The 53,906-nt window shown below is 49.6% G+C and overlaps 2 protein-coding genes and 1 pseudogene across 3 annotated transcripts; 1 reads left to right on the forward strand and 2 right to left on the reverse strand.

Moving 5' to 3' along the window:
* The first annotated feature begins 2,581 nt into the window (after positions 1–2,581).
* On the forward strand, positions 2,582–28,020 carry LOC126011173 (bone morphogenetic protein 8A-like). 2 transcript variants are annotated; one of them, XM_049774901.1, is made up of 8 exons: positions 2,582–2,945; positions 17,276–17,465; positions 17,847–17,995; positions 25,314–25,508; positions 25,805–25,813; positions 26,039–26,121; positions 26,422–26,532; positions 27,871–28,020. In XM_049774901.1, the coding sequence occupies exons 1-8, from the start codon at positions 2,582–2,584 to the stop codon at positions 28,018–28,020; spliced, it is 1,251 nt and encodes a 416-aa protein (XP_049630858.1). The 2 variants fall into 2 exon arrangements, with proteins under 2 accessions (XP_049630858.1, XP_049630857.1); XM_049774900.1 differs by lacking the exon at positions 25,805–25,813.
* Positions 28,021–34,293: 6,273 nt separating this feature from the next.
* Positions 34,294–48,184, reverse strand: PPIE (peptidylprolyl isomerase E). Its single transcript, XM_049774972.1, has 10 exons — positions 48,149–48,184; positions 46,625–46,723; positions 44,940–44,983; positions 44,497–44,523; positions 41,995–42,076; positions 41,411–41,511; positions 39,331–39,454; positions 36,178–36,363; positions 34,581–34,723; positions 34,294–34,469 (listed from the first exon to the last, which is right to left on the reverse strand). The coding sequence occupies exons 1-10, from the start codon at positions 48,177–48,179 to the stop codon at positions 34,401–34,403; spliced, it is 906 nt and encodes a 301-aa protein (XP_049630929.1). The 5' UTR covers positions 48,180–48,184; the 3' UTR covers positions 34,294–34,400.
* A 4,337-nt stretch (positions 48,185–52,521) lies between these two features.
* Positions 52,522–52,675, reverse strand: LOC126012736 (uncharacterized; annotated as a pseudogene).
* Positions 52,676–53,906: the final 1,231 nt, after the last annotated feature.

The raw sequence follows: 53,906 nt of genomic DNA on the forward strand, positions 1-53,906 counted from the left end.
CCCCTGAGCATGATCAGGAGTGATCTTTGGGTGCAAAGCAATGAGTAAGCCTGAGCATTTCTAGGTGTTGCCCCACCAACAACAGAATAACGAACACCCATTAAGTGCTTCTGCTGTCTTTGCTAGTCACAGTGCCTAGTGCTCTGCCTACACTCCCATTGGATCTCCATGATAGGCCTCGCTGACAATAGATGAGGAAACAACCACAGAGATAAGTAATTCCCCAAAATCAAGTGTAGGAGATTGGGGGAAAGCCCATGGTTACTATAAGTCTCCTCAGTTCTGAGGTTTCCTTTATAGGGGCCCATGCCCTTATACTGCCCTTCTTCGAGGTGGGAAGAGCCCTCTTACACTGCTCTTATTCATTCCACCTTTGAAAATAATTGTCCAACTCTGGAGAGCAGGGAATGCCTGGGGACGGGGACCTGTCAGCTTCCTGTATTTCCGGACATGGCCCACTAGCTCACAGGGGTGAAGGGCCACCTAAGACCCACTGGATAAAGAGTAGAGCTCTCTCCTTTCCTGATAAGCTGGCATAAAGGATTTGTTGTTAAAGAATGAGACCAGCACCTGGAAAGAACTGCTCACTTCTAGATTGGGGACCAGCATTGCACAAAACCCAACCTGAGAGTTCCAGGCAGGGTCTGAGGCCCTACATGATGTGACATGGACTCAAATGGGGATTGGGGAGTAATGCCCAGGGATTCAAGACAGGCGATTCAGAAACTGAACAGTGGGACACTCTGTGCCACACTTCGTGGATTTGTGGAGTCACTACATTTTGTGGATTCGTGGATTCTGGACACACACTCCTAACCCTCCCCGTTGCCCCCCATCCCCACTGCAGGTCCTGATCCCTGATCCCAGTCTCCCTCTTCCAGGTCTCTGCCTTCAGGCTATCTGGCCTAGGGCACTTTGATGGTGAAACAGCAGCACATGCTCTGGGTTTCAAAGCAGAGTGGACAGAATCTGTTGAGGCATGTGGTTAAGGCACCAGCAAATGATAGTTTAAGGACTTTCCTGGGCCTTGGAATGCTCAGAGTTGGGTACATGTGACCCCCAGCAATCAGCACAACCAGAGGGGGGCAAATTGTTGGCCCTAGGGAAGGGAGAGGGAAATGATTTACCCCAGAGCTAAATAGACAAAGGGAAGGGGGAAGTGATTTACCTGAGAGCTAAATGCCTAAGGTAATTATGGAAAATGCGAATTTTACAGGACACCACATTTATTCTGAGGTTTCATCTTGAATCCTTGTGGGCCACCATAAGAGTTGCCCAGAGCACTCTAGTCTCCCTGCCCAGCACTTGTAGGCAGTCCATGCCCACTTTCCTAGCCTCACACGGGCCATTTGCCCACCTACCTCCTCCTTACCCAGGCTCTCCTGGACAGTTCACTTGTGCATGCCCACCTGCTCAGCCCTGCACTCCTATTCTGTGACCTGGCAGAGCCCCTTATCCTCTGTGGCTCCATCCATTAAGAAAGGGTTTAAGTGGTCTTTGTTTGAGCAACATGTGATCATTGGTGGATTCATACAGAACATGCCTCGCAGGGTAAGTGCTTACTGTCACCTGCCATGATCATGCTCTCCCCAGTGTCAGGGGCTCACACAAGCTATTTACTCGTGTGTGTGTGTGTGTGTGTGTGTGTGTGTGTGTGTGTGTGTGTGTGTGAGAGAGAGAGAGAGAGAGAGAGACAGACAGACAGAGACAGAGACAGAGAGAGACAGAGAGAGACAGAGACAGAGAGAGAGACAGAGAGAGACAGAAAGACAGAGAGACAGAGACTTAAGAGATTTCTCTGCCATGCAACTTCACGGCGCTGCGTGCCCCCGCAGAGCCTCGAGGCGGGAAGGCAAAGCCCTGAGGCAGTCGCGAGGGGACAGACGAATAGCGGGGAAGGCGCCAGGAAGCCGGAGAACCCGCCGGTCGGACTCGCAGGACCCCGGCTGGGCTGGGCTGGGCTGGGCTGGTCCCACCCTCCGGGCACGGCGTCCGCCTCGCGGTTCCTGCACCGAGGGCAAAGCCGCGTTTCCAGTCCGCGCCTCGGCCGGCCTAGCGGGTCAGGCCCTGACAGGAGAGTCGCGGGGCCCCCGCCCGGCCGAGGCGCTCAATGAAGCACCCGCCCCTCGAACACAGCTCGGGAGCTTCCCCGGACGCAGCTGCAGGGGGTCCAGGAGGGTCCCGCGGCCGTCCAGCGACCACTCCGGGCAGGAGCCTCCCGGGTCCGGTCCGGTCCGACGCCTGGCCCCGCCCCCAACCGCCCCCGCTCCTCAACCCTATTGGTCGGGCTCGGGGGCGTGGCCGGGCGCGCGCCAATCAGAGGGCGGGTGGCGCTCGGGCCCGCCCCCGACAGCTTCGAGCCGCGGCCGCCCCGCGCCCCGTCGCGCCCCGTCGGTCGCTCGTCCGCGCTTCGCAGGTGCCGGAGCCGCTCGCCAGGCGAGAGTCGCCACAGGTGCCGCGCGGGGCCGAGGGAGGCGCGGAGCCCGCGGAGCCGCTCGCCGTCGGGGAGCCCCGACCCGATGCTCGCCGGCTGAGGTCCGGTCCGGTCGGTCCGTTCGGGTCGGGTCCGGTGGGCCCCGCCATGGCCGCGCGCCCCGGGCCGCTGTGGCTGCTGGGCCTGGCGCTGTGCGCGCTGAGCGGCGGCGGCCCCGGCCCCGGGCTCGGGTTCGGCTTCGGGCCCGGCTCCGGCTGCGCGCGGCGGCGTCTGGGCGCGCTGGAGCGCCGCGACCTGCAGCGCGAGATCCTGGCGGTGCTCGGGCTGCCCGGGCGGCCCCGGCCCCGGCCCCGCGCGCCCCCCGCCGCCGCCCGCCGCCCCCCGCCCGCGCCCGCCGCCTCCGCGCCGCGCTTCATGCTCGACCTCTACCGCGCCGTGGCCCGCGGCGACGACCGAGCCCTCGAGCGCCGCCTCGGCCGCGCAGACCTGGTCATGGGCCTCGTCAACCTGGGTGAGTGAGGGAGGGAGTGCGTGCGCGAGTCGCGGGCCCTGGACAGCCCGGGGGGCGCGTCGGCCGAGCACCCCGACGCCGGCCCCACCGCTGGGTCCCCCGAGGCCGCGTGCTGCGGGGCTCTGCGGGGTCGGGCACCCCCACTCAGCATCGCCCTGCGCCCAGCGCCCGGCACAGGCTGCGCAGCCCGTCACTGTCCAAGCCCTGAGCTGGGACCCGCTACTCTTCTGCAGAGCCCCGGCTTTATCACCTGCCGATTTGACTCCAGATCCTGGACCATCTGCCCTTCAAGTTTCCGGCTCTGTCCCCGAGTCTGGTCTGGGGCTCGGAGCCCTGGTGGTCCCTGCTTAGCCCCTCTGACCCTAGGGACGGGGAGACCCCCGGGACTCCAGCTCACCCCATGTGAGGAGAGCTGTGGGGCTGAGAGCTCCCCTCAGCTGCAGACAGCCTTAGCCTTCCCCAGCTGTGACACCTGGACTCACATCCGTCCCCAGCTTCCAGGGAGCCTGTCGTTGCAGGCCAGCGCGGACTCAGGGTCAGGGGGAACCTCCTTCGGCTGCCCAGGAGGTAGCTTCCAGATGGGGAGAGCGGCCAGGGAGGCCGGCAGAGACCTGGGATGAGCCTCAGCAAGTTTTGTGGGGTCCCCGGTTGTCACTTGCTACCTGAGGTAGGAAGAGAAGAAGCCCGGAGGGCTGGGGGCTGGGTTCAGGTAGCTGGATTCAGGGCTGGATTCAGGCAGCGGCTGCACAATGCCTGGGAGGCCCGGCCAGGCTCAGATCTAGATCCTGGGTTCTTAATGCTGCCCAAAGGGCACAGGTGGAGCTGGAGCCCCTGGAGTTGTGTCTGCAGACACTGCTGGGAGGGACTCAGCATCACCACCAACCCCTGTGCTGCTGTCCAGCACCTCTGGTCCACACACACTGGGCCTGATGGAGCCGCTGTGATTAGAGCTTGACAAGTCCCGTACATCCCTGAGCCTCCTGTGTGCATCCTTAGATTGTGATTGGTTAATGAAGGAGAGCGGCAGACCCCCTCCTTTGGGATAACCCTGATTTGCACCCTGCAAATGGTCCCGATGGGACCATCCTCCAAGTATCTCCTACCCTTGTGGACTCCAGACAGACTTTCGAAGCCACCCTGAAGGGGTCTCTACAGATTTTCTTAATGAGTATCTAAGCCCGTAACCTTATGGCCCTCTTTTCTTCCATGTAGCAGCCCCTGAAAGCTGTTTTTCCAGCCCCCTTTACGGGCTCAGATAGGTTAGCGGCAGCCCAGGGTCACACAGCATGTCCATGCCTGGTCCGGACCGTGGATTCCAAATCCCAGCTCCTTCCCACACCGGCTGAACGTGTTTCATGGTCTCTGGCCTCAGAGGCTGTGGGATCAACAAGCTGCGCTTTGTTCAAGGAAGCCCAGGCAGTGGGCGGGCCGGCCCCCATGGGAGGGACTAATTGCTCTTTCAGCCGACTAGTTTACCTGGTGATTACCAGGGCTGGATGCGGGGTCAGGCACCTCCCTGACTGCCTCCTTCTTGGGAGGCCCAGGCTCTGAAGCCCGAGGAGTCTAGCACAGAAAGACTTGGAAGCAGCGCCTACGCCGGGCTCCCACCCCAGGCCTCCAGCACTCCTCTACTATGCCCATCTAGCTCAGAAACAGCTAGATAGATGGTGCCTGCCAGGCCCTGGCCTCAGTGCATCCCTCGGACCCAGAGTCCACACTGCTCTCAGCAGGAACAGTGCCTGCAGGGAGGCTGGGGTTGTTGGTCAGAGCTGGTGGCCCTGTCTGGCCTGTCACTCTTGGTTTGGATTTCTTTGGGCAGGATAGGGACAGAGTATTGCTTCCCTTATGGGACAGGTGGAGCCTGTCAGGGTAAGGAGAACCCTGATCTCAGGCAGGACTATCTGGGCCGACATTGTTTCCTGTGTGTCCCAGCCATGTCCTCCCCTGCCCGGCTTCTGTTTTCTCATCCAGCCAACACATTGGTGTCAGAAAAACAAGGTGCCTCCACGGCTGATCTGTGGCTCTGTGAGGCACTGTCTCCCACCATACCCTACCCCTCAGCCCAATTGGCTCATGCTAGCATGGTTCTAGTGGCAGGACTATGACAGTGAGTGAAAACATGTTCCCTCTTATGAACTGTCTTCTAGTGGGAGCGTGACACAGCCACCATGTTTTCTGTCAGCAGTGACTGTGAGGAGGTTGTGATAGTGGCTCTGGCCTGGACAGGCCAATTTCACATCAGGATTCTGTTGCCTCTCCTGAGTCTGCTTGGAGCTCTTCAGTCCTCCACATAGACCCAGTGTCCTTCTCTATAAAATGGACATACTCTCAGTGCCACCCTGTGGGGAGGTTTAAGGATGGGTGGAGTTGTTATCTTTGGGTCCCTCAGGTGCTCCTTCATTTTCCTCTCCCAGGTGTGGGCACAGTTTCATTTTAGACAGAAGCCCAGAGAGTTTGGTGATTTTTCTCACACCAGGCTGTCTTCCTGCCTGCATCCCTGTGCTTTTTCTCACAGAAGCTGCCTTTCCCCCTGCCCAGGGCCTGGCCCATTGTTAGGTACAGTGAGCACCACGGAAGCAGACTGTGTTGAATGCATGTTGTAAACTGAGAATCTTGTTAAAAAAATATCTCTCTTGGCCAGGGTTGTGGCTCATGGTAGAGCACATTCCTTGCATATATAAGGCCCTGGGTTGAGTCTGTGGCACTGTGCTCTTACAAGTACTTGTGTGCACATGGTCACACACACACACACACACACACACATCCTTTGTTTACAATGCTTTTTCATTATGGATAATTACTACCATATAGAGTTATTATAGGCAATTCAGACCATGTCTAAAACTTAGAAAAGATCTGGAAGTCCTTAGTAATAATCCTCCTTCAAACTCAGAAAACCAGCCCCTTGACTTATACCTTTTCAATACAGGCACTAACAGTAGCAATATTACCTTTCACAAAGAAGATCACACATGCTTCCTGTCTTCTTTGTCTTTCTTTCATTTGACAATAAATCCTTACGCATCATAAAAGCTAGAGGGCTTTTTGGTTTGTTTTCAGGCCACACTCACCCTGTTTTCATTTAGTCATGTGTCTGGCATACTTCACTTACATAATGTCCTCATGGTCTGCCCACATATCTCAAATAACAGGACTTCCTTCTTTCTCATGACTGAGTAATATTCTCCTGTACGTAATAGTCCCTCAGCAATCTATCACTCCTTTATTCGTTATCAGCAGTACACAGGTGGTTTCCGCATCTTGGCTGTTGTGAGTAATGCTGCAATGAACAAACACTGGAGTGCAGATAGCTCTTGGATAGGCTTTAATTTCCTTGGAGTATGCACTCAGAAGTGGGGTTGCTGACTCACAGGGTTAGTTCAGTTTTCATTTTTTTTTGGGGGGGGTCACACCCGGCAGCTCTCAGGGGCCACTCCTGGCTTCATGCTCAGAAATCACTCCTGGCAGGCTCAGGGGACTATATGGGATGCCGGGATTCGAACCAATGACCTTCTGCATGAAAGGCAAACACCTTACCTCATGCTATCTCTTCGGCCCCATCAGTTTTCATTTTTGAGGACTATCTATGTTGTTTTCCATCATGGCTGCACTAATATTTCTTCCCACTAACAGTGCACTGGACTCTCCTCTGCATCTCTGTCAACAGTGGTTATCACTTGTTTTTTGATGATTATCTTTTGATGATCGTGAGATGTGATAGTTTTGATGGTTTTGATTTGCATTTCCTGATGCTTTAGGATGTTGAGAATCATTTTATGTGCTTGTTTGCCATTTGTATATTGTCTTTGGGAAACTGTCTATTCTGCAGAATTTTAAATAGAGACGTTTTTGTTTGGGATGTTAACCTCTTATCAGTGAATGTGGTTTTGAAGATAATTCTTTTGTAGGTTATCTTTGTCTTTTCATCTCACTGATGGTTTTTAAATTCTTCCTAAGAGTTGAAATTGGTCCTTTTCCTCTAAACTCTTGTTGGTCAATAGACCAAGTGTTCCCTGGCTCCCTGATTGTTGAACTTCTCCCACTGGCCCCCATCTCCTTATTGCTTTCTTGCCCTGCTGGGATAAATGGTCACTATTGTCCCTAGTTAACAGAGGAGAGAATTGAGTCTCAACTTGTTAAGACTTATTTAAGGCCTCAAGCAAGTTATATCCGTATGAATAAATATGAAAATAGATCACCCACAGCAGTGAGGATGTCATGTCCTGGATGTAGGCGCACTCTGGAGGACAGCACTTGAGTTTCAGTCCCGAGTCTGCTAGCAAGAGTGGTGAGATGTTGAACAGGTGGTTTAAACTTTGCGTCTCGGCTCCTACCCATCCTTCAAAATCAGGGTCATACCTGCATCACAGAGACATGGTTAAGCCATTTACAGTGATGTTTATGAAGCAGCAGATTCCTTACACTGCTCCATAAATGGCCGCTCATTCTATGAGAGTTTTATGCACCTGCTTTGTTTATTTACACAACCTTTCCTCAGTCATTTGGAACCTGTAGCTGGACAGTAAATACAGTTCCTCACAGGATTAGGCTGCTTGTGTTGACAGCCATAATCTACCACTGATGCTTTTTGTAGCAGATGCCACATGGTTCTGCTCAGATCTGGTCTTGGATTGAGTCACTCCTTGTCCGCACTGCCTGGAGGGTGGGTAGCTCATAGCTGACTAGGCTCATGAAAGCTTACTGTCCAAGGTAGATATCCTCTGATGAGGCCTCATATTCCATGGCTGGTTTGTAGAGATAGAGTATAAATGTCCAACCTCTCCTGTCATGGAGGGACAACTCTGAAGAAGCATCAACTGGGTGAAATGGGCCAAGCCTTTGTTGTAATTGCATCCTTCTGTCCAGAAACCTGCTCACTCAGAGATTGGGTCCAGGAGGCTTGACCAATGATCTGACTTCTGTGTTACATGTTGTGTGTGTGTGTGTGTGTGTGTGTGTGTGTGTGTGTGTATACCGATATCTCTTAAATAGTAAATAGTGGTGCAGGGAATCAAACTCAGAGCTTCACACATGCAAGCAAAAGTCACATGCCCTACTTCTGAGCTGCATCCCTTACCCCAGTGTTTTATTTTGGGGGGGGGGGCACATCCAGTGCTCAAGAGTTACTCTTGGCTCTGCTCTCAGAAATCACTCCTGGCAGGCTTGGGGGACCTTATGGGATGCCAGGATTTGAACTGGGGTCCGTCCTATATTTGCTGCTGTACTATGGCTCCGGCCCCTATACCCAGTGTGTTTTCCCCCCAGTGTTTTTTTTTTTGTTTGTTTGTTTTTTGTTGTTTTTTTTTGGTTTTTGGGCCACACCCGGCGGTGCTCAGGGGTTACTCCTGGCTCTATGCTCAGAAATAACTCCTGGCAGGCATGGGGGACCACATGGGACACCGGGATTCGAACCAACCACCTTTGGTCCTGGATCAGCTGTTTGCAAGGAAACTGTGCTATCTCTCCGGGCCCAGTGTTTTTTTTTTTTTTTTTTTTGTTTTTTTTTTTTTTAATGTAAGTCACTTCACTTTAATTTTTTTTTTTTGGGGGGGGGGGCACACCCGGTGACGCTCAGGAGTTACTCCTGGCTATGCACTCAGAAGTCACTCCTGGCTTGGGGGACCATATGGGACGCCGGGGATCGAACCGCAGTCCATCCTAGGCTAGCGCAGGCAAGGCAAGCACCTTACCTCTAGCGCCACCGCCCGGCCCCATAATTTTTTAATCTGTAAAATAGAAGATAATAGTTCTCTTGTAGGATGACTGCTGTTGCATTAAACATTTATCTATCTATATGTTTATATATATGTATAAAGTGCTTAAAACACTGCTTGATAAATATTAGCTTTTACTTGTCTTTAGCTCAAGGACAGCTTAGTTTGTAACAGGTCCAGAAACAGAGCCAGTTATTTCCTTTAGCTGCTGACCCTGAGTCTTCTTCCTTATGAACAGTGTAGGGCTTCTCATACAGTAATGGCTGTAGGGAAACTGAGGGAAAGACCTGGGTGAGAAGGCTGGGTGGTTGGTTCTGTTTGTGGCCATTCCTTAACGAATCCTACTGGGTACTTTCTGGGACCAATTCTTCTTCATGGTTATGCTGGCATATAAAAAAATCACCACCTCAGCCCAAAACCCATCATGGGAGTGACAAAGATGGGTCCACAGATATAAATGGTCACAGAATGGGAGAAACAGCCATTCAGCCACTCAACACTGACTCTGTGAAGGTTCACTGCTTCAGAAGACAAACCAGGGATGGGTGTGGTAGGAATTATGGACATGGGAAACCATCATTAACAGTATTGTAAATCACAGTACCTCAACCAGTTGACACAAAGAAGATGACAAACCAGACCCCTCTCTTTTGTGGGAGATGAACAAGGCCAGATGAGAAGGGGGAATGGCCTCCTGGCTAGGGGACACAGAATGTTTGGGAGGAGTTAATGTGCTTGGAAAGAGGAAGGATTTAGAGGGAAATTGGAGAGAAGTAGTGTGCAGGGAGAAGGGAGGCATGGAAATGAAAATTTTCCTCATGTGCTTTTGGGACTACAGCTGCTCAAGTGAAAATTCAGGATGCCTCTGCAAGTTCCTATGCCAGAATAGCACTCAATTCCCCCTGACCTGGACCTTATCATCCAGTGTTCTGATTCCCCTGAGTTAAGCAATGGTAACCTTGGCATGACCCAGTTTTGCAAGGCCACAGGTGAAGAGAAAGAATACTGACTCCAGAGACAGGTACTTCCACACACTCATACCATCATGGGTGCTTCAAGGATTGGTCTGCTGCAAGGCAGTTCATATCCCTGACATTATTATCTCTGCTATCAAAGGGGATAACTGATGTCATAGGCCATTTGTGAGTACTCACCTTCAGTCTGGTTCTTTATGATCCCTGACTCCTGTGTAGACCGCTCCCACATAGTGCTAACGCTGGTCAGTTTGACCAATAGAATATGACAACAGTGAGGTATGTCACTTCCCAGATAGGGCCATAAAAGAGAACAGCTTCCATCTTGGGCTCTACTGCCTCTATCCTTCCACCCTGCGCTCATGCACACAGGTCCCTAGTATTGAGGGAACTTCTGTATGAACAGCCCATGAAAAGGTGTGTATGGTTAACCACTTGAATTTAGAAGTGGATCTTTTATTATTTATTTATTTAGGATTTAGGGACATACCTGGCTGTATTCAGGGCTTACTACTGGATATGCACTCAGAGATAACTCCTGGAAGGCTTAGGGCAAGGGTGGCGAACACGGGGCTCTCCAGCCACATGCAGCTCCTGGCCAAAATGAATGTGGCTCTTTGCCTCTTATCATTATTTTGTATACTGTGGCTCTTTGCCAAGTTTGGATTTTGTTCTGCTGCTTCTGAGGAGGGACCTCTGAGGAGAGATCTCCGAGCGCATAGTCCCGTCCCAGGCTGTGTCCTCCCATCTCCCATCCCTTGGAAACAACGGCACAGGCCAGCGAGCGGGGGGTGGGGGGTGGGATGGGGACCTGTGTGGCACATATTGGGTCACATCTTGCCATTAGTTCTTAGTGTGGAGGACGCAACACACCCTCACCATCACTGCAGGATTTTGACCCTCACCCAAAATGGCAAAATGCAATATGTGTTTAATATATTATTGTTAAAATTAGATCTTTTTGTGTGAGTGTTTGTCTGTTTTGGCAGGTCACTGTGTGGTGTGGCTCTCTGACTCTCACAGTTTAAAATTTTGGCTCTTTGTGTCGAACTTGTTCGCCACCCCTGGCTTAGGGATCCATATGAGGTTCTGGGGACCGAATCTGGGTCAAATACATGCAAGGCAAGTGCTATCTCTCTGGCCCCCATTTATTTATTTAACCATTTTTATTGAGGCACCAGATTTTATAATGCTGTTAATTAAGAGTGTTTATTTTTTAGGGGGCCACACCCGGCGGCCCTCAGGCATTACTCCTGGCAGGCTCCGGGGACTATATAGGATGCCGGGCCTGGAACCTGGGTCAGCCACATGCAAGGCAAACACCCTATCCTCTGTGCTATCGCTTCAGCCCTATTAATTATACTTTTCATAGTTACAGCATTTGAACATCACACCTGTCATAAGTGTCTGTCTCCCTCCATCAGGGTCCCCAGGCTGCCAATCCCAATGTTAAGTTCAGCTCTCTAGACAAAATGTCCAGTTCTGATGGTTTTGGCCATTTATTGTTCATTATATGTATATAAAGAAACATATATTCCTTATGTCTCAAAGTGGATCTTTGAGTCCCCTCAGATCTTTACACATGGAAGCCTTTACCACAGCTTGACTCTTATCCTATGAGAGATCCTAAGCTACACCCAGCCAGCGAAGCTCCCTGATTGCAGACCCTCAGACACCGCACTCAATAGTTAAATGGTGGTTTGAAGCTGCTGTGTTTGGGGCAATAGGCAGCAATAACTAACTGTACTCTTGGGTAGATGTTAGTCGAAAAGTCACATATATGGTGCATAGCACACTGCCCAAATCCTCTATGCCTGTCAAAATGTTTCTACCAATCAAATTTGTTTTCTAGATGTGTTCCCTGATTGTTTCTCATTAGTATCTTTGTCCTTCAATGTGCGTGTTTCTCTTCTGTTGGTTTGATTCAGAACCATGTCTGGTCCCTCTTTTTCTTCTCCCTAGAAAACCATGAACAGGAGCCAGAGAGATAGCATGGAGGTAAGGCATTTGCCTTTCATGCAGAAGGTCATTGGTTCGAATCCCGAATCCCATATAGTCCCTGAGCCTGCCAGGAGTGATTTCTTTTTTTGTTTTTTTTTTGGAGGAGGGCCACACCCATTTGATGCTCAGGGGTTACTCCTGGCTAAGCGCTCAGAAATCACCCCTGGCTTGGGGGGGGGGGACCATATGGGACGCCTGGGGGGGGTTGTGTGGAACCGTGGTCTTTCCTTGGCTAGCGCTTGCAAGGCAGACAGACACCTTACCTCTAGCGCCATCTCACCGCTCCCAGGAGTGATTTCTGAGCATGGAGCCAGGAGTAACCCCTGAGCACTGCTGGGTCTGACCCAAAAACCAAAAAAAAAAGAAAAAGAAAAAAGAAAACTATGAACAGGGACTAAGTCTGAGTCTTCATGGCAGGGCTCCCACCCTACGGTCCTGATTAATTCTCAGCCCCAGGCAAGCAGCAGTCAGGCAGTGATGGCAAAGTAGAGGAGAGGGGGGCAGCAGGAAGCAGGAGAGGAAGCAGAGAAGCTGGCCTGACCCAATGGCCCAGAAATGAGCCAGTTTTCCTTACTGATGGTGGGTGCAGTGTCTGCCTGGCCACCCCTGAGCCCCCGGTTCCTGCAAGCCCTGCCTGCAGGAAGGTGGTCAGCAGTCATCTCGGGCCACAAGAAGAGCCTTGCAAACCAAAAGAGGCCCTGCCCTGGTTGCACCATCTGAGGTGCTGTCCGGCTGCTCACTCCTGTGGTTCTCGCTGGACAGTCCCCAGGGGGCCTGACCTGACACAGGGCCCTGCATGACTCTGCTTTTCTGGGCCTTATTTTCCCAAAGTCCCTTCTTGCTCCCACCAAAAGGGTGTGCCCACATCTGCCCCTCAGCGGGGCTCCAGGGGTGAGGCACTCGAAGGGTGGGGAGGTCCAGCCAGTCCCCACCTCCTCTGGAACCTGCCTCCATGGACAGAGGGCATGTGTCACCTGACCACATCCTCCTGGAACACTCCCGGGCCTGAACTGGGAGAATTGCGTTCTTGCTTACGGCTCCTCCGCTCTATTTTGGGCCTCGGAGGGCTTGATGTGGTGGAGTGTGCGGGAGTTCCCTTTTAATTTGGGGGTGGAAGCGTCTGGGCCTGGCCCGGTAATCATGAGTACAGAGTCATTTATGGAACTGGCTCTTGCAAAGTGGCTAAATATACCTCCAAGAGGAGGCCTGGGGCCCTGGGGAGCACTGGGATTGGATTGCAGGTGGGAGAAGGCCTTTGGGTGCAGACTTAGTAGGTGATGGGGCTGCACAGGGGCTGAGGGGGCAGTTGGGGCACTGGCAGGACTAGCCAGACAGGTGTGGCTTGCTCCTCTCAGGGGACCCTGGGACAGCCCGATTTCTCCTGCAGGGAACAGGCTCAGAAGAGGGAGACAGGGTGACTCCAGGGGGGACCCACTACAGGAGCCACTCTTGGAGCAGCAGCGATGCCCCTCCAGGGAAGCAGCTGAACTGAACCCCAGGTTTGTCCTGGAATGAGTGTCCCTTAGAAGAAGGACCTGGGTCTTCTATTGGGCCTCCCAATATAAGGCCTTCATCAGACCACCCACCAAGAACCTCCATTTCCCCCTCATATTGTTGGGTCACTGCCCTCACGTTGTTCCCCATCACAGATGACCTGGGGACATGGACCCAACCTGGGGAATAGGGGACTTCCAGGCTGATCTAAACAGGGTCCAAGGATGGGGGCTTCTACAGCTGGGCTGAGGAGAAAGTAGCCTTGGACATGGTAAGGCAGGATGACCCAGAAGAGGGCAACTTTTGGAGTCTTGTCTCTTGTCAGGAGACCAGAGAATGTGCTATTCTGACACAAGGATTCCAGCTGAGGTGTCATATGGGCCCAGGGCTAGGGGAAGGTGGAAGGGTCTGAAAGCAGGAATGACCTATCAGAAGGTTCTTGTCTCTTTGCAGCCACTCTGGCCTCAAATCTTACTTTGGGTCAGCAGTAAGGCTGATTCTGATTGTCTGGGGCACTGAGCTGAGGCCTGATTGTGTGTGGCTGGTGGGCTCAGGCTGCGACAGGAGGTCAAAGCCAGAGTGCAAAGCTGGCTCCAGAAGAAGCCTCCTGCTCACAGCAGCTCCTTCCTGCAGATCGAGCATCCAGGGGCTAGAGAACAGAAATCCCGTTAGTAGACTTAGTGAATTATGATTATTAATCGTTCTGGGATCCACATGAAGGCTATTTAGAAAGGAAATTCAGTGTTTCCCCCAGCAGGTTCAGGGTTTGAACATATTTTTTATAATTGTATGGAAAATAAAATTCTAGATGCTGATTGAATCTGAGGCTGCTCTGTCTGCCCCTGTTCCCAGGGAATGACCTTTGTCTCTCCATGTGTCTCTGGGCCTTTTGTGTTCAAGGATACATTTATGTGTAATTTCCCAGGGTGTTTCAAAAAGATAGTGCTAAGTGCTCTGTAAAGCATTTCTACCATAAGTGTATGAGAATGTTTGTGTCTGTGCTTATTTATTTCCTTACCAAAGTGACTTTGTAGCCTATGAAAAGCATTCCCATTCCTTCTCCATTATTCTTGAACCCAAAACCCACTGTTTCACTTACAGTAAAAATGACATCACACTCCTGTTTTGTTTCTCTATCCTCCATCATAGTGTAACTCCCTATGTGCAAGTGTTGGCTTCCCCTGTCTTCACTGCTGTACCCCAATACCCTGGACAGAGAGATGTGTCACTGGGGAAGTGGCTCAGTGGTTGTAGTCACTTGCCTTGAATGTGTGAGGACCTGGATTTAATCACAAAGACAAAACCAAGAATCGTATCTGTCCATTTAAAAACTGAACTGTTAGGATCAGATTGATAGTATAGTGGGCCGCATGCTTGCTTTGCACACTGCCAACCCGGGTTTGATTCCGGCATCACTTAATGGCTTTCTGAGCCACACCAGGAGTGTTTCTGGAGTACAGAGCCAGGAGTAAATCCTGAGCACCACTGGGTGTGCAGCCACCCCAACTAAATTATTTAAAAACTGAACTAATGGGGCCCGGAGAGATAGCACAGTGGCGTTTGCCTTGCAAGCAGCCAATCCAGGACCAAAGGTGGTTGGTTTGAATCCCGGTGTCCCATATGGTCCCCTGTGCCTGCCAGGAGCTATTTCTGAGCAGACAGCCAGGAGTAACCCCTGAGCACCGCTGGGTGTGGCCCAAAAACCAAAAACAACAACAACAACAACAACAACAACAACAAAAACTGAACTAATGTGGGGCCAGCGCAGTGGCACTAGAAGTAAGGTGCCTGTCTTGCCTAGCGCTAGCCTAGGAGGGACCGCGATTTGATCCCCCAGCGTCCTATATGGTCCCCCAAGCCAGGAGCGATTTCTGAGCGCATAGCCAGGAATAACCCCTGAGCGTCACCAGGTGTGTCCCAAAAACCAAAAACCAAAACAAAACAAAATAAAAAATTGAACTAATGGGGCCGGAGAGATAGCGTGGAAGTAAGGCGTTTGCCTTGCATGCAGAAGGACAGTGGTTTGAATCCCAGCATCTCATATAGTCCCCCGAGCCTGCCAGGAGCGATTTCTGAGCCTATAGCCAGGAGTAACCACTGATCGCTGCCGGGTGTGACCCAAAAACCAAAACCAAAACAAAACAAAACCAAAAAACAAATAATAAACCAAAATAAAAAACTGAACTAATAAGTAATTGATCTAGTGAACACATTTGTTTGGGAAAAGTCCCAACAATCTCCCCTCTGCTTCATCACTGGCCTCCTGATGGTGGCACAGGTTGGGAGACTGGAGATTGAACTCATCCCACATCCCTTTCTAATAATCACCCACTGTCTACTGTCTGCCTTTGACACAGCTGGGCAACCTCAATGGAGGAGGCAGGCTGGGAGGGAAGCACATGCTGCTGGGGACCACTGTGAGGGCATTGGCCACACCTCAAAGCTCTTGGCTGCCTGATGCTGTGTCACTGGCAAAGCAAGCTTGATGTGCACGGTGAACAGTGGAGAAAGAGATGTCAGAAACTGCTTCCTCAGAGCCTTAGGCACTGGGAAAGAACTTGCCTAACTCAGAGCAATATGCAGAAAAAGCTGTACCTTCTCAGTGGCCTCTGCCATGGCCCATATGGGCAGAAAAAAGACTGGCTCTCTCCATCCAGTTCCATAACTTAGGAAACATCACCAGTTTGGAGAAAAAGCATTTCTTGGTGTGGGCCATGAACAGCCAGATTGGGTGTCCATGGCCAAACTCACAAGAGGGTGATAGAAGGGGACGGTCCCCGGGTCATGGAGGGAAGTAGAGACAATGCTGGCAGCCCACTTGGAACAGGCAGGTTGAGGGGTTCTCTCAGTCTCTGTTCCCATAGATGTCTCACACAGCTTACCTTGAGTCATGGGACTGTCACCAAGGCTGCATGAGACACGGGGAAGGGGCAGCTGTGTAGACTCAGCCCTGCCTGGGAATGGACTCCATCTAGCTCCTCCAAGGATTCTCACAAACAGCAAGGCTCAGAGGACTGGCCACTGCCAAGCGCCAAGACTCTTTTCTTCTCCCTGGTCTGTGCAGAGACATTGTGTCCCAGTCTGCCCAGCACAGCTATGCCTGGCCACCCTCGACCTGGTGGCAGGAAGCAGTCCCACATCCGGCCCTGCTACCAGCCTGGTGACTTGTGGTCACTGAGTGCAGTGGCCAGAGAGAGACTCTTTTAACTCAGACGTGTTATTAAATCTCAGGGCTGGCCTAGGGGGAGGCGTTGGGTGGTTCTTGTCCCTGCTTTGTGGAAACAGATTTTCAGGGTGTGAAAGGGATGGGAGGCCAATGGAAGTGCCCAAAATAGACTGTCCCGGGCATTTCCGGGCAGCAAGAAAATGTGGAATTGATCCTGCAACCAGGTCTCCGCCCTGACCTCAGCCCTACACCACTGGGCCCTGCCTCAGGTGCCCCCAGAGGCCTGAGCCTGTGTCTTCCTGCCCCCAGGCTCTGCCCTGTTGCCCCTGTAGCCATGCTGCCCCCTACCTGAGACTCCTACTCCAGGCCAGAACCCACACTCCATAGAGCAGAATTGCAGCGGACTCAGCATGCCCCAGCCTGCCCATATACAGATCAGCCTTAGCCCCTTCAGACCTGTGCCTCCAACATCCTAGAAGTCCTCCCTGCCTCCTTCGCCCACACAACTGCACCATCTTTCAAGGCCAGCCCAGGTGTCCCCTCCTCTAACAAACTTGTCAGAGTCTGCCTCCTTCCTCTGTCCCCATGTCCCCAATGGGCCTCGTGGTATGGTAATGGTGGTGTTCCCTGTCTGCACCGTCCGTGCCACTGTTCCAGGCCTTCTGCTCACTCTGGCCCCTTCTCTGCCTGGACACGGGTAGATTCTCTGTCCCCCTCAAGACTGGGCTCCAGTGTCAGCTGCACCTTCCACCCCCTATCTGCTCTCAGGCCGTCTCTGGGTTCCGAAGCCAAGGTCTGGGAAGGAAGCTACCCTGGCCAGCACCTGCCCTGCGTGGGTGCCCCTGCCTGCTCTCCTCACTGTCTCCCCACCCCCAGCCAGCACCTCTATTCCTGAGGAGGGAGTGGCTCTACCCAGCTTGTCTGGACCCCCAGTTTCTACTCCTCTGAGTGGGAGCCCAGTGACCCTGATTTGTCTTGCAGTGGAACGTGACCACCCGCTGGGCCACCAGGAGCCCCCTTGGAAGGAGTTCCTCTTTGACCTCACCCAGATCCCGGCAGGAGAGGCGGTCACAGCCGCTGAGTTCCGGATTTACAAGCTGCCCAGCTCCCGCCCGCTCAACCAGACCCTCCACATCAGCATGTTCGAGGTGGTCAGGGAGCAGCCCAACAGGTACCTGTCAGGAATACTGCCCAGGGAGGGGGAGCCCGGGAGCCCATCTTCAGGGGCCACAGACACTGGCCAAACCCTCCCCCCCCCAAGGTACTGGCTGGTTAGTCCTGAGCTTGAGCCTCAGTTTCCCCACCTGCATGTGGGTGCAGCAGCCCTTTTCTTACAGACCAAGGGCTTATCTCAGGGAAGCACAGAGACTACAGTTGGGGTGATATAGGGTGGAGCTGTGGGTACTGTAGATCTAGTGACACAGGCCTGTGGACGGGGCTTGTGGAGGCCTGGCTTAGAACGGGAAGGGACAAGACCCCAGATCTGTACTCGGGGCACAGGAAAGGGCAGCACTCCCTCGACACCCAGTTAATTGTTCTTTCGTGTCCACAGGGAGTCTGACTTGTTGTTTTTGGATCTTCAGACGCTTCAAGCTGAGGACGAGGGCTGGCTGGTGTTGGATGTGACAGCAGCCAGTGACCGCTGGCTCTTGACCCACAACCAGGACCTGGGACTCCGCGTCTTTGTGGAGACAGAGGATGGTAAGAGCAGGGCTGGGAGGTGATGGGGCTCTCACCTGGACCTCCTCTCTGGCTGCCTTCATCTCATCTTGGCTGTGTTGAGGCTGGTGACCTGCTCTGCCTGGGCTTCTGTGGGTCAGTAGGGAAGCACTGAGGCTCTTTCCCTCCTGTTCTCCAGAACCAATCCAAGGTTCCTCCCCGGGAAACAGGTGCCCTTTCTTGAAATCAGATTTTCACAAAGGGTGTCTGTCTGGCCTGAGGGAAGTATCACACCTTCAGGCTGTGGATCTGAGATAGGCTCAACTTCCTTGCTTGCCATCATCTCTGTGGAATAAGGATTTGAGCATTTGCTCATTCTGTGAGGGGGGACTTTTGGGGGGCTCTGACCCTGGGCAGGGAGGTAGTAGGTGAGATTTGAGGCTCAGAAGGTGCCTCCTTGGCTGGAACAAAGCAGGCCAGGGAGAGATGGAGGAGACAGGGATGAGGGGGCAGGGATGGGGAGGAGCTGTCTGAGTTGGAAAGAATCAGGGTCAGGTCCTGGGGTTTGGGGTAGTCCCTCTCTCATTTGGGGGACATCCCTAGTAGTACAGGGTCTATGAGGTGCTGGGATCCATGAGAAGCCTGTGCTCCTGCCCTGGCACGGTCTCCCGGGCCCTGGGGAGCTGATGTGTATAGTAATGGAGGGTGGAGGGTCTGGTTTGTTTTTTATAGAAACATCCCTCAAGGACACATCATTTGGCTGACCACTCAGTGGGCCATGAGTGGTGACTTACCTCCACAAGTACAGTGTGGATGGACAGGCTGGGGAGCATCTCTCCAGGTGTGGAGTCTGGGCATAATGACCTCAGCCTTGAGATCTGGTTCCCACAGACAAGCCAAGGGGTTCCCCCCTGAGCCCCTGAGAGGGAAGCAGGGAAATGGCAGTTTGCCCTCTTGGGCTTCCTCCCATGCACATCAGACAAGCTACAAAAGGTCATTCTCCAGAGTAGGGACAAGTGTTCCCAGCACTTCCCCATGGGGACAAGCCAAGTCTGAGCCACTGATGCCTTGTAGAGACAGAGGTGTTGCTGTGACTAAAGTAACCTGGGGGCCCAGAGTAACAGCACAGCAGGAGGATGCTTGCCTTGCACAAGGCAGACTGGGGTTAAGTTGGTTCTCAGCACCACATGTGGCCCCCTGAGCCCACCAGGAGTGATCCCTGAGTACAAAGCCAGGAGTAACCTCTGAGTTACTGTGTGTGGCCTCAAAACAAATTCTCATTCAAAACAAAAGCCACCTGGACCTTGGGAGGAGAAAGGGCAAGAAGACCATGGAGACGATGGGCAAGATTTGTGAATAAGTTGCTATAGAGTCCCTTTGAGGTGACACCTGTTCCCTCACAGTCCAGATGTTCATGTTTCCATGGGGAACCATGTCCAGATTATCTGGGTGCTCTATCATCTTGGTAGTTGTATTAAATATTAGTTATTAAGTCCTAGGGTTGTGGATGGATGGATGGTGGTGAGGCCTTTCTCTGCTCTCCCTAGTGCCTGCAACCCCCCTTTGGCTCACAGGTCTGTAGGTATCAGGGTAACAGCAAAGAAATGATCCACAGTTCAGTCAGATGAAGATTCAGGAGACATCCAGCTTTATTACAAGGCCCTAACCACCATGTGCATATTTTTCACATGGCCTCTAAGCTAAGCAGCCTCTCTGCAGCCATCCATGACCAATGCAAATAGGGTTAAGAGTTAAACCAGAAACACACTTAAGATGCAGGAGGTCCTTAAAAACAGTTTTTTCTTGGTTGAGCTTAGCAGGGCTTCTGTTCTCCATCTACCTTTCTTCTTTTTCTTCATCACCATGCTGTCCAGATGCCGGTAAGCTGTGGGTGTCTCCCCAGGGTGCGCAGGCTGGCCATGTGGCTTTGACTCCAAAAAACCCCAGGCTCTGCAGGTGGTCCCAGGCTGGAGCCGCATGTGTCACTAGGCAGATCATCAGAGCGCAGCCACATTGATCCCACTTGCCTGACCACAGGGAGGGAACTTCTCGCTGCAACTCCCTGAGGAAGTGGCCGGTTGCCTCTTGCTGCCACCTCTCTCTGGAAGCTTAGTGCCTCTGAGGTTAATTGGGCCAGAATTTGGGTTAGGTGCTGCTGTTCATCTGCCATCAAGGAAGCCCTATTTTTTCTTGTCTTTTTCCAATCAGTGGTCTCTATAAATTTCTGTAAATTGGGAGGCCGAGGTTCTCGGAAAAGTTACACTTTTTTGTAGGATAAAGATCCTAGGCCTCAGAGGAGGGTGCTCCAAGTCTTTAGCTCCCCTGCTTTACTGCACTCTCTGCTGCCTGAAGGGATCTCTGCTATGTTTAGATCAGTGCCATGTGGTCAACCTTTTTGGGCTCTCCATTCTTACTCCAGCTGAGTAGAGCCAAAATTACCCACAAAGCCAGAAAACTCACCATTATCGCTGAGGTCTTCTAGGGTCCAGAGTTCAATTCCATGTCCGGTCACCAATTGTTGTATTAATTATTAATTAATGAGTCCTAGTGTGGTAGATGGTGGATGGTGAAGCCTTTCTTGGCCCCGCCCGGTGCCTGCAGCTTAGTCCCATGGCTCTATAGGTGCAGGGTGACAGCGAAGAAATGATCCACAGGCAGTCAGATGAAGTTTCAAGAGACATCTAGCTTTATTATAAGGCCCTAATCACCATGTGAATATTTTTCACATGGCCTGTAAGCTAAGCAGTCTTTTTGCATCCATCCTGTGTTCTGATCTCCTTCCTTGCTGCGTCTGTCTTTTTCCTTCTCCCAGGCAACCCCTAATTACCAACTACAGACCCCTCCCAGCTGTAGGAGAGTCTTACCATCCAGGTGAGAGTAACATATGGCATTGGGGAGGGTTAACTGTAGTTCTCTTAAAACTCCCAGCTGCGTGAAAACTCTTCACAAAAACTACTGGTATATTCACAAAATCAGACTTATTTGTGGAGGGCTGGGCAGGCTGTGAGGACAAGCGTGAAGTTAGAGAAGCCATGGGATGCTCTGGGGGAGGTGATTATGAGGGTCTGCAGGAGGGGGACTGGCAGGGAGCAGCGCTGACCCCACACAGGCTGGATCAGGGGTGTTTGCAGTGGATTTTGTTTGTGTGTTGCTGCCTAATCTCGAGGAATTCCAGTAGGATGGGAAGGAGGCAGGAAATCCACTGCTCACAGTTATCTGGCTCTCTCAGTATCAGGGAAGAGGGGACAAGGGCATTGGAAGCAGAGATGCAGGCGTGCATTACAATTATGGGCGTGGAGCACATCATTGGGAAGGAGGAGATAGAGAAGGATAGGGACTAGAGTCCAGACTTCCTGCCTGAGGCCTCCTGGAGACTCAGCACAGTCTAGCACCTTTTCTTGTCTGGAGGTGTATCCAGACACCTGATATGATCCCTTGGCATGACCCCACCTTCCCTGTGGCAACACAGGTTGATGGGCACTGTGGCTGCAAGGAGGCAGCCCAAACTGCTCTGGTCAGGGGGTGGCTATGGCAGTGCCACCCATGCTAGTAGCCATGGCTCACCTTCAGGAAGTAGAGGAGCACAACTGTGGGGGGGGGTACCAGCTTGTTCTGGGGTCCTGCAGGAATCTGAGCAGGCGCTGCTCAAGACCAAGTGTAAGCTTGGCCAAGGACATAGGAGATGGGTGGACACTGGCAGCTTGTCCTTTAGCCTGGCACCAAGCATATCACCACTTCCACCAAGCACATCACAGCATCATCTGTGCTGCCCCTGGCTCAAAACTGAGTTAGATCTCATGGCCCAGAAAAGGGGTCCCTGAGGAACTGGGAGAGGATCACACATAGGTCACGAGTATCCCCAGGAGGAGAAGCTTCAGTGCACCCATCAAGTTTTGCTTTGTAGAAAGGGTGGAAGGGCCACAGGAAGAATCAGAGATACAATAATTTCATCCTGTAGGACTTGTGTATGGAAACACCCAGATTCCTGCTCATGGAACAAGAGTGCAAGGGAAATGCCTTGTGTTTCATCTATGGAAGAGCAAGAGGGGAAAGGCCTCTGGAACTGATGGGATGAGCCTGCAAATCCCTAAGTAGGGGTTCTTGAATTATTATTGAGGGGAGGTTTGGGGTTACACATGGCAATACTCAGAGGTTACTCTGATTATGCAATCAGGAATTACTCCCAGCAGTGCTCAGGTGTGCCAGGGATTGAACCTGGGTTGGCCACATGCCAGGTAAGCTCCCTACCTGCTGTACTATCATTTTGGCCTCAACAGAGAACTTTTTAGATGTGAGGAATGTAGATCCTGAACTAACTGAGCACTAGGGAGGCATGAGGAGGCTTGACCCTGTGGTTCTGTTCATCCCTGCCCAACTGTAATATGCTCAGCAGGGTCTGAGGGCTTTCCTGGTAGAAGGGGTCTTTTCCCTCTGTCTGCAGACAAAACAAACAAGCAAACAAAGCAAAAAAACAAAACAAAACAAAACAAAAAAAACTCTGAACATTTACTTCTGCCAAATGAACCTCAGCCAGTAAAGCCCAAACTCAAAACCTCTTTTACATGCATGTGTTTTCACTACAGCCTCTAGAATCCCCTCCAGAGGGAGCCAGTAATCCCCTTTGTAGGAGCACCTTCTTCCAGCTGTAGCCTCTTTTCCATCCCTTCATCACCACTGCTTTGTTTTTTATTGGCATTCCCAGTCCTGCAGTGTAGTGTCCTCTTCGAGGTTCTGTTTCTTTCTCATGATGGGGCCTTGACCACGGCCCCGGTATCCCCCATCCCAATGGCTTGTCTCTAGGCCTCTTTCCCTGTCAGCTTTCTTGCAGGGTGTTCCCGAGTGAAATTGATAATGGGACCAGCCCAGTGATTTGTGATGGGTGTTGTCAGTGGTCAAAGGTTGATCTCTGGGTTGATTAATCGTTAGTTAACAATAGTCCATGGGCCATGGATCTAAGGAACAGCTGCTTAGAAGGACCTTCGGGCAGGAATGAATGGGTGGAGCTGGCAATGCCCTTGGCCTTACTGTGTACTGGAGCTTAGACCTGCGCAATAAACTGAACACACATGTGCATGTGTACACAGTACACACACGTGCTGATGTGTGTATGGGAAGAGATATATATGTGTATATATACGTTGGTGTTTCTAACAGTGTTTTCATACTGACATGATATGGATGTGAAAATGGAAAAATGATACTACATATTTCTGAGTGCATTGCTGGGAGTATCCCCTGAGTGTCACTGGATGTCACTGGATGTGGCCCAAAAAAAAAAAAAAAAAATATATATATATATATATATATATATATATATACACACACACATTGGGGGGGGGTTGGAGCAATAACACAGTGGGTAGTGCATTTGCCTTGCTTGCGGCTAACCCAGGTTTGATTTCATATATCTCATATGGTCCCTTGAGCCTGCCAGGATTTCTGAGTGCAGAACCTGGAGTAACCCTATAGCACTGCCAAGTGTGGCCAAGTTCCCTCCCTCCCCACAAAAAAAAGTTTAAATAAAAAAATATTTTTTGCTATAAGTTTTTTTTTTAAGTTTAATATTGCTTCAACAACAAAAAGATAAAAAACTACGACACGAGAATGCAAAGGGACCAGAAGGTAGTTTTATCGCAATGTCTTCGGCTAACGAATTACCTGCTTTTCATGACTGGCTCAGTCTGAAAATGGAGATAGGGTCAAATCCAGGAAAGAAAATGCATACCTCAAACTGGCAGCTCCTGAGTGGAGTGAGCTAATGGTTATTCCATCCAACTTTCATTTATCTCTCCTTTTAAGATATTGTTGTGTTTTTTTATTGTTGTTGTTTTTGTTTTGGGGACATACTGGGTGGCGCTCAGGGGTTACTCCTAGCTCTGTGCTCAGAAATCACACCTGGTAGGCTTGGGGAACCATATGGGATGCCAGGGATTGGACCCAAATCTGTTCAGGGTCTGTCCAGGTTGGACACAAGCAAGGCAAATGCCCTACTGTTGTGCTATCACTCCAGCTCCTTGTGTTTTTTATTTGTTTGTTTGTTTTTGGGCTACTGGGTGCTCAGGGGTTATTCCTGACTTTATGTTTAGGAATCACTCCTGGCAAGCTCAGGGGACTATATGGAATGCCTGGAATCGAACCTGGATCTGCGCTGTGCAAGACAAATACCCTGAGGCTGCACTATCGCTCAAACCCCTCTTACAGTATTTGAATCCAGGGCCTTACATCAGTCTGGCTCCCTTGCCCTGCCACCAGTTAGTGGTGGGGGTAAGGGGGCATAGCTGTGTTTAGGATTTACTCTTGGCTCTGCACTCAGGGATCACTCTTGGTGGTGTTCAGTGACCATATGGGGTACCAGGGCTTGAACCTGGGTCAGCCCTGTGCAAGGCAAGCACCTTCCTTCTGGACTCTCTCTGGTTTTGCTGCCCAGTTTTTTGTTGTTTTTGGGTCACACCCAGTGACTCTCAGGGGTTACTCCTGGCTCTGCGCTCAGAAAGCTTGGCAGGCTCAGGGGACTATACGGGATGCCGGAATTTGAACCACCATCCTTCTGCATGCAAGGCAAATGCCCTACCTCCATGCTATCTCTCTGGCCCAGTTTTTTTTTTTTTTCCTTCGGTTTTTGGGCCACACCCAGTAACACTCGGGTTACTCCTGGCTATGTGCTCAGAAGTTGCTCCTGGCTTGGGGGACCATATGGGATGCCAGGGGATCGAACCACGGTCCATCCAAGGCTAGTGCAGGCAAGGCAGGCACCTAACCTCTAGCGCCACTGCCCGGCCCCTCTGGCCCAATTTTTAATCATATTCACGGTCTCATGGTTGGAAACTTTGCTCTGGAGTGACCGACATGGGGAACTGTTCTCTGGGATGCTGATTGGTGTTTCCACTGCTGGTCTTGTCTGTGAATGTTGGGACACGAACTCTCACTCAGCTGCAGCTGAACTCTCACTCTCAGTCCAGCTGCTCCAACCAGCAGATCCAGTGATAAATCCTCTGAGAACATCCCCAGAAAGGGGTGGGGTAGAACTTGGGTCTCAGCTGGAGACCCAGGTGGGGGTCTGGGCCTAAGTCCCCAGCAGGGTGGTGGTGCATCCTGGGACCCCCCATTTCTTGGAGACAAGCACAGACCTGTGAACCATCGCAGGGCACAGTTGGCACAAGGGTGTCCCCTCTAGTCACTCAACCTGACCCCAAACCTGCCACCCAGGGGCTGCGGCTGTACTGGGCTCCATTCAGCTGGGGAAACTGAGGCCCAGGGGTCATTCAGGTCCTGGGTCTCCAGCTCCCAGTTGTCCCAGCTGAGGTCCCTAACCTGTTCAAGTGCAGGGCCACCCTGAGTGACCTCCCTCTTCTTGTCTCAGGGATCAGCGTGGACCCTGGTCTGGCCGGTCTGCTGGGACGCCGGGCACCGAGATCCCAACAGCCCTTCATGGTCACCTTCTTCAGGGCTACTCCCAGCTCCATGCGAGCCCCTCGGGCATCGAGGCCCTTGAGGAGGAGGCCCCCGAAGAAAACCAATGAGCTGCCACAACTCAGCCGACTCCGGGGGATCTTTGGTGAGGCCTCACTGGGTGGGCCGTGGGCAGAGAACAGGCCTCGGCCAGAGCCCATCCTGGTCTGTGGGGTCAGACGTGGCCCTCTAGTCATCTCCTACCCCGAGCTCCCTTCACAGACCCCGTCCCTGGGCTCTAGGCTCTCACAGCAGCACCGAACCCCTAGGGGACCCTACAGGTCAGAACGTGACCCAGTTCCTGCCTCTCTTTCCCCTGTGGCCTTAAAGGGCCCCTTTGAGCCATGGAGGGGGAGGCAGGAGAGTTGGGGGAGGCCAGGAGGTGACTCCTGAGGGAAAGAGGGGATGTCTGTGTTGGGGGATCCCCTTGACTCAGAGTGGTTGGGTGTGAGGGTCTGAGGGATGCTGGGTGTGGGGGTCCCTGGACTCTGAGAGGGGCTGGTTATAGGGCTGCTCTGGAGCTGTGAAGGGCCCACAGAGCCAGTGGTTTCCACCTTCTTTCACTCATTGGGCACACGTGCCCATCAGAGCACCCCCTGCCCACTGCCCACCAAGACCCCACGCTTGTCCCTGCAGATGGTGGTGGCCCACGCCCTGGTGGTCGGCAGGTTTGCCGACGGCATGAGCTCTATGTCAGCTTCCAGGACCTCGGTTGGCTGGTGAGTTTCCTGGCTGCACCTCTTGCCTCATCCCAGGAGTCTTGGGGCCTCTCCAGGTCCTGGTTCTGTATAGGTCACTCCACTGAGTCATGGGGCTTCTCCAGGTGAGAGAGTTGGGGCTCATTTCTGACAGGTCACCCCACTGAGTCTCAGGGCCTCTCCAGGGGAGGGTTGGAGAATGGCACCACAGGTGACAGGACAGAGTAGGACCTGAGGGGTCAGCTGGACTCAGACCTAGAATGAGGATAGGTCTTTGGGGACAGCTCTGAAGGCCTCATTTCACCTCCTCCTGCTCCCCAGGACTGGGTCATCGCCCCCCAAGGCTACTCGGCTTACTACTGTGAGGGGGAGTGTGCCTTCCCACTGGATTCCTGCATGAACGCCACCAACCACGCCATCCTGCAGTCCCTGGTCAGTGCCTGCGCCAGGACTTCTGGAGGGAGGTGAAGGGGCCCCACTCGTGTCTTGGGGACCTCCTCAGAGGGGCTTATCCTGCAGGATCATGGACTCTAGCCCACCTGTCCCATTTGGTTCCCAAGAAACCAAGCTGTACAGACTCCATGTATCTGAATACACACCATGTATACAGACACCCCACCACACTGACTGTGTGTCACACACAAACACTGTACATAGACATGCTGTCACACACTGTGTACATAGATACCCTTCACAGTGACTGTACACACAGACACCCTGTCACACTGACTGTGGTTTGCAGCAATAGGCACATTCAGGCTAACACACATAACCAGACACAAATGCATAGTGGGCCTATAGACATGTCCACACACACAGTGGGGTTACACTTGTGTACACAGAGGACCAAAACACACAGAAAAGGGCCCACCTGCATACATCCCCCCTCTACACATAGCAGGTCTACAGGGGTACACACCCACCCACCCACCCCCACACACACACACTGATGCAGTCAGTCATGTGCATGGTGGGACTCACGCATGTCTTACCCACTTGCCTCAGCACTTGAGCCTTCACCTGGCTCAGGTGCTCTGGACACTATGCTCAGGGACCTGCTGTCCATCTCCTGCCCAATGGCTATGGAGTGAGCTCTGTGTAGTCCCATGCTCAGGGAGCCTCCAGAGGCCCCAAGAGTTGCTCCTTTGGGCTCCCGAGTGTGCCAGGCCAGACCCAGTGCCTCACACACAAGGCCCATGTGCCTTCACCCCGGTTTGTGCTCTGGCCTTAGAGACACTTTTGGGTGGGACCCACAGCTTGGAGAAGGGGCTTGGGACCTGTCCTTGGTGGGCAGACGGCCATGGGCCTGGTCCATTCTCCCAGTCCGTGTCCCTCAGCAACCTGTTTGTGTTGCGACCCTCACTTGGGTGTGCCCTGAGAGTGCCAGAGACCCTCAGAAAGCCAGTGTGTAACATGCCAGGGGACATGACATCCAGGGTTCCCGCTACCCCTTAACACACACAGGTTCATGGGGAGCAAACAGCCCAGAAACAGCCAGTGTGGATCAGACACCACGAGGGTCGGGGCAGGTAGCAGAGAGCAGTGGAGACCCTTGGGGTACCTAGAGTGCAAGGAAGAGGGGCGGCCACAGGGCACCAGGCACTGAGCACCCACAAGGTGGTCTCGAGAGGAGTGAATGCCCCCACCTGGGGCCATGCCCTTGGCTTCGGGGCCTCCCTTTCTGCAAGGAGAGAATGGGTCTGGGGAGAGGGGGAAGCGGGGAGCTAAGGGCGGCCAGGAGGTCTGGGTTCATATCTCTGCCTCTGCCAGGTGCACCTGATGAAGCCAGACATGGTCCCCAAGGCGTGCTGCGCCCCTACCAAGCTGAGTGCCACCTCTGTGCTCTACTATGACAGCAGCAACAACGTCATCTTGCGCAAGCACCGCAACATGGTGGTCAGGGCCTGTGGCTGCCACTGAGTCCGCCTGCTGGCCACTTCCAAGGCCTTCAGTCCCTGCTAGACCCAGGCAGGTTGGCATGGAGGGCCATCCAAGGCTCCGTGTCTGGGTCCTGCTTGCCCCTCTGGGGCCTGAGGGAGGTGCTGACCAGGTCTATGGGGCTGGTGCAGACATCTGGTCTATGGGCGCCATCTCTGGCCCAGGCTGTGGGCAGTTGACCTCAAAACTGCCCGTGGGGCCTTCTCACTCCACGCCAGAGGAACTGCCTATGATGGATAGAGCATGTTCCCCATCCTTTCCAGCAGCAGAGCAGGGTCATCTGAGAACCTAGTGAAGAAGCCTGGCCCTATCCACAGGTGTGTTACTTGTGGATCTGAATCACTTGACTGGCACAATTGGGGCAATTCAGGAGCCGCTGAAAGAACACGATTTCAAGCCAAGTCCCAGCCCTGCACTTTGCTTCCCCTCCGGCCTTGATCTACTCGAGTTGCAGCAGACAGTGTCAGGTTGGGTCCTGTCCTTCAGCCTCCACTCTCCCATTCCATCACCCGAGCTGAGCTCCAAAGCTGTGGAGGAGGCACTGGGTGCGGCGCAAGTGGCATCACTCCCTCGTCCATAGGACAGTTCTTTCAGACGGCGTCGGGTTTCGCAATGTTCAGCCCAGAACTCCAGGAAGCCACTACCAACAGGTCAGAGTTGGTGACAGATGCTGTCACACTAAAGGAGTCATCGTCTGCCAGGGCATGGTCAGGTGTGGGCTGGGGCCGGCTGGCAGTACTTGCTGTAACCAAAAGTTGTTTTAAAACAGTCTGGTCACCAAACAGGCGTCACCCTGTGGGCCAAGAAGCCCCATCCTGACCTGGCTTGTCTGGCCTGGGTGAAGACCTGGTTCAGGAAGTGACCAGTAGTAATTAGCTGAGTAGGGCGGGGAGTTTCCTGACAACCTCTGCTTCCCTAAGAGCTGGTGGCAACATCTGAGTGTTTCTGTGATTCCTCTCTTAGAAGCATCATTTACTGCTGGGGATGAAGCTCAGTTGCCAGAACCCTGAACTTTGATGTCTTTAAATCCAGTCCCTACTTACAGCCACATGCATCTCTCTGGATTCCTGCTCTGGAACCATGTAGGCATGGGCCAGAGAGCAGGCTGGCATCGGGGATGGGGACCCTTGAAATGGTCAATGCAGGGAACTGAGTGCTGGTCTTATTAGACCTGGCTGGCAGGTCACTCCTTTCTCTGGGCCTCATTTTTCTGACACTTGAAGGCATTGGCTTTTGACCTCTAGTGGGCCTTCAGCTAAGAAATCTACTGCTGACCCTTTTTCCCTCTAAGCTTCATGACCCTGAACTCAGGGCTCAGGTCACCATCACAAATCGGAGCTGATAACTCAGGTGCGAACTATTGCCATTCTAGCACTTCTCTGACAGTCCTTTTCCTGACACCACCAGTCATTTATTGGCCATTATAAATGTTCAAATCAGCCATTTAACATTTTTTGGGAGTGCTAGGCAGTGCTAGGGGGACCATGCAGTACTGGGGAAGGAACCAAGGAAATTCCCCCTTTTTTTAAATTTATGGGCCACAACCAACAGTGCTCAGAGGTTACTCTCACTCTGGCCCAAGAACCCATTTTTTTTCACTTGGTATCTTTAGAAATGCCCAGCTAATGACTCAGCAGATAGAGGCTCACAGGATCATCCCTCTCACTACCTAGAAGCCTGTAGACAGTGTCCCCGCCATCATAACTGTGCAGTGCAGGACTGAACAAGACCTGCTGTCCTTGCAACCATTATCCCCGGCTGGCCAGTGTCCTCAGTACTCACAGTGAAATGCAGTAAGATGGCACAGCACAAATCTGGGGCAGGCAGCAGGTGCATGGGGGTTCCTTGAGTTACTGTCTGCAGAGCAGAGCATGGCACAGTGGTGCCCAGACTGACAGGCCATGATGCTGATGCCCCTGTTGCCCTTTTCTGGTGTGTTTATCAGGGAGCCACTTATTTATTGTGTTGCCACAGAATAGAAAGACAAGGGTGGTCAGTTTGGACCCTGAATGACATAACTTATAGGAAGTGGGACATATGGGTGTCAAATGGAGAGGTGCCAACTGTTTTAGGAAATGTGGGGTGCAATACTGGCTTCTGGGCCACATCTCTGAATGTTGTATTCACTGTCTGGAAGGAGAGAGGCCATGGAGCAAGTTCTGAAAGTGAATCAAAATCTGTTATTCCTGTCTGGAGCAGGATTTTGGTGCTTGCCTGCAGATAGTGGGCCTGTCAGAAGGATCCTAGCTGTGTTCTCATGTCAGCCAATGTTTGGCACACAGGTGACTAATACTTAGTGGCATTACTTGAAGTGAACTTTACAGATTTGAGGACAATCAAAGAAGAACACAGCAAAAACAGGTCTCAAGTGCCTAACCTCGGGTAGGCTTGCCTCCGCTCACAAGGAATGGGGCTAATTCCTGCCTGTCTTTGGGCTAAAGGGGACTCTTTAAAAAGCGACACCTGTGACTGCTTCCTGATCCCCTGTGACAATCACAGAAGAATACAGTAAAAACAAAAAAGAGCATGGCCGCTCTGCTTCGTGGCTGCACACTTCTTATAGAACATGACCCCATCTCAACATGTAGTAAGAATCACACTTCAACCATGGCAGTGGGGAAACAACGCAGGACAACAGCATGCATAGAGAATGAAGATGGCAGCTCTGATGACTCAAAAAATACCAGCCACCTAATTAACCTCAGATAAGGAGTTTAGAATAGAAATATGGAGGATGTGCGTAGAACTCAAAACATAGATCGATCTGAACTTTACTAATTTGAGGCCCATGTCTACTTTTCCACAAACCTCCTCTCAGAAACATGTTTGGGGTGATGGTTTACTTGTAGAACCTTGTGGTAAGGTTCAAACAAATCTACATGACAGACATTGAAGGCATCTTCAGTTCACACCTTCTTTAAAGGCCCAAGGCAAGTAAGTGCCTGATTCTGTGGGAAGTAAGGTTGAGTCCTATAAACCCTTTGTCCTGTCCTCAAAGACCTGGGAGTCCTGCCAAGCTCCTGGGGGTCCTACAATGACCACCACCAGTTGTGACCCCCAAAACAGGAAAGGGGGGGATAAAGTTTGGAAGGAAATGTTTGGAAACCAATTATTCAAACCATATTGATTCCTACACTCAGATACATACTTTTAATATTGGTGAACTAGGTACACTAGGTTTCTTAGGATATACAGATAGATATTTACCTATTCTAGATATTTCACAGAACTGGAATCATACTATGCTGTATAAATTGCTTTGATGTGCTTTCTGCACTTGATTCAGTGAAAAATTATTAATAAATTTTTATTTGGAAACATAGCTCTCATTTTGCTCCTCTTGAATTCTGCAAGGCTGCTTTAACAAATAAAAGCAAGTCCTGTAGCCATACTGGGATCCCCTGGGACAGGCTGGCTGTGTTGTGGTAGGCAAGCTGTGAGGACAGCCTAGCAATTAACTGATTATGAGTAAACCCCTAATTTTTTTTCTGTGTGTCCAACAAAGGCCAGTGTGGATGGGGACTGGCTCCAAGCAATTAGCAAGGCTCCCCAGCTTCTTGATCCTATTGCTGGAACAGTGGGAAGGTGGATGGAGGCCAGGACAGACAGAACACTTGCCTCTTAGGTTGTGACGAAGACCCCTACAGTCCCAGTCTGAAGCAGCAGTCGTTTCCTCTGTGCAACTGAGCTCAGTGGTGGCTCCCTGATTCTGTATCCTCCAACCTTCACCTGGTACATAACTACTTTGTACCTATGTGAAAACCACTCATGGGGAACATAACTGTTTTCCTTCCAGGCAAGGGAAACATGTGTATACAAGTGAGAGCTGTGGTTTCTTAGGACTACAGTGACTGGGAGGCAAGTCAGTCCTGGCCCTGCCACGCCATACTGGGGGACTACATCACCTAACCCTTGTGAGCAAAGTTAGCTAACACTCTGGTCAGACACTGGATGGGACCTTGGCACCCAGAGACTCCAGATTCATTGAGCTCTGTGACCTCACCCTCCTTTAGCTATCAATGAAAAGGCACAGTCACTGCTGTAGGCGCCCCCTGGACACTGGCCACACTTAAGTGCCTCCCTCACAAACACCTCGGTGCTGAAGATAGGACAGTAGGATACTTCGGTAGGATACTTGCCTTGACCCTGATTCTATCCCGAGAACTGCATGTGGTCCCCCTCCAACCAAGCTAGGAGTGATCCCAAAGTGTTGCAAGTCAGCCCCAAAAGAGGTTGACTGATGGAGGGATGGAGGATGAGTTCTTTCCCCTCCAGCTTGGAGCACGCATCTGCCACCCTGTCTAGCTGACGGTTCTGAGGTGAAACGGCGGGTAAACAGCTCGCAGACAGTCAGGCTTGTGGAAATATTAGCTTTATTCGGTGGACAAGACTGAAGTCCAAAGACTCAGCATAAGTTCCAGCCAAGAGCCTCTTGCCTTCCACAGACCCTTGTTTTATCCCCCAGAATCAGGTACCACCCAATGGTGGGATCAGGTACCATTCAATGGTGGAAGCAGAATCAGGTACCACCCTAGGGTGGGGGCAGAATGCCAGGTCACACCCTAGGGTAGGGCACAATCACGATCAGGGTAGGATCAGTAACATAATAAATAATCCCCTAAAATATTTACATACACAACACCAAAGCATAGCCAAAAGTAGCCTTTGAGTACTACTGGATGTGTCTTCCCTCCAGGAAAATATGGAGTCAGAGTGATAGCACAGCAGTAGGGCGTTTGCCTTGCACAAGGCTGACTCTGGATGGACCTGGGTTTGATTCCCAGCATGCTATATGGTCCCCGAGCCTGCCAGGAGCAATTTCTAAGCGCAAATCCAGGAGTAACCTGAGCACAGCCGGATGTGGCCCCAAAACAAAAATAAAGAAAATACAAGTTGAAAGAGAAAACTCCCTGGCATGACTGCTGTGAGACCTGGGACAACACAGGTGGGGCCTGTGCTTTGCAGGGTGATCTCTTAGGAGCTCGAGAGAGTTTAGGGTCACCATAGGGTCCATCCCAGCCACACAGAGACAAACATGTCAGAAGAAGCAGAGGGACTTGAGTCAAGATGGAAGTTCAACTAGCACACAGGTGCCTGACACAAAGCCAGAGCCCTTATCCCAGACAGGAGGTACCTGCTCACCAGGCCTCCCTGCTTGCCCAGAAGCTACAACTCAGGATAAAAACCCAGCCAAGATTCTGGATGTTCTGAGGAACCCAACCCATTGGGAGGTATCCAGTGGCCACAATGAGGAGCAAACTTCCTGTAAAGCAAGTCTTTTGGGCTTTGGGAGTGGTTTTTATCAGTTTGTTTATGTGCTATCCTGGTTGGGCCACAACACTGGTTTTGGTCAAATATCAGTCTAGTTTTTTTCAGATGTGACTAGCATTTAAGTGAGGAGACCGAAGAGTCAAGAGGACCATAGTGGTCCTCTGAAGACCGAGGTGTCTCCAGTGGCTTTGGATTTGCACTCTAAGATCAAATGTCCTGGATCTTCAGCCCTTGCCAGCCTCCACAACTGCACAGCCAATTCCTTAGAATAAATCTCTCTGTACACGTTTCCTTCTCTGGAGAACTCGAATATAGGAACCACATGGTGTCTATTGTCAATTACCCCACTCTGCCATTGTAGTGAGGATACAGACACATGTAACATATAAACAAAGGAATGTGAGCATGGTCCAATAAAACTTTATTCACAAAAACACACAGCAGACTGAATCTGTTTAGATCCAGGTGGTTTGCTGACATCACGGAGAAGGCACTTTGAGACAGAAAATATGTAAAAAAAAAAACATATAGAGTAAAAGTGAACAAATAAAAAAAAACAAATCACTGACACTACAAAGTGCCCATGCTGGCTACAGGTGTGGCCAGAAGAGATTAGGAGCAAGCAGGTATGGCCTCAGCACCACTGATGCCTGCTGTCCTGACATTGGTTTGACTATGGGATCTGGTGTGAGGCTTCATGACCTGGCATCTAGTGAACAAAGAAAAACTGTGGGGAAGCCATATGCCCCATGCCTTCCCCAACCTGTCTCAGCAATAGTTTAGTTATATGACACAATCTCTGAAAGCTCCTAGGAACTGGCTAGAGGCAGTAATACAAGAAGTGCAATTTATTTTCCAGCACTATCCAGTGTTGAAAAGACAGAGCAGAAGGCCTGGGAAAGATTGCAAAACCGTCTTTGGGAGCGACATAGCATTTGTCTCAATTCCCAGACCCACATCCACATGGGAGAGCTGTAATGAGGCCCTGGCTGCTCCTAGCAATCCCCATGGGAAGTTAGGATGCCTCTGCCTTGTAAGGGGCACCCCTCGGCTGTTTTCATGGCTGATAGCTCTTGGCTCAGGGTGCTTGTTCACACGAATTCCCCGCAGTCTGAAATGAGCACCTTCTGCTTGGGTTTCCCATCCTTGCTGCCCTGGGCCTGTAAGAATGAGTGAAAAAGGAGAGAAGTAGTGGGAGGGTAGGGTAAAGAGGGGTCCCCTTCCTGGAAACAGCCAAACCTGCTCCCCACTCCCCACAAGTGGGCACCCACCTCAATCTGCCGTAAAACATCTAGGCCCTCTGTGATTTCCCCAAACACCACGTGCTTGCCGTCCAGCCAGTCTGTCTTGTCGCACGTCAGGAAAAACTGGGAGCCATTGGTGTTGGGGCCTGAATTGGCCATGGAGAGCAAGCCTGGGGGAGAGAAGGACCATCTGCGTCTGCATCCCTGCTGACCTCTTAATAGACAGAGTAAATATGGCTGGGAGGTAAAGTCAGATGCCAAAAGATGGTCTCATCAGCATCACGCATGGCAAGATAGTTTCAGTGGAATGTACTAGAAATTGGCATAGAGAAAGAGATAATAAAATGGAAGGCAGTAATCTATACAACACTTAAAATTTTAAAAATAATTACTATTTTGTGGGTCTCCCACTGTTCAAGGAGCATGACAACATCTAGCAGTACTTAGCCAGTTGTACTGGGGACTCAGGTTGGGAACTCAAGATAACAAGCTACCTGGGATCTACAGGGCCACCCTGGTGAAGCCTGGAGGCCTTCAGGGATACACCTGGAAGTGCTCAGGAGCCACATGGGGCTGGAGTTCTAACTCAGACCCTAATACAGGCTTTCACCACTGAGCTATTTCTCCAGTCCCATGCACAACTTTTTCAAGAAGTTTTGCCTAGAAGGGACCAGAGGCCCAGGGAAATAGTACATGTCTTGCATATAGGTATCCTGGTTCAATCCCTGACAGCACAAGGTATCCCAAGTACTTCTAAGCCAGAGGCATAAATGCTAGCTGAGGGGTACATTAGTAAAGGATTTGTTTTATTTTGTTTTGAGAGTTCACAGTCAGCATGCCTGGAGAGCCACGTGCTGCCAGGGACTGAACTCAAGACTCTAAATATGCCAGGTACCTGATCCATCATATAGAATCTTGTGGCTCAAGGGATAGAAGTTTTAAAAACAGCCACACATACTTTTAAGCTGAGGGGCTAAGCACATGCCAGGAAACAGGTGGTACAGACAGAGGGGGTCCACAGTGGAAGCCAAGTTCTATATGTGAAAGGAAGGCATGGAGAGTCGTTGAAAGGAAGGAGGAGTGGGGTCCGAGAGATAGCATAGAGGTAAGGCATTTGCATTGCATGCAGAAGGATGGTGGTTCGAATCCTGGCATCCCATATGGTCCCCCGTGCCTGCCAGGGGCGATTTCTGAGCATAGAGCCAGGAGTAACCTCTGAGAGTGCAGGGTGTGACCTAAAAACCAAAAACAAACAAACAAACAAAAAAAACTGAAAGGGAAGAGGCGGACAGTGTGAGGGGGCAGCCGATAACCACAGGGCTCTAGTTTGGCTGCTGCAGCCATTGTCACTGATCTCATGTAGACCATTCAACATACTGCTGTGTTCTCCAGCTGCTGAAGGAGCAATTGCTGGGATTTTTACTAGTGTATCTGGCAGAAATGAGAGCAAGGGCTGAAGGCAGAGAGAGAAACCAGGTGAGGCTGGGGTAGAGGGGAGTGCAGTTCTGGGAGCAGAGGGGCAGGCAGCGAAGGAGACTGCTGATACCCCTTGTACTTGCCACAATCTCAGTTCCTCACTGCAAGACTCCTCACCCCATTAAGTCCCTCCCCGCCAAGGACACACCTGGCCCCGTATGCTTGAGGATGAAGTTCTCATCGTCAAACTTCTTGCCATAGATGGACTTGCCACCAGTGCCGTTGTGGTTGGTGAAGTCGCCGCCCTGGCACATGAACTGGGGGATGATTCGGTGGAAGCTGCTTCCCTTGAAGCCAAAGCCCTTCTCGTGGGTGCACAGGCAGCGGAAATTCTCTGGGCAACAAAAGAAGGGCTCAGGTTCACAACCAAAAGAACAGATTCTTCTAAGAGTTTGCCTTGTACATGGCTGGCCTATATTTGGGTTCAATCCCCAGTACCTCATATGATCCCCTGAACACGGCTAGGAATAATTCCTGAGAGCAGAGCTGGAAGTAACCCCTGATAATCACCAGCTGCACCACACACACCCTACCCCAAAGAAAAATGCTCCTCTGGGCAGAATTCAGGGGTTAAAGTAACTGAACCCAGTTTGATCCTTGACGCCACATGGTCCAAGCAGCCCTGAAAGTTTGGCATTCTCAAAACTGTACTGAGCTACCAAGAATCACTGGGAAAGTACCCCAGGATCCTGGGGCACCACTTGGGTGGCCCTTCACCGAAAAAAATACTTTTTTCCTTTTCATGAAAGCTGAAAAGATGAAAAGACTTTTTATTTTAATTTGAATGAAAAACGCAGTGGACCATATAGAATGCCAGTATTCAAACCCAGGTTGATTGCATACAAGGCAAACACCATACTTGCTGCACTATGGCTCCAGTCCCTTAAAAAAAAAAAAGATTTTTAAAGGGGTTGGAGGGTGGCACAGCAATAGGGCATTTGCCTTGCATGTGACTGACCTAGGACAGACAGTGGTTCGATTCCCCCAGTGTCCCATATGGTCGGTCCCCAAAGCTAGGAGCGATTTCTGAGCATATAGCCAGGAGTCACCCCTGAGCATTACCGGGTGTGGGCCCCCCCCAAAAAAAGTTTTAAAACTATTTTTTTTATCTTCTGGTGTGGGAAACCATAATATTTAAAGGAGAAAAACAGTAAGTAGCAGTACAAATCAGTTCTTTACTCAGATGCATATAAACAACAGATAATCAGCTGATAAATAAAACCAGCTGCTTGTGGTATCAGAAGACTGGGGGACAGGCAAGTACACTGAGGTGTACTTGTGGTTTTTAAACCTCCCAAGTGGTCTGGAGGCCCCCATGGTGATCTTCAGCAGTTCACTAGAAGGGTCTGAGGGTGTTGTGGGGTATAGTTTAATACTGGCTTAGCAGTATTAGAGATTACTTAACCTTTCCAGTAGTGCTCAGGAGACCCTGGAGGTACTGGGATTAAATTCTGTTGGGGCACATTCTAGGCAAAGGCCCTAACCACTGTACATCTCCTGGCCCTTTTGGTTTTTAAGCCATGCTTTGTGAAAAAGACATTTTATTTTTATTTATTTATTTTTGCACATTTTATTTTCTTTAGTTTTTGGAGTTTTTGGGCCACACCTGGTGGTACTCTGGAGTTTGAATCTTTTTTGTTTTTTGTTTTTTTGTGTCATACCCAGCAGTGCTCAGGGATTACTCCTGGCTCTACACTCAGAAATTGCTCCTGGCAGGCTTGGGGGACCATATGGTATGCTGGGGATTGTCCTGGGTCTGTCCTGGGTCAGCCGCATGCAAGGCAATGCCCTGCTGATGTGCTATCGCTCTAGCCCAAAAAAACTTTTAAAATTTATATGTCTATGTACTAATCCTTAAACTATTGTAAATAGAAGTCAGTGCTTAAAAGGATCCGAGAGGGGCTGGAGCGACAGCACAGGGGTAGGATGTTTGCCTTACATGTGGCCTACCCGGGACTGGCTCTGGTTCAATCCCCAACATCTGATGGTCCCCAGAGCCTGCTAGGAGTGGATTTCTTAGAGCAGTCAGGAGCAACCACTGAGTACCGCCAGACCTGGCCCCTCCTCCTCCAAAAAAAGAAGACTGGAGAGAGTACAATGGATTGAGTTTTTGTCTTTGCATGGGGTAGGTAGAGCATGGTTCAATTTCCAGCACTATATATAGTGAGCCCCAAGTGATCCTTGTGCCCAGAGAAACGAGTAAGCCCTGAGCACTGCTAGGTGTGCCTCCCCCACAAAAAACAAAGAACCTTTAAATTAGAAAAAGGACTAAAGAAACTTACTTAGTTAACCGTAGTTATTTCTAGAGAGTAGGACTAGATGTTGAGGAGGGGAAGAAATTTTCAATTCATTGCTTTTAATATTTTTGGAATACATGTGTCTGTTTTTGGCTGCAACTGCAGTGCTCAGGTCTTACTTCTGGCTGTTCTCAGGGATCACTCCCAATAGGACCCAGGGGAACAGAGATAATGTCACTGGCGATTAAACTAGGTCAGCTGCATGCAAGACTAGAATCCTTTCTTCACTACTATCTTTATGGCCCCTTGTATCATATTTTTAAATATGAGTACTTTTTCATTTATAAGTATTTTAAACATAGGGCCAAAGAAATAGTGTAGAAAGTAAAGCACTTGCCTGGTTGGAATCCCTGGCATGACGTGAGGATCTCTGAGTACATAACCAGGAATAACCCCTTGGCATCTGAGTGTGGACCAAAGCCTGCCCCCCAGCAAAAAAAAATTTTTTTAATGTAGAATTTAAAAAAGCAAACTATGGGGGCTGGGGAGATAGCATGGAGATATGGTGTTTGCCTTGCATGCAGAAGGACAGTGGTTCAAATCCCTGCATCCCATATGATCTCCGAACCTGTCGGGTGATTTCTGAGCATAGAGCCAGGAGCAACCCCTGAGCACTGCCGAGTGACCCCCCAAAAAACAAAAACAAACAAACAAACAAAAAAAGCAAACTAGCACTTAGCACACTGCTTCAAAGGGGAGGAAGGGGAAACCCACCTAGCCAGCAAGGTTAGTAGAATCAACCCTGGTAATAAATGGAGTGACAGATGTCCCAGCCAAATTGCCCTCACATCTTGTTTTGGGTCATTGGAATAGAACTCAATGGTACAAAAGATTCCTTACAAGGGAAGCCCTAGGTTTGATCTCTGGTACTGCAACAACAGAACATAGGCTCTGACTTATCAAAGACACTTCAAATCAATTCAGGATAAAACAATGTCATGGGCATGGGGAGAATGGTGGGGATCAGGGTATTGTGTATGTGGAGGAGGGGAATTGGTCCTCACCTGCTGTCATGGGCACTACATCAGAACGTAGACGGATTTGGATACGGCCAGCAGGCTTATTCCCGATCTTGATGTCCATGTACACTTGGGGGGTGACACGTGCCTTCTTCGCTACAGGTTCTCCCTGTGGGCAGAAGGATGGTCATAGGTTAGAGAGGATCCAGGAGCACACAGGCCCATCTGAATGTACCCCAGAACCCACCACAGTGAGCAAGCTTAAGCCGGTGTGGACAGGGCCTCTTGACAGGAGAGGGAAGAGGAAACACTTGTCTGTCACATGTCAGGAGACTGTGGGCAACCTTCTGTCCATCGGAGCAATGTTCTTTGGCCTGACACAGGCTCCACCATGCCTGAGCCTCTTCCCCATTCAAATGTCACCATCGTTGCACAGCCATCTTCCAGCTCTGCTTCCCCTTGATGGCCCCTACCTCCCCTGTTCCCCAAGCTCCGCATGCCCAGGTGGCTACATGGAACGAGGGAGATTTATGCTTCAACAAGGAAATATTCAATATGCCACCCCATCTATTCCAAAGAGCAAGTCACATGTTGCCTGGGGTTTGGTATAACAGAGCTGAGGTCTCACGAGAGGCACAAGCAGGGATCAGTGTGAAGCACTCACCTGTACAGAGTACTGTTCTAATTTTGCTATGGTACTAACCCATTTATTCCTTAGACACCCCAACATCAGTACTACTCTTTTTTTTTTTTTTTTTTTGGTTTTTGGTTTTTGGGTCACACCCAGCAGCGCTCAGGGGTTACTCCTGGCTCTATGCTCAGAAATCACTCCTGGCAGGCTCGGGGGACCATATGGGATGCCGGGTTTCAAACCAATGACCTTCTGCATGAAAGGCAAATGCCTTACCTCCATGCTATCTCTCAGGCCCCATCAGTACCACTCTTATCCCCACTTAAGTTTGCTGAAACAAGGCCATCTAAGTTCCCTATTGCCCAAAGTCACTGAGATGATAAGCTGGGACTCATATGGAAACCACCTTCTCCACAGCCCCATTTTCCTAATTACTTTACCCGCCCCACATCGTCTGAAGATGCCTATACAAAGCCTCTAATTACTGCCTGGAAGGGGAAAGGCATTAAGCACTTGAGCAGCCTGTACAAAGGCAAAGACAGAGAACAGCCTACCCTTTGGGTTTTACCATGTGTGAAGAGGGGACTGCAATATGGAGAGGACTGGGAACAGTGGCAGGACAGATACACTAGATTCCCTCCAGCTTTCCCTGATGACAGGTGAGAGTCGGTGCATGTTTTGTTTTGTTTTGTTTTGGTTTGGTTTTTGGGCCACACTCGGGCGGTGCTCAGGAGTTACTCCTGGCTGTCTGCTCAGAAATAGCTCCTGGCAGGCACGGGGGACCATATGGGACACCGGGATTCGAACCAACCACCTTAGGTCCTAGATCGGCTGCTTGCAAGGCAAACACCGCTGTGCTATCTCTCCGGCCCCCCCCCCTTTTTTTGGTGCATGTTTTGTGCTTCACAAAGAGCATTACAGTTGATGAAGATGGGAGGAGGAGTGCAAGACTGCAGCCAGGGATGACTGAAGAGCTATGCAATTATAGCAACAAGACCAGGCTACATGGGGACCAGGAGCAAATGGGAGATGCAAGGATGATTTCTGAGAAAGGCTGAGCAGAACCCAATGGTACTCCAACTATATGAAACAGGGGCCCAGGATGGCCTACAGTAACTACACTGACTGAAGAGCTATGTTATATGCTGCAAGAAGTATTCACATTTCTAGCTGAGGTCCATGTGAAAATGGAGGGGGGCAAGCTGACAGGTTTACAAATAGAAGTAAGTGGATTTGGGAAGGGAGGATCCATTTCAGGCAACAATGAGCTGCTTGTGAGGCCTACAGCAGCAATGTTTGAGGGAGAGTCAACAGCACAGGCAGGTTGAGAAATATCTGGTGAGGACCATTGTTTGAGGAGAGAGGGGAAAAAAGTAGGAGAAAGGGAGAGGGAGATAAGGGAAAGCCAAGAAGAATTGAAGGAACATCAACAGCACAGCTAAGAGAGGCTGAATCAACAGCACAGACTTCTCTGGAAGTGCATGTCTGTCTCACCTCCTGGTTTTCTACTTTGGGAGGCTCTGACCCTTCTTCCTCCTTATTCTCTTCAAGAGTCTTCCCAGAAAACTTCTTCAGCCAGTCATCATCTGACCAAACTGAAAGGAAAAAATCAAACAAGGTTAAGATAGTCAAGCTACCAGCCAACTGCCCAAGTCCTAAGAACTATGGGTAAGGAAAGTCCCTGGCGAAGGGAATCTTGAGAGCCAGCTCCTAGCAGGGCTGAGTGAAAGAGGCATACCAATAGGTGAAACATTCTAGAAGTGAAGTGCAGAAGGGATCAGGCAGAATTTCTCACAGAACAGGAATAGTGTTATACCCAGACCCCTTTTACCCTCAACCCAGGTGGCGCATGCCTTTTACTGGCAGGCACCATCAACTCCTGTCCATTCAGAGGGGCGGTCAGTGCCTACATGCAAATAAAGAGGGAGGAACACAAGTGAGAGAGCCAAGGATATAGTTCATAGTCTATGATGGCCTATATGAAACCCTAAGTTTGATCCCTGGCACTTCCTAACAGCCACCCCACTTCTCAGGCCACTCTGAGGATGTGATGGGGAAATACAGTTGCTTTCACTCACCTGGTCTGGAAGAACCTTCTTTGATCCGCATTGGTTTTGCTAGATTGACACGGATTGTCCGTCCAAAGAGCTCAGATTCATTCTGAAAAATATTCAAAAAACTTCCTGCTGAAATTGGTATTAAAAAGAGTAGAGGCCCAGAACAGTAGCACAGCGAGTAGGGTATCTGCCTTGCACGGGGCCAGAGTTCAAGCCCAGGTATCCCATATGGTCCCCCAGGCCTGCCAGGAGTTATGATCACAAAGCCAGGAGTAATGTGAGTGCCACTGGGTGTGCCTCCCCCTACAACTCAGGAAGTTAGGGGTGGACAGTATAGGGATTAAGGCGCTTGCCTTGCATGGGCACCCCACAAAATTCCAACAGATTACTAGGAGTGTTCCCTGAGCACCGCTGGGTGAGGTCCCAAAACCCCAAATATAGCAGATTGCTTTTATCCTATTAGGCATGCTCATAATTTGTTGTCCCTAAATTCCCAAGCCCTTAATAGAGCTCTATGTAATACCACATAGCATTGAGGGCTTTCCTCGCCAAGTCATCACACCTCCTTCCTTTCACTACCAGGAAAGACAGTGCTGCCAAAAATAACCTGGCTTCGGAGAACTCAGCAATCATAGGACAAATACAGCTCCAGTACCTGAGTTCACCTTCAAATTAAAGACATCCACTATGGCTGTGAGGAAAATTTCATGATAAATATTGACAAGAAAGAAAGACTGACTTGGATTTTATCGTGACAAGTCTGAAAATAATAAAAATAAATTTACTGGACTAGAAATACAGGTTTAGTGCAATGTTTTTTTTTTGTTATTGTTGTTTGTTTATTTTTGGGCTACACCCACTGGCGCTCAGGAGTCATTCTTGGCAGGCTTGGGGGACCAAACAGGATGCCCGAGATCAAACCTGTGTTGGTCGTGTGCAAGACAAATGTGCTGTACTGCTACTTCAGCCCGTTAGTGCATTATTGACCTTGGAGATTTGCTCCATCTGGACCAGATACGTGAACTCTTGGCTTTTTCCCCTCTGGAGAAGCCTATGCTCTTTCTTGAATACTCAACTCTCTCTCTTTTCTCATATCTCTAAATAATTTCTTTTTCTTTTTGGGCCATGCCCAGCTGTGCTCAGGGGTTACTCCTGGCTCTCTGCTCAGAAATTGCTCCTGGCAGGCATAGGGGACCATATGGGATGCCGGGATTCAAACCACCTTTGGTCCTGGGTTGGCCGCTTGCAAGGCAAACGCCCTACTGCTGTGCTATCTCTCTGGCTCATAAGTAATTTTTTTTTTTTTTTTTTTGGTTTTGGGTCACACCCGGTGGTGCTCAGGTGTTACTCCTGGCTGTCTGCTCAGAAATAGCTCCTGGCAGGCACGGGGGACCATATGGGACACTGGGATTCGAACTAACCACCTTTGGTCCTGGATCAGCTGCTTGCAAGGCAAACGCCGCTGTGCTATCTCTCCGGGCCCATAAATAAATATTTTTAAATAAAACTATTTACTTCATGAAAATAAAGAAATTCAGGTTTACCTATGCACTCTGTAAAACAAAGAATAGTAGATGCTGATTTGAGCACTTTTTCCCATAAAAATGATCACCAATATGACAAGACATCTTTCTCTTATTGGCTTATATAAAAAGCTAGAGGAAATCAAAGAGGCTCATATTCATATATTCATTCACTCATCTTTGGGCCTGAGGAAATAGTACAGCAAGAAGGGCATTTGCCTTGCATGTGACTGACCTGGGTTCGATCCCTGGTATCCAATATGGTCCTTTGAACACTACACGGAGTGGTGAGTGTGCAGAGCCAGGAGTAACTCGGAAGCATTGCTGATTGTGACTCTCCCCAAAAAGAAAAGTCATCTTTCCCCCTCTCCAAGGTTATTTCTATCATTATCTAAATCATCTGCATCAGTAATTTAACCCATACACATCTTTATTGAATTCTTTTCCCCAGCTATAATCTGACCTAACAAATCATGAAACCTTGTCTCTTTAGCAAAATTAGTCATTTCAATGTGCAATCAATTTGCACTGTGCTTGCAATATATTATCCTAGGAAAGAGGCTGACCAACAAGATTAGGATTTATACTACTATTAAATGAGGAAGAATATTTGAGCAAGGACTAAGTTTAGGACCCATGAATTCAATGAATATTTCATAGTTTATGAATATTTCCAGGTGGTAATTTTTACTTGTCCATGCAACCTTTTAACTTTTTGTTTTTGGGCTACACCCAGCAACGCTCAGGGGTTACTCATGGCTTTGCACTCAGAAATTGCTCCTGGGCAGGCTTGGAGATCATATGGGATGCTGGGGATTGAACCTGGGTCCGCCCTAGGTTGGCTGCATGCAAGGCAAATGACTTACTGCTGTGCTATCACTCCAGCCCCAAACCTTTTAACTTTGAAGATTCAGCAAACCAATATATGAATAAGTATGAATAAGCATCTTCTGTGCCACCCAAAAGCAACTTCAGTCAGAACAAGGACTTCCAGACATACCATGTTGTCGATAGCCGCTGCAGCATCCTGCCAAGAAAAGACAAGGTGCAAATTTAGGTTTTGCAGTTGAATGTTTCTTGTAGTCTCTAAACATATACTCAGAGACAAAGCACCCAGAAACAAGTCACTGCTCTACTTTCTATATCGAGGAAGAACATTTCCTGGCTGACTTGTCAGCACTTGTGGAGGGCAGAAGAACTAACCACCCAGAGTTCAGGGCAAGAATGCTCAATGAGCAGGGCTGTGGAAGCTTGGCAGAGCAAGCATGAAGGACTGGGCAGATGTGGACAGATATTCACAGTGTATAGCTTGAGTGAGGAAAGTTTTCTTTCAAACTCTACTTCTCTGGATGCAGCAGCAGGTCCAAAATTGCAACCAAAACAGAGAGTACTTCCCTTACAACAGGTAACAGCATTAATATAGGTAGGATCAACTTCTCTCACCTCTGCCAACTCAAATTCAACAAAAGCAAATCCTCGATGCTTTTCTAGGGAAAAAAAAATGGGGGTGGGGGAGAGAAAACCAAGGATTACCATTGTGGCAATGAAAAGAAACAGACGGTCACAAAAGAAGTCAAGTTAACCTCTTACTATTCCAATCACTAAGATAAATTTCATTCTTCGTATTTTTTTTTTCTAGTTTAAACATCTCAAGCAGAATTTCACATTGAATTTCTTGGAGGGGGAGGAGTCTCACCTGGTGATGCTTAGGGGTTATTCCAAGCTTAGTGCTTAAATCCCTCCTATTGATGTGTGGTACTGGGGATTGAACCTGGCCTTCCAGCATGCAAAAAAAATACCTAAGTCAGTTGAGCCCTCACCTCAAATTTTCAGTGAGCATAGATGAATAATAAACTATAATTTTCTTATTAAAATTAATTTTTGGGTCACACCCGGCAACGCTCAGGGGTTACTCCCAGCTCTACGCTCAGAAATCGCCCCTGGCAGGGGACCATATGGGATGCTGGGATTCGAACCACCATCCTTCTGCATGAAAGGCAAACGCCCTACCTCCATGCTATCTCTCTGGCCTCTATTAAAATAAATTTTTAACAAAGTAAAGAAAAACCTTAACCAATACATTCAAGGCAGTTAAAAAATTAAGTATTTGGGGCCGGAAAGATAGCATGGAGGTAAAGCGTTTGCCTTTCATGCAGGAGGTCATCGGTTCAAATCCCAGCGTCCCATATGGTCCCCCGTGCCTGCCAGGAGCAATTTCTGAGCCTGGAGCCAGGAATAACCCCTGAGCACTGCCTGGTGTGACCCAAAAACCAAAAAAAAAAAAAAAATTAAGTATTTAGGGCCGGGAAGGTGGCGCTAGAGGTAAGGTGTCTGCCTTACAAGCGCTAGCCAAGGAACGGACCGCGGTTCGATCCCCCAGCGTCCCATATGGTCCCCCCAAGCCAGGGGCGATTTCTGAGCACATAGCCAAAAGTAACCCCTGAGCGTCAAACGGGTGTGGCCCAAAAACCAAAAAAAAAAAAAAAATTAAGTATTTAACATATCAATTATTTGTTCCAAATTTTTTTTTGGGGGGGTCCCACAACCAGTGGTGCTGGGGATAACTCCTGGCACTGTGCTCAGGGATCACTCTTGGTGATGCTCAGGGGACCAAGCATCTGGCAGCGCTCAGGGGGAACATGTGGGGTGCAGGATTGAACCCAGTTTAGTCATCTGCAAGGCAAGCACCCTACCACCACTATATTATCCCCACCTTATTATTTTTTTAAATAGGGGTTGCACCTATTATGGGAAAAAAGGCAGACATAAAGTGCCAGGGATTGAACTCAAGAGTCTCATACATACTAGGCATGTGCTCTACCACATGGGCCATCTCCCTATGCCAATTTTATCTTTAACAAATAGAAATGCCAGGCCGAGGGGTCAGGAGATGGCTCAAGGGACTAGAACACATGATATACCTGTAGGAACCCCAATTCCATCCCTTGTACCACATGGCCCTCAGCACAGTTAGATCAGTCAGCACCAAATCACCATATTTCTGAGTGTGTCTGGGAGCAGCCCTCAGGGAAATCTGAACCTAGCTTGAGAGGTCTCCTCACTGCCCTAAACAGAACAAAATAAGCATCGTGGCATGACCTTAAACATATTTAAATTCTTGAACTCACCTGTTTCATAATCCAATGGAATCTGAATATCTGTGATGTCTCCAAAAGGGATAAAAGCAGCATGAAGAACTTTGTCATCTACCTCCTCTGCAAGTCCACCTGCAAAATCAAGGGCCTCTGAGCCATTGTTCCCAGTCTATGGACACATAACTACCTCCTTTGCTCCCTTTTCAGATCTTTCTCTAGCCCCAAGATAACTGCAAGTCCTTTTCTTTGCAGGTAGGGGTTCTTCCAAGAAGTGCTCAGGGAGACTCCCAGAAATATTAAACCAATTATGTCAGAGTGTTCATTACTCTGTCCCAGCGATGCTCAGGCCAGAGATACTACAGACCATCAGGGCCAAATCCAGAGGTGCTCCGGAGTGATTCCAGACTCTATAATGCTAGGGGTTGGGGGTGGAGGAGATGACATTATATTATACAGAGGACTTAACTGTCCTTGCACAGGCAACTGATTCCTGAGTTATCTCCTTAACTCTAAATAGCTTCATTTGAGAGGGGAAAGGGGGTGCTCAGGGCACTATGTAGTCCCAAACCATGGTGAGCAAACCCATGCCTGCAAAGCATGTATTCTAGCTTTTGTTTGTTTGCTTGTTCTGGGGTCACACCTGACGGCATTCGGGTTACTCTTGACTCTGCACTCAAAAACTGCTCCTGGCAGGCTCAGGGGACCATATGGGATGTCAGGATTCAAACTATGGTCTGTCCTTGGTCAGCTGCGTACAAGGCAAACACCTACTGCTGTACTATCTCTCCGGCCCATACTCTAGCCTGTTGAGGTCTCTCCCTTCCCTTCAAAGAGGGGCCATGGGTATGCCTGAGTAGTGAATGCCAGGATTCGATCCCTTAACCACAAACAAATGATTCCTGCTGTCCTCAGGGTAAAGTATAAACTCAGTAGCTTGCACTGGCTAATGAATCGTGACCCAAGCTCTATCCACATTTTGAGTCTTGCTTCCCCAACCCTGTGGTTTCTGCAGGATGTCCCAAGCAAAGTCTATCTGAGTTCTGAACTTTTTTGCTCTCCTTTTCTGCAAACACAACTTGCCATGCTACGACGTTGGCTGCTAGGCATCCTAAGATTCACTTTCTCCTCCCCAGGTAAAGAGGGTCTTTTCTCCCTGCATCGAGCCCAGGTCATCATTACCCTAGGGCCTCTCAAAGGGCTCATCAATCATACTGTTGAGGTTAACTTTTACTTCTGCCCGACTAGCCAGGTTCTCCTTCCATTAGGGCAGGGTCTGGGACTGTGCCAGGCTGCGGCAAATGATTGCTAAGTGAAGACACATGAGGGTCTGGAGATTCAGAATAATCCTCTAGCAAAGGCCGGCCAAGGGAGGTGAAGTTCTTGATAGAGAGCTGAGGGATCTCGGAAGAGGGCTGCAAAGTCAGTTATTTGCCTGGCTCACACCGAGGCAAGGCCATGATGAGCCCTCCGGCCTGGATAGCTACTCCATGCAGCCCTCAGTTTCCTGAGGCGCCTCTATCCCACCTGGGTTCGCCCAGATGCCCCGCACTCGCTCACCTACGTAGAGAACACGCTTGGTGGTGGCCATCTTGGTCCCGCGCTTTTCCGCCGGAAACTGGCGCTGGAACCGCCCCTTTGCTCATGGCCACACCCATTGGCCCCGAGAGTATCTGAGTCCACGCCCACTTTCTCCAGAGCCAATCCGCTTCCGGCTGCGCTGGCTTTGGGTGGAGCTTAGGTGAGCCGAGCAGCAAGCTGTGATGCGGCCTGAGCTCTCCTTGGCCTTGTGCTTCTTGCAGAACCCGCTGATGGGTCAGCAGTCAACTGGGAACCCACGGTTTATATAATATAATTATATTAGAATTTTATATTATATTTGTTATAAATACAATATTTTATATAATATATTTATATTATATATTTATTGATGTATTATATAAATATGATATATATTTATATATAACATATATACAAAATATATATATTTATATATAAACATATAAATATATGTATTTATATATAATTATATATTCATATTATAGAATATAAATATAATTATATAATAGTATTATATAATAAATAATTTATTAATTCATTTATAATTAAATTATTGGGAGCCGGTTGCCCTAATCCTAACTGGGAAATTAAGCGGGGTTTTTTGGCCTCTTTTTTTTTTTTTTTTTTTACTTTTTCTTTGATTTTGTTTTTAATTTTGATCATGCAGGGGGATCAACCCAGGTTCCTAGGGCTACATTTAGCTATGTGCATGGTTTACTCCCTGGCACTGCCATGCTCATTCTTTTCAGTATTGTCTAGCTGCCTTCACACTACAGTACCCTCTTCGGCCAAAGGTGGACTGAAGCTTTTGTGGAATGTTGAAGGGTTGTGAGAATTGACAGTAGTGATTTCATGGTCACATTCACTTTGTATTGTTTTGTTTTGGTTTGGTTTTTGGTTTTTGAGTCACACCCAGCAGTGCTTAGAGGTTCCTCCTGGCAGGCTCAGGGGACCATAAGAAATGCCGGGATTAGAACCACAGTCCTTCTGCATGCAAGGCAAACACCCTACCTCCATGTTATCTCTCTGACCCTTATGTTGGGTTTCTGAGGCCAAGCCCAGCAGTTCTCAAGTGCTGTTCCTGCTTTCTGCTCCCATGTGACCCATGGATGTTCTCGGGAATCATATGTAGTGCTGAGGATGGAAATGGGGTCATTCACATTACAAAGCAGGTGCCTTAAGGCTTATACTATTTATTTGGCCCCAAGTTATGTTTATTATTCTGACCTTCATTTTATTTTATTTTTATTTTTTTGGGTTTTTGGGCCACACCCGGCAGTGCTCAGGGGTTTCTCCTGGCTGTCTGCTCAGAAATAGCTCCTGGCAGGCACGGGGGACCATATGGGACACCGGGATTCGAACCAACCACCTTAGGTCCTGGATCAGCTGCTTGCAAGGCAAACACTGCTGTGCTATTTCTCCAGGCCCTGACCTTCATTTTATAAAGGAGTGGGTGGATCTCTAGAGGTTAATGCAGTAGTTTAGGGAAGTAAGAATTTTTTTTTCCTTCCAAGTCACCCTCCTGATGATTGAAGGGTAATTTTTCCTCAAAGGAGACTAAACTTTAGGACACAAAGTACTACTGATAACAAGGTTCCTAGAACCCTGGACAGGCTGTAGCTGTTTGCAGTTTAATAGGATCTCCAGTCTACACCAGTCTTACCTGTCCTCACACTTCCTTGACCTGACCTCTGCCCCTGCCCAATTGGGTCTTTTCTGCCCCTACAGACACACCATTCTTGTTAACTACAGACTGAGGCCACAGCCCCAAATCTAGAAATTTACTGGGAAACCTGTAACAATAGTCACATGTGTTCATCTCTTTCATGCTGAACTCTCAGAGCTAAGCAGTGGCTGCACAGAGCAAATCTCAGCCACCTCAAGCCAAAACAGCGAGGTTATGGGGATCCCAGACTTGTTGGCTAAATAAAAGTGTGGGTAACATCTATACCCTATTTGTGGCCAGTGTCTAAAGCAGAGGCAGTTCTATGGGATCTGCTAACTTCAGGTAGTGTCAGAAATTAATTGAGGGCCTGGAGAGATAGCACAGCGGCGTTTGCCTTGCAAGCAGCTGATCCAGGACCAAAGGTGGTTGGTTCGAATCCTGGTGTCCCATATGGTCCCCTGTGCCTGCCAGGAGCTATTTCTGAGCAGACAGCCAGGAGTAACCCCTGAGCACCGCTGGGTGTGGCCCAAAAACAAAAACAAAAACAAACAAACAAAAAGAAATGAATTAAAATGTTGAGCCCATTGGGGATTGATGTCAGGAAAAAAAAAAAAAGCTCCCCAACCCAGGGGAGCTCCCACTGCTGACCCTTTTTTTTTTTTTTTTTTTTTTTTTTGGTTTTTGGGCCACACCCTGTGACGCTCAGGGGTTACTCCTGGCTATGCGCTCAGAAGTTGCTCCTGGCTTCTTGGGGGACCATATGGGACGCCGGGGGATCGAACCATGGTCCGTCCTAGGCTAGCGCAGGCAAGGCAGGCACCTTACCTCCAGCGCCACCGCCCGGCCCCACTGCTGACCCTTTTACCAGACTAGGGACTATCATCTTTAAGTCAGAGGAAGCCCGAGAAAGGTCGTGGGGACAGATGCTCTGAATGCCACCAAACCTTAGTGTCCAGGGTTACTACTCATAGCCCCTCCCATTTTTGGTTTATGGGCCACACCCGGTGATGCTCAGGGGTTACTCCTGGCTCTGCGCTCAGAAATCGCTCCTGGCTCGGGGGACCATATGGAACACCAGGGGATTGAGCCACGGTCCATCCTAAGTTAGCGCATGCAAGGCAAACGCCCTAGTGCTTGTGCCACTGCTCCGGCCCCCTCAGATCCCCATTTTAAAACTACCAGTTCTGAGTACCAGTTTTGCTCTCAGTGTATTTGATTTCCAGGAGCATCTCAGGATCTTTCTAGCCAGGTTTTAGTGTTCTGTTTGAATGAGGGGAACAAATGTTCTCCTGTGATGAGATGTTTGAGAACCAGAGATATGGTACAGCAGATAAGGTTCTTGAAATGCACACAGACAGTCCTGGATTGATCCCAGCACTATATCTGGTCCCGGCTAGTATCTCTGTGAATGATTCAGCAAGTTAATTACTCACTCAACATCTGTTTCTGTCTGTTTTTGGTGTGTGTGTTTGTGTGTGTATATGTGTGTGTGTTTGTACATTCCTGCATGTGCTGTGGTCAGCATGAAGGTGTTTAGGGACACCTGCACTTATAAATGACCCATAGGCTGTGGTGCCTAGGAACCAGGAGAGGCAACAGATGCACACTAACATAAACACTCTACAAAGTTCAGTATTAGAAAAGCCAGTCCATCACTAAACCTCTGAATACTCTCATTCAAAGTGCAAGGGGCTGAGGTGAGGAAGAGAGGCTACAATTTTTGAGCAAATTCAGTTCTTCCAGGGGATGTCAGAAGAGCAACATTCTGAATTCTCGGGGCCGGAGAGATAGCATGGAGGTAAGGCGTTTGCCTTTCATGCAGGAGGTCATCAGTTCGAATCCTGGCGCCCCATATGGTCCCCTGTGCCTGCCAGGAGCAATTTCTGAGCCTGGAGCCAGAAATAACCGCTGAGCACTGCCGGGTGTGACCCAAAAACCACACACCAAAAAAAAAAAAAAAAAAACATTCTGAATTCTCACTTCTGTGGTCTTGTATGTGATAGAGAGTAATACAATTAGAAAGAGACAATGTAAGCCATGCAGAACACATCTAATCGTCAGACTCAACATTAGGGAACTCTTCCTCAGATGTTAGTTCTGACAAGTTTCAAGCTTTTCCTCCTTTTCTTTCTTTTTTTGTCCTTCCTTCCTTCCTTTTTCTTCCCTCCCTCCCTCCCTCCCTCCCTCCCTCCCCTCCCTCCCTCCCTCCCTCCCTTTCTTCCTTCCTTCCTTCCTTCCTTCCTTCCTTCCTTCCTTCCTTCCTTCCTTCCTTCCTTCCTTCCTTCCTTCCTTCCTTCCTTCCTTCCTTCCTTCCTTCCTTCCTTCCTTCCTTCCCTCCTTCTTTTCTTGTTTTTGGGCCACACCCGGCAGCCCTCAGAGGTTATTTCTGGCTCTGAGCTCAGATATCGCCCCTGACAGGCTTAGGGGACAATATGGGATGCCAGGAATCAAACCTGGGTCCATCCCATGTTGGCCTCGAGCAAGGCAAATACCCTACCACTTACAAACTTTTCTTTTCTTTTCTTTTCTTTTTGGGTTTTTTGGGCCACACCCGGCGGTGCTCAGGGGTTACTCCTGGCTGTCTGCTCAGAAATAGCTCCTGGCAGGCATGGGGGGACCATATGGGACACCAGGATTCGAACCAACCACCTTAGGTCCTGGATCGGCTGCTTGCAAGGCAAACACCGCTGTGCTATCTCTCCGGGCCCTACAAACTTTTTTTTTAATTACCACAAATTATGCAGTCAAGTTTTCCACATTTGGGGAAATTGCAGGGGTCAGCACATCAGAGTGCAATGGATAAGCCTTGCCCTGGGGAAACCATCTTTGTGATCATAGTATCTTCCCTGCCAGGTAAAAATGCTTACAAACTTTTTCAAGTAGAAATTATTCCATTTTATTCATTGACCCAAATGAGCCCTCACATTAGAAAATTAGCAACCAAGTATTGAATATTTGTTGGATATACAAAATTATAATAAATAATAAAATAAAAATTATAATAAATAACTTTCATGCTACAAGTTTTTTTTTAAACAAAGACCAATACCACTTTAAGAATTTCCAGAAAAAAGAAAAAAAAAAAAGAATTTCCAGAAGCGATTGGGTCAAAAGGCATGCTTATAAAAGCAGTTACAATTATATGCCATGATACACTTCTCTAAAAAAATATTCTAGAAATATATTCTAGAAACAGTAAATATTTCTAGTTGCTTCTGTGAGGTCAGTATTGAGCTGGATTCCTAGAAGCAGAGCAGGTCCTTGAAGGCTATAGAAAGGACTAATGTTGGATTAGAGTGATAGTAGGGCATTTGCCTTGCATGTAGCTGACCTAGATTTGATCCTTGGCATCCCATATGGTTAACCAAGAACCCCAGGAGTGATTCCTGAGTAAGCCCTGAGCACCACTAGGAAGGAAGGAAGGAAGGAAGGAAGGAAGGAAGGAAGGAAGGAAGGAAGGAAGGAAGGAAGGAAGGAAGGAAGGAAGGAAGGAAGGAAGGAAGGAAAAGGAAGGAATAATGTCTTTTCACATGCCATCAAGTTTTGGAAATTCTTTTTTGGGGGGACCATATGGGATGTGGGACAAACCCACATTGGTCACCTGCACACAAACAAGCACCTTACCTACTGTATTGTCAATCTTGCCCTGAGCTTTACTTTCTAGTCCATCCTCCTTACCTCTTGAAAGAGAAGAAGGGTTGGAAAGGAAGTTCAATCACCAACAGCCAATTAGTTAATCATATTTGTACAGTGAACCATCTATATAAAACCCAAAATGGGGACTGGAGAGAAGGCTCAATTGACTGAAGCATATTTCTTTTTGGGGGAGGGATAAGGACCTGGCAGTCCTTAGGAGTTACTTCTGGTTCTGAACTCAGGAATTATTCTATCAGTGCTTGAGGAACTATGTGGAGTGCTGAGGCTCTAACCTGGGGCAGCCAGGTGAAATACACACATCCATGTACTATCATTCCAGCCCCTGGAGTTAATGTCTTTTATTCTGGAGTACTGGGTTTGATCTCTGGCACCATGTGGTTCCCAAGGGACCATGTGGTAACACCAGGAATGACCCCCCAGCATCACCTGGGGTAA

The sequence above is a fragment of the Suncus etruscus genome, chromosome 6 (genome assembly GCF_024139225.1).
Source record: "Suncus etruscus isolate mSunEtr1 chromosome 6, mSunEtr1.pri.cur, whole genome shotgun sequence".
Lineage (NCBI taxonomy): Eukaryota > Metazoa > Chordata > Mammalia > Eulipotyphla > Soricidae > Suncus > Suncus etruscus.

Coding starts and splice junctions, on each gene's coding strand:
- PPIE (XM_049774972.1), bottom strand. CDS start 48,179: ATGGCCACCACCAAGCGTGTTCTCTACGTAG. Junction 44,984..46,624: donor TCCATTGGATTATGAAACAG/GTGAGTTCAAGA, acceptor TTTTTTCCCTAG/AAAAGCATCGAGGATTTGCT. Junction 39,455..41,410: donor CCAAAGTAGAAAACCAGGAG/GTGAGACAGACA, acceptor TTCTGCCCACAG/GGAGAACCTGTAGCGAAGAA.
- LOC126011173 (XM_049774901.1), top strand. CDS start 2,582: ATGGCCGCGCGCCCCGGGCCGCTGTGGCTGCTGGGCCTGGCGCTGTGC. Junction 17,466..17,846: donor GTCAGGGAGCAGCCCAACAG/GTACCTGTCAGG, acceptor TCGTGTCCACAG/GGAGTCTGACTTGTTGTTTT. Junction 26,122..26,421: donor TCCAGGACCTCGGTTGGCTG/GTGAGTTTCCTG, acceptor CCTGCTCCCCAG/GACTGGGTCATCGCCCCCCA.